Source organism: Numenius arquata, chromosome 13 (genome assembly GCF_964106895.1).
Source record: "Numenius arquata chromosome 13, bNumArq3.hap1.1, whole genome shotgun sequence".
Classification (NCBI taxonomy): Eukaryota; Metazoa; Chordata; class Aves; order Charadriiformes; family Scolopacidae; genus Numenius; species Numenius arquata.
The window spans coordinates 7,014,066-7,086,154 of NC_133588.1; the positions used below are offsets into that span (position 1 = coordinate 7,014,066).

At 39.1% G+C, this 72,089-nt stretch overlaps 1 protein-coding gene across 1 annotated transcript; it reads left to right on the forward strand.

Moving 5' to 3' along the window:
• Window positions 1-23,063: 23,063 nt before the first annotated feature.
• On the forward strand, window positions 23,064-42,209 carry SHCBP1 (SHC binding and spindle associated 1). The gene is made up of 13 exons (XM_074158047.1): window positions 23,064-23,180; window positions 25,478-25,648; window positions 26,257-26,372; window positions 28,052-28,260; window positions 29,359-29,451; window positions 32,088-32,321; window positions 32,422-32,590; window positions 33,853-33,973; window positions 36,931-37,062; window positions 37,975-38,093; window positions 38,853-38,939; window positions 39,285-39,426; window positions 40,184-42,209. The coding sequence occupies exons 1-13, from the start codon at window positions 23,069-23,071 to the stop codon at window positions 40,504-40,506; spliced, it is 2,028 nt and encodes a 675-aa protein (XP_074014148.1). The 5' UTR covers window positions 23,064-23,068; the 3' UTR covers window positions 40,507-42,209.
• Window positions 42,210-72,089: the final 29,880 nt, after the last annotated feature.

A 72,089-nucleotide genomic window follows, 5' to 3' on the forward strand; every position in this document is an offset into this window, starting at 1 on the left:
TCCTTTTGGATAGCTTTTGTGGCTTCCCTCTTAGTGTGCTGAATGTTTGCAAATCTTTTCTAGATTTCTAGATGTGCCCTAGAATATAAAAACCAAAGCATCTAAATGAAGTGGTGTGACTGTCACACAGGGAGCCTAGCATCTAAGAGGCATTACAGTGTATAAGAGGCATTACAACACATACATGCAGTTTTATAGGTTTCTAGGTGTATGCAAACTCTTCTTGGGGCAATAAGTATCATATAATTTTCTGAAGGGGAAAAAATAAACAGAAATACAGAGGTGGTATCTATGAAATCTTAAAAACTACTCTTGAGAGAGAGTTGAGGAATGGCAGGATAATTAGCATTAAAGACCTCTTAATGCCAAATGTGAGAGTTGACATGTCACTCACAGGAGACTTGGAAACTTCAGGATTATACATCAAAGAAATGCTTTATCATAAGGATACTCTTCCATTGTCAAAGGAACACAGAGTGTAATTTGTCACTCCACAAAGCCTTCTCTGAAGCCATGTGCTGGCTGCCTAGGAGAATGTCATTTAGAGAGATAAAGATCATATCAAAGGTTAAAGCTTGAAAAACTCAGTCTATAATATGTATAATATATGAAAACTCATCTTACAATGTAGCTGTGGACTAGAGGTTAGCATGGGGTGACAATTAAAGAACAAGTTGTCATACCATGCAGACTTTGTTAACAGAGGATAACTGACAGCAGAATACTAGGGGACTTTAATGGGTAGTAACATTTCTGCTACACGTATCTGTAATAACAAAAATGCCCTTTTCTTGCTAATACCAGGACCTGGTAATTATTGTCAGGGGGGATTATCTTGTTCTTAGATTTGCACTGAATTTTATAATCATTGAACCAGTCTTCAGTGCCGATTCGAAAAAGGGAATTCCATCCCCTTTTATCTTTCTTCAGATGTTAATATTAACACTTTGTTTTAACTATTGATTTGATTTATACTTCCTTCCTTGTGCCAAGTGACTTCACCCTGTTTATATATATAAAAAAAATATTTTTTTAAAAGCCTTTCACAAAAGTTTTGACCTTTCAACCAAGAAATTAAAGGATTGATCTTTCAATGTATTAGTCTGACTCATAAAAAACAGCTTGTGACATTGCTCTGCATATTCATAGCCTTCAAATAATCATCAAAACAACCTGTGTATGCAGCCTGTGAGAGTCAAAATCCAGATTTGAGTTGAATATTTGTCCAGTGCTGATTGCTAATTGTTTAAGAGATGGTCAGAAGAAGAAAGTTATCTAGGATTTATAGAAATCAGTGAGAATTTTCCGGTTTCTTCACACGGCTTCACATCCCAGTCTAAATTGTAATTGAATTACATACACCTTTTCATTTGTAACTCTGCAGGGTCATTGCTGTAAATTACCAAATTTTGCTGACTGAGATTACAAATTAGGTGCCTTCCAAGTTTAATCAAGACACCAAAGTTTGGGGTCTGTGCTTCGCAAAGGCATATACAGTGACCTAGGATTTGAATGTGGGAACTTCGGTTAGATGCCTGAAGTTACTGTGAATACTCTCTCAACCATGTCTATCTAATGGGACTATTGAAATGGTGTAGATTCATTAAATTTAATTTTTAATCTTACTTGTAAGAAGGATGATGAGAAATCTACTGTACTAAATTTTGGAGCTCAACTCCCCTAGAACGGGAATAATCCTTAATAACTCTTAGTATAAAAGCAGCTCCCTGCCAATGTGGTAAAATCTTTACCAACTGGATTGTAATAGGTTATTAACATAATTCCAGTGTAATAAAATGAAACAGAATACTCATGGGAAACAGAGTAAATTCTTTGGAATGAGCACATATATAATTTACCTGTTCATGTGTTTAGTAAGTTTTTATCTTTTAAAAATAAGATTTTTTTATTTATGTACTGTGTCTTTTAAGCAACTTTTACAGAATGAGGTCTCAAGTATTAATAGCATGAATAGAAATTTAACCTATCTCTGTCTCCTTGGAAATGTAGTCCTATATTTCCTCTGTCCTGAACAATTTACATAATTATGCCAACTTAGTGGACATCTGTTTTAATATCTTCAGACAAAATTACGTGGTTAAAATAGCACTGCTTCCATTTTGCCTGTAGAATAAGCTTTTGAAGTTGAAAGGATAATTAAAAGTTGAACACATGTTCTTGGGAAAATAAAAGCCATGAAACCAAGATAAGAACCCAAAGCATATGTTCCTATCTCCTTAAACTCCATCCTATTCAGTCATATCAGAGCCAAAGTTCAAGTGCTGGCTTGCTAATTAGCCACAGTGGGGATGCAGCATTTCTTCAGGCTGCCCCTCAGTGATGTACAATCCAGGCAACACAAATGACTTGGCAATGAAAATTCAAAACTGGGAATTTAGCAACCAGTGTTTGAAAGTGTTGCTTCCTCTCCTGCCAGCTTCTGTGTAGCTAAAAGAGCCAATTTCGTAGAGTATTATGCACAGTCACGGTTGGGGCACATACATTATGGCTACCTATGAACGCCAGAGGGACTGTTACATGACCTGAGCCCATTGCAGTACTGTGTTCCTAGGCCACCCCCTTCGGCACTGATGGTTCTTCCAAGATACTGGGGAGTGCAGTTAGGCGATGGCACTTAGAGTGTTCAGGTAATATTCCAGGTGGGTCAGGATATGGCATACCAGAGTGGAGAAGAGAAGGAGTATAATTTAGAAGTGGATACATCTAGCTGGAGGAGAAAAGTGCTTGGATTTTAAGTCTTCTCTTGTTCTACGTTCAAGTCTTTTGAAAACCTCAGTCTGACATTCGGATGGACCAAGATGCCTGATGATCGGAGATTTACACTGTGTTTTTTGTTGCCTATATAGTATTATCATGTGCTGTAGTTTGTTAAGAACTTGAATTGACTGGTGCGTGGCCATGATGGTAAAGAGAAGCTTAACGACCTCCTGTCTTAAGACAGGACAACAAATTAATCTGTGGAGCAGTCATCTCCGAGATTCCTGTCTCACTGCAGTGCAGATTTGTGGTCTTTAAACTTGATAGGCATCTTCTCAGTCATTTGTAGTGTGAGGTATATATTCCTGGGAGATCATATGGCCTTCAGTCAGAGCAGGGTAGGCCCTGACTGTTGCCATCACTAGTGCTCTTTACTAGGTAGAGAGGCACTGCCAGTCTCTCTGGTAACTGGAAGGAATCTGAAGAGCAGAAAAGGTGAAAACACGCTAGGTCTAAGTATAACTCGGGGAATGAGGAAATGCACTTCAGGAGCATGAGGAATCTCAGATTTTCACAGATTTTGTGCTATTATGTTGGACAGACGCTCCCACTGATGTAGCAGGCTGTAAGCAGGAATGGGAACCTGTCTGTACATCCAAATGTAGGCTTGAAGTCCTAGTCTGCAAATGAGGAACAGGGATTTTGATTTGCCTGGGTATATAATCTCAGGGTCCTGATTCTTCTGAGGCTGGTTTTCTTTTGGCTGTTTTTGTATCCAGAGCCATATAAAAGTTGAATCTATCTTGATTTTTCTTTTCAAAGTGTGACCTGTCTTGATAAGGTTCGTGATGACTGGGAACAAGAAGTGCAATAGACCACTGTCATTACAAGGTGTGTTAAATAATGGGAAAGTCATTCACATCCAGCTTAGTCATAAATGGAGTTCCTGCACTTTGCTTTTTCTGCTGCGTGTTATAAGGTCTTTTAAGATAACATTCACATTTATTCCAATAATCAACCTAATTTTAAGTTAAGGGCAAAATAAATAGAAAGCAAGCAGGTGAGGTGTTTTATTGTTCTGTTTACATTTCTGTAGCTATATAAATATTTCCTAGACAAAATAAACCACCAGAAAAAATGATGGGAGAATTGAAATGTGCAATTTATAGAAGCAGAGAAATGGAGACATACCTGCCTCATAATTTTTCCAAATTGCCCTACCACAGTTAGACCATTGTTTAAAATTACATGGAAAACACTTAGCAAAGTTCTGAACAAATCTTACCAGTTTGATATGATTACAAACTACTGAATTCTTCACTATGAAGAAGGTTAAAATCCACAGTTGTTCACATTAGATGATATGACAAGTTCTGGAGCTTGCTGTGACACAGATGATGGGCATATCCACATAAATGCAGTGTCTGGTACACAAGCATGAAAGATGAAGAAGTGTTGGCCACATACAGGGACAGTACAATTGTAGACTGCAGAAAAGTGCATTTTGCTGATAAAGATGTGAATGTTGCACACAAAGCTAAGAAAAGATTAGAAAGCCCTTTTTCTTCTTGCTCTCCATTCTTTTCCCAGTTTCTTATTTTTTTCCCCATATTCCATATTCAGGATGAACTCTCCTGCACCTGTGTTAAAAAAAAAAGAAGGGTATAATGTCAGGAATTAATTCAGTGTTGGTTTTTTTTTTTATTTGCAGAGACATCCCTTCAGTAAGAGGATGGCATTTTCTATACCTTGTTTCTCTGTAAAATCTGGGTGATCTCGTATTGAAATATTTAGGGTAGAAGCCCATCTGGACTTCTGTAGTCATCCTCAGGTCCCAGTTCAATAAATTGTTTAACACCTTTTTGACAAAATATTTTAGGTATACATTGATTTACATGGAGATACTGGAGTTAAATAACAAAATCAGCCATGCACCTATGCTTTGCTGAATTTATGCTTAAATACAGTCTAGGTCCGGAGGGATAATTTAACACTGAAGATAATGTGTCTTGATTTTTTTCAGGCATCTGCCTTATTTTCTCCGCTTCTACAATCTTTTTCCTATAGCAATGTAAGAAAACTAGCTTTTATGGTAGATTGAAGAAAGTATTACTACTCTCCTTTGATGATGAGTTCAGCTTTTATTATTTCTACAAAGAATAAAATTGAAATGGAGTGGAAATACAGGTGAGGCACTTCTAGCCATGTGATAAACTTGTCATCTCATTGTAGAGATTAATGGGTTTTCTTCCATCAGCTGTCCCTTCAGAAGCATTTGTCTGATAGAGCAGTAGCCTTATTTATTCCATGGACAGGGTGAACAATTTTTTTCAGAAATTTCAAGGTGAAAAGGTTATAACAATTCTCTCTTTACTTAAAATAGTCTTCTTTTCTCTCCCCAGTTGTCTGTTAGAACATGCTATTTTTAAGGATTCCTCCACCAACTTCCAGTTGCCTTTGTCTGCTCTATCTTACTGGTGAACTTTTCATCGGTGCATTCAGTGATGACCTAATCTGCGAAAAAAATACTCAAATATTTTTGCTCCTACACTGATCACGATTAAGACCATGCTGGTTTGTTTGAGAGGCGACAGTATGGTAAATGACAAATTATATTGCAATTGTTAATAGTAGTCATTATGGGCAATTTTTCCTATATTAGATTCTCTTCATCATCTGGGTAGGTTTTCAAGGGCTCCTTACAGTCACAGTCAAACTCTGATGCGTCTGTTCAGGCTGTAGACCACCTTTTTCAGTTAAACCTTAACAGTAATGCTTAAACAGTAATAGGTTATAAGATAAGCACAATCTACTCTATAAGACAAAGCTCTATTAGTCTTCCTATGAAACACATCAACATCTGTGGAAGATGCCCGTGTGGCTGTTTGGCCCTTTTTTTTTTTCTCCTCCAAGGATTCTCTTTTTTAGTCATCATGCAAAGGTTGTGTTTGCATGTGAACTTTTCATAGAAGCAGAGACACACAATGGCTGGGATTCTTGGCAATCAGGAGGTCAGTCGTAATGAAACCAACCAGAGGGTGTCATCTTAAAATTTTTTTCTACTTAGTCATCTGTTACATAAAACTAAGAAAAATAAAGGTTGTTTTGTTCCCTGTGGCCATAGGCTTTGCTTTTAATTTGCTCTCATAATTTGATATGTTTATAGCAGCTTCATTTTCTTATTCAAAATCTTGCACAGACTTTGCTCCTAAACTGGAGTTAGGAGAGATACTCCCTGAACAGCCTGTGTTCTTCTCAGCTGCAAAAGAAGAAGAATAGCACATTCATCACCAAATCCTGAGCACCATTCCAGTTCTAGTTTGCTAACAAGACTCCCTAAAAACAAGAAGGGCCGCTGCCTGCTTTAAATGAACCAGCTGCCTTTTCCAGCTGCTCCTTCGGTACTCTGTGTGTCTCCCATCTGTTTTGGTTCCAACAAAGCATTCATGTTTTGAAGGATCTACTTCTATCCCCGGATAAGCCAGTGAGTGTTGGTTCTGGTGCTGTTTGTTTCTAACCTGCGTGGAACACTGAATAATAAAAGATCTGATCTGAGGAAAAGAAGAGAAGACCAAAAAAAAAAAAAAAGGTGACTGTGTGCATGTTGGTACTGCAAGCACATTAGGTGAGAAGTGGTCTAGGTATGGTGATGGACTTCTTTACCTATAGAGCTTTATCCTTTCACTTCTGCACAGCTTCCAGTAGCCAACTACCAACCTGCACTGGGTGTCTCAGCGACGCAGTGTCACGTGCAGCACAGACACTCTCCATCTCATAGCTGGAGAAGCTGTGTGTGATACGGTATATGACTTGTTAGTGACTTTCTGTTCAGGCTACTCTTTTTCTTCACATTTAGTGACTTAGAGGACGAAGCATGTTACTTATATTTATTTATATGTGGCCACAATTTATTTATTATTTTAAGTACAAATTTGAAGAACTTGTCTCATTTCTTAGCTGCCTTCCTGCTAAGGTTATCTTTTCCAGGCTGGCTTCTTAATCTGCTTCACTCCAGGAACAGTCATGCTGCTGGACATAGCTGGATTCACTGCATGATATATTTTGCACCATTACCCAGGAGTATCTTGTACAAAGAAAACTGCAGGCCAGAAACACCAGCCCAAAGTTTCATTGCCAAAGTCAGAAAGATTAAAACATCTGCCAGCTAGATGGAGCCAAGAACTCCAGGGCCAATCAGCTAATAACCAGTCACAGTCACTTCCAAAATAGCTGGACAACAATTAGCGATACAGATAAAACAAAAAGCGTACAGTGTTTTTTTCAGGACTTTATATATCAAGTGGACTAGTCAAAGAACTGAATAGAAGAAGGCCAGGCAAGTTTAAAATGCAGTAAGTGTTAAATGCAGTGTTCTGTTATGCTGCTTTCTGCCCAGGCCACGAGCAAATGAACCGCACCAGCTGGCATTTTATATATACGTGTGTGTGTGTGTGTGTGTGTGTGTGTGTGTGTACAAAGTATGTGAACATCACAGGCGAGAGGACATTCAATTGTCACTAAAGTAAAAGGCAAGGTCTAGCTATTAACTGAAACCTTCTCCTGTTGTGACTGATAATACAAGTAATGAAGTTTGATATAAAGAGCTTGGGTTATATTAGAAGCATAACCTCTTAGTGTGCTTCTGTAGTACACTGCATTCATTTTGTCTTTTATTAAATTCTGTTTCTCAGTGTTCTTGTGATTAATTATGTATCATCATTAGTGCTGAAAAACTTGTGGTATGTTCTGCCAGTCGTTGAATTGCTTACCGTGTAATCTGTGGAGCTGTTGGCTACTTTAGCTTATTGGCTAGAAATTGGGTGAGTTACGTACTTAGGGCAACATGAAGTTAATTTTAGGCAGTAACAACATCTCAGACATGAACTGATGCAGTGCATTTGCACTTGACATTAAGTAGTAAATTATTATGTTTTTAAAATGTTATGACACACCACTGCGGATGAAACTAATGAGTTACCATGTTAGACTGACTTAAAAAATTTGAATCCTGAGGTACGCTTTGTTTATAACTAAATGAGATGACCAAACTATACAAAGCTACAAAGCAATAATTTGGGCATCGTTTCCTGTTTCTGAGGGGATATGTGTACTTTCAAGTTCTCAGTTATGTGCAAAGTTCATGGCTGTGAAATAACTGTTAAGTTTGTTGTTATGCTCACAAAAAGAAACCATGTTAACTAGCTATTTTGAAGGAAGACACTTTAGAAGAGAGAATTGGTGCCAGACTGAGCTTTCTTACTTGGTAACTTATTTGTGGAGAAGTCCAGGGCCTTAGGAAGATTAGATGAATAACGTCATGAGTAGAGCATAAGAAAATGTCATGTATCTACAGTATTTAGACTAACCTGACTTCCCCAGAAGCCTCTTCTATTCACAGGTATAATTTTTGCTATACTTTTCTTTCTAGTACCTAAGAAATGGATTTGTATCACTAGTGCTTTTTTGGGTGCAACCATAGTCTGTTCTGTTACTGATTTCAGTTACAGATTTCAGATTTCATGTTGTCTTTCCTAGATTAAGTAAGGTCTCTCCATGCATATTTATATGCATATATATATATATACACACACACACAAAATACTTTTTCTGTCCTCCCTTAAAACTCACTGCCTATGCTGGGATTTGTGCTACTGTTTTGGTGTTTCAGCCTCAGCTTGTATGCTTTATCCATGAGTTGTTTGTCCTTGCTGTGTACGTTTCTGCAGGACTTTTTGGTTCCCATGCAGTACAACAGCTCGATATAAGTGGCATTGCAGTGTGATTAACGCTGAAAATAGCCAGATTCAGTCCTGGTGTTTTATTAAGCGCTACTTTCTTTCTATCGTTCTCAAGTATACATCAATTCTGGCAAGGGATTGTGACAAGTTGTTTTTACCAGGCTAACTGGCGAGTAATGGCTACAGTATCTTATTTCAATCTTACCAGTGGGATATTTGGGACATTTCATTTTTCCTACCATATATTTTGAAAAGCCTGGCTGTGTGTTGGTATTGTGCAGAGTTCCATACAGAATAATGTTTGATAGACTCAAGGAAATGGCTAAAGATTGGGATGGGTGAGGCGTAAAGAAAGCAAATGTATGTAAATACTGGATATTCCATTTTGCACCAAATTTGTTTAATACAGTTAGAGAAAACCTCTTCCTGTTCTCAGTAGCAGAGCTCTGAACAAAAGCATTGTCTCTCCCTGCCTCTGTCTCTGCCTTATCTTCTCAGATGGCAGATCTGTCTAGGTATCAGTGTTAAGCCCTGAACAACACCACCTTTTTATGAAGTCACGTATGGGGAATTAGGACTGTGCCATTTCTTGGAAGTCATTGAGAGGAGTCTTTCTGCAGTCTTGTCAAAAGTGTGATCCCTCACTGAACACATTTATTAGAAGTATATTGATGATATGCCTGCAAAAGCTTTTCAGGTCATCTGCTGTATTTCAGTGCCTGCTGAAAGACGTTCACTCCTCCAGATTTCAGCAGGAAAACAGGAGATAGTGTGCTATGCAGGGCACCATGGTACTGGTGACTAACTTACTGTTGCCCCTGACAACATATAAACCTCTGTATTAGTTTCAATGGAGTTAGATAATACGAGAATAAAAACATCAGTGAAAAGCACATGCTAGTGGTGAGGTTATGAGTTTTGCAGAATGCTTGGTAACAATAGAGGGAAGTTAGTAAAAGATGCTTTTTATAGACAAGATTGGGAGTACTGGAGTTTTATCTGTCTAGCAGGAAGCTGCATATTTAGTATGTAAAAGATGAGATAGGAGATGGGCATGCTGTTAGCCGGTCAGCTTTTATTCATCAGCCCATCATGAACACAAAGAAATTTTTCTCATCCACTGAGAACATCATGCTGCCAGCCACTTCCCACCCAGATGAGCACATCCACGCTTCCCTGTGACACCAGCTCTTTGAACAGGTGCTGAGTACACCAGAGCAATACTCCCTGGGACCTGTGGGAATTGGGCCACCCTCTACTGCGTGTGTTTTAATGCAGCTTTAATTGGATTTTTATTGCTTGCTTCCCAAAGCTTTGTTCCAACAACAGATGGGACCCCTGTCCTACCATGTATGGGGCTGAGCTTTTTAACTAAGGAGCAATCTTTGCTTTTAAGTTGCCCTTTATTTCAAATAGCATGACATCTATCCTATTCAAAGAATGCTGATATCAGAGATGGGGGGGCTGAAAGGAAGTAATAAAAGAAAAAGAGCAAAAATATAATAATTAAGAGCCTTAGCTATCTAGTAATTATTATTAATATTGTTATTTTCATAGAACTTTAACAATACAAGTATTTTTTTCTTATCTTGGTATAAGTTTAAGTGGAGTTGCCCTTTTATCAGCTAGACAATAATTTTTATATAAAGCACAAAATGGGATTGGCATTTCCATCTATCAGCCACTTCTGTTTTTTTATCATCTGCAAACTTGCTGAGGGTGCAGCCTGTCACATCATCCAGGTCATTAATGAAGAGGTTAAACAGTGTTGGCCCCACTGTCTACCCCTGGGGTACATCACTAGTGACTGCCTCCAGCTGGACTTCACGCTGCTGTCACTTTGACCCAGGTAGTTCAATCAGATTTTGATCCATAGTCCCCATATCTAGTTAATACTTCATCACTTTATCTACAAGGATGTAATAAAGGACAGTGCTTGAAAGCCTTGCTAAAGTCAGGATAAACAACATCCAGTGCTGTCCCCTCATGCACCGAACTAGTAATTTCATTGTTATCGTTTTGGGTTGGTCAAGCGTGATTTCCTGTTCCTACTGCTGACTATTCCCAATCACTTGCTTGTCTTTCATATGGTTGAAAATGGCTTCCAGAATTATTTGCACTATCCCCTTCCCAGGCATCGAGAGAAGCTGACTGGCCTGCAGTTTCCTGGATCCTTCTTCTTGCTCTTCTTGAAGACAGGAGTGACATTTGCTTTCTTCATTGAAACCTTCCCGGATCACCACGACCCTTCAAAGCTAATGAAGAGTGGCCTCACAGGGATATTGGCCAGCTCCCTCAGCACTTCTGGGTACATCCCATCAGCTCCCATGAACATGTGTATGTCCACTGCATTTACATATTCCCTGATTTGTTCCTCCTCCACTGATGGTATGTCTTCTTGCTCCAGGCTTTCCCACTGGCCTCAGGGGCCTTGGATTCCTGAAGGTAAAATTGTAGCCTCCCATAATGCTGCTATGCTGTGTTGAAGTAAGTACACCTGTAAATCACTACAGCACCTAGCTGAGCTGCTTCAGTTGAGGACTGAGAGTTTTCTTTCCACCTGCTTTAGTCCAGCAGTGACAGAGAAACAGGCAGCTCTGTGTGTGTAGTAGCAGGTGGGAAAAGAGGGAGAAAATTGATCCTTGAAGAGGCGTACTAACATCATAAGCTGGTTCAACAAAAACCAAACGTGAGCAAATCTAGGATCTCTTACACAATACCTCAAGTGGGTGTGGCTTTTTTTTCCTTACAGATGCCTGCAGATCACAGCTGAAGATTACCTTCATCTCCTGATGATTAAACCATGAAAAAACATTAGTATGTTGGAAGTATCTTTCAAAACTCAGTTTATAAAATAGTACACTGGATCCTGGGAAGTAGGGCTATGCCTCATCAGCTGCCTGCCCAAAGATGAGCTCATTATAGCCACTTCATTAGTGACAGATGCTTGTCTGTTTCTTCTTAAAAACATCTAACACTAGAAACTTCTCACCCCCTCCTAGGCAACTTCCAAAAGGATGTCAGTATCCTTTTTCCTGATGCTTAACGTAAAAAGCTCAGTTCTTTCACATCTTCACAGCTAGTTTAAACCATTATTCTGGTGCTCTGGATTATAACATAAGGGAAATATTTTAAAAGAAGCAGTCCTGCTATGGAAAATGTTGTTTGGGTGTTTCAAAGTACTATGCAAAACAGCGATAGAGTTGCCACTTAGTCTGTGTCACTATTTTGTGTTATTAACTGCTTTTAGCTGCTGACCTCTCTAGATACAACCAGGTCGAAGATACCTCCAGCTCTGTCCTGTCACTTGTTTCCTTTTGGACAAACTTTGCCAAGAACTCAAAGGTCCAGTTGTAGTTAGGCCTCTAACAGCTTAGGGTGGTAGCCAGAAGGGATACTGTCACTCATACTGGTGTTTTATTTTGCAGCTGTAACTCCAGAAGTCATAACTAAAAGGCCACTGCAGTGTCCCAGTTATCACCCATCTTGTGAAAGTCGTGGTACTGAATGGTGGTATGCAATACTGATGTGTTCCCTGCACTTTTGCACTGTGTAAGCTGTATAAAGGCTCAGTCTTTTTATCACGGAGATTAATAAAGACCATAAAATGTTTGTTTCTTACCTGGAGGGGAGGTCTTATACTGACCTAGAAGGCTGGACGGATAGAGAGGGGCTCAGCTTGTTTATGTCCATATCATCTCAGTAATGTTGGAAGGGATGCAGTAGCTTACAACAGCTGAATGAATATTGGGTCCCATTTTGAGAGATGAGAATATTGATTTGGTTACAAAAATGGGACTGAATGGGAGAAAACCCACTCTCTTGCTTTGCTTTTCACTTTATGAAAGAAGGTCTTGGGAGCGTCCTTTTGACCACTCATTGTGCAGGTAAGAGCTGTGGAGCTCTGGGTGGGGCCTCTTGTGCCAGTTCCGCTGCAGGCTCTGTCACTTCACAGAAATACCTAGGATATGCCTCTTGGAAAGCTCTAAGAATTAGTTAGTTAGTGGGCCTGCTTCACTCTATTACAGCCTCCAGGCTGCAAGTTCCCACAGACAGAAAGTTGTACAAACAGGTACTCTGAGCTGTACACTTGATAGAAAACACATCACATTGTCTGAGAGGACATTGGTTTGTGGCATAACAAATTGACTTTAGTGTTGTCCTTCCATCAAACCCACTGTGCTGCCATTATTTATTAACGTTCCTTTCGTACTAATAAGCTGCTGTGACGTGACTGCAGCACAGCTGGGACAAGCTACCTGGTACACTGAGGACACCAGTCAGCAGCTGGAGAGTTAGACATGTCTGTCTTCTCAGTGGAGAAACACCAGATGCAGTATTTTCTGTAGGAATATGCAAAAGCAGCTGATGTTGAAGGCTAGCAATTACGGTTTATGCTAATGCAAAGAAGTGGGAAAACAAGTTCTTCTTAGTGCTCAGTCTGTTTCTAAATGGAAGTGCAATAATAATAGAAAAAGAAATACAATGCCAAACAATCTGAATGATAACTTTTCCTATTAGAATAGTCATGTGACATTCTGTAGCTCAGGAACCGGCTGCAAATTCTTCCATAATATATTTTTTGTCACAGTTATCTGTCTTTTCTCAGAAGAGAGAACCAGCTCCTCATAGAACAATGTGCACTATTATGTGTATGAAAAAGCCATTCGTTTTAACATTAAAAAACAATTTAATGCTTGAATTAACAGGCTCAATTTCAGTCTCTTTTGGTACAAAGTTTTTTCAGACCTTAATTCACTTTGGTCACACACTGAAAGAATCTCTTCTGTTTCTCCCCTCATTTTTTAAAAATTTCGTGAGCAAGCCACAAATATTTCAATGTCCTCTCCTTTGTTCGTGTGAGAATGTGCTAATGTGCCTGTCGTCTTCTGTCCTGTTTCTTGCACACACATTCATTTTGGTGACATGCTGGTGACATCTTTGAGGCTGGTTTGCTGAGTGGCTACATTTCATTCAAAAAGCACTGATGCATCCGAGTGTCTCAGTTTTCTTTCCATCAACATTACATTGTATTTGTCACCAGGGCATTTTATCTGCCCTTTTGGCGTCCATTCTCCTTGGGTATAATCCAAAGTACCCAATTCACGCATTCCCCTGGTTTTGAAGAATGCAGAAGCTTAGAAGCTGTCTGTGTTTTCTTTTGACTTGCAAATGGTCACATGAAGTACACAGAGCTCAAAGAGCAAACTTTTAATGCTCTATTTTAAAATATTTGGTTTTCTTGTGATTCTGCTCAGGGTTACCTGAGCATAGCCCCTACTAGTTGAGATGGTGGAGCATGAGCGTTTGATGATCTGGGAAATTGGGTCCTCTGTGCAAATAAGATTTTCTAGGCCCCACAGGGGTGTGGTAAGAATCAATCCACCACAGTTTTGAGACACTTCTGCATTTCCTGTAAGCATTGTTGCATAGTGATAGTGGTGGCACACAGTCAGTAAAGCTGTGAACTGGATTGAGCCTGGGGAGATCCTGCTATCCAGTACAGTGTTACCTACAGAATGTTATGTTCGAGGGGAACTCGCAAAATTACTGGCTTTGCACACTTTTGAAATAGTTAAGACTATTTTTCACATTTTTACTTATACATGTCTGCTTTCAATGATGGATATTTTCTATGTGTTTCTCCTGCATTAGAAAACTAGGAGGAAAGGCAGCAAGGCGGACAGTTCATTAGCAGTAGTCTTATTTTGAGGACAATCTTTAGTTATTTTGTGAAGAAGCCTGACTGTACAGACATAGCAACGGATTTTCATCAGCACACCGTGTTCTGCTTTGCTACAAACAAAAAAGGTATATCTAAAAAAGGCACATCTAAAAAAAGAGTGTACAGGCAACATCAAGAACTTGGGTTTTTATTTTTCTTTTAGCTGGACAAGGTATATTTTCCATTTCAGTGAAATTCTGTTCTACATTGCAGACATTATTACAGAGTGGTGATGTGTATAAAGGAAAGAAATACAGTGGCTTCAAATACTTTTAAATTCATCATTTTTATTTTTTAAATAAATAAGGCCCTGTTTTTGAAGGCTAAGATTTGCGGCTACTTAATGGACCACCAGAGGGGAAATTGGTTTGGATAAAGCTAAAGAGTTCATTCAAAAGAAAAATAATATTTTACTTTATACTACTCCGTGATTCCGTGATTATTTAACTTATTAATTTGGGTATAATTTAAAGATCGTATATACAGGTTTAAATGCATTTTTCATTGTAATATTTGAATTAAAACATTTCATTAAGTAACCAAAATATGATATTTTGTGAAAAAAAGCTCCTTTTTAGATACAAGCTGTGCTGTTAGTTGAATTTGATCCAATTTATGAATGGTTTTGGTCTCCCAGAAGCTCCATATTATATTTTATTTACCTAAAAAAAAAGACAAAACAAACAACCCAGCCCCAACAAAATATGCTAACCACACAAAGCAATAACCTTCATCCTGCTCATTTGTTACTAACATTATTGGGAGAGCTAGAAATGTGTACACCTATGAATGCAAGCATATATGCCATTCTACCTATAAAAAGTAAGATTCATACAAATTTTATCTAGATTAATAGATTGCAGTCCTTTGGGACCACTGGGTCACATATTCTATTATTTTATAAACCACAGACCTTAGAATGTACTCCAGTATCTGCTGTATTGAGCAGAAAACAGATATTTTGTCTGAAACATTTTTTCCTGAAAGGCCTTAAACATAATTTTAAAATTGCAAAATATTGCAAGAATTCCATTGGAAAGGGAGTTGACTTTATCATTTGAGTATGTAGTTACATGTTGCATCATTATTATATATACACATTTATGAGTATGTAGTAAAATTATTGTGATTATGCACAAATTGCTAAGCAGATTGCAGAGCACAGAAAACCAAGTCAAGAACAGAAAAGCAACTAGAAAAGTCCAGTGTCTCTGTGCATACTTTATTCTGGCTTATAATGCCCAAAATGAACTGGCTGCCTATGACTGTTCTGACTATCAGTCGAAGTAGCACACTTCAGATAGTTCCAATCTTTCAAACTGCCATCTGTTAAGACATAATCATATGCCCACTGACAAGTGTTTGTCAGAAATCACTTCATGCTAATTGATCTCTTTTCCGACACACTTTAGTAGCTAATTTTTAAGACCCGAGAGCCGTCATTACTACACATTAGTTGTCAAGATAACGACACAGCTGTCCTTTGGAAAAAAGAACCTAAAGTACTTGAACTATCACAAAATTATAGGAGAATCGCTTTTAAACAGCCATGTTCAAAATTTTAACTGAAACGAAAGGAAGCGTTGATCAAAACAACATGTCCCATCACCAACAGCTGCATTCTTTTGCATCATTAGTAAATTTAATTTTGTTTTGTTTACAGTGAATGAAGAGGTGCAATGATCATGCAAAATCGCTAGTGCAAGCAATTTTCATTCTTTTCAAACATGCCTTCTTCCTGACATAATTATGCCTAATGATTTGTTGCGTTCTGCATCTGCAGTAATCATGCTTTCATCCTTGTCTTTAATCACTGCATCTTCGCTATTCTTTCAGAGATGTGGTCAGCAGCTCTAGAGGGGCAGAAAGTTAAGGGGCCAGTGATGGCAATGATGCCTATTCTTACTAATGGCAATTAAAATTTTGACAGTAATAGGGCAAAATACAGCATTCACTCTGTTATACAATGTTAAATGCCTGATAAATAAATATCACAGTGTTATTCATAAAGCTGAAGCCTGTTTACAACTTCAATTTTTGCCCAAAGTCTCTATTTATTCCCATCAACACTCCATTTCAATTTTCACATCTGTTGGAGAATCTGCCTGCGTATTGTTTGTCTCCAAAGAAAGAAAAAATGTTGTTATGGGCTCTGTTCCTGTTGTATCTCTGCAGTCACTTGAGGAACACCTTGTGTAAGGCTCAGTCTATTTTTCTGGGGGTCTTGACAACTTTGAAACATCTGAAAAAGGGCTCCTTACTGGCTCTTTTCAGGCCTTCCTCTTGAGAGCTGAGTATCTGCAGAAGGGGCCTACCCAGTACTAAGGGAGCACTTTTGTTGTAGATGAGTCCTAGTCAAGTAATCTGCATAGACTTGAATTTTCCATCATTATGTAGATTGCATTTGTAAGTCAGTATCTAGATTAAATGTTCCCTGAGATGAAAGCATGGCTGAGAGGCAGATTTGTCTCAATATATTTGAAATAAGAAAGAAAAAGAAAAACCCACCTAAATTAGATCAGTCCTCAGTTGGACCCAATTCTAACCCTACTGAAGCACCTTTCCTGCTCTTTAGTGGAACTTGAAAACATGTGGAGGAGTGAGTGAAAACAGAGCTGCAGTATTCTTTTTAATGAGCTAAAAGGCTAAAATCTGTTTTACTAACTCCCTGATCAGAGGAGTAGGGGTTCAGTTTGCAAGGTCAGTCAGCTGAAACTTGCATTTCTGAAAATTAAGGAGTTAGCAATACCAGGCATGTTTGCAGTTAAGAGAAATTCAGCGCTTAGCAGGCAAAGTAGTTGGAAGCTGTTAAGGTGAATTGCAAGCAAAGAAGGGTCTATAAACAGGAAAATCCAAATCAGCAATGCTTTTATTGGAATTTTAAAACATAAGGTGGCTGTTAGACCAATTCTAAGGCCAACCAGTACATTCCTGAAGAAGCCAGTATTGAGAAGATTCTGAAAACTACTCAATTCACACTAGAGAAAACACTTAAGAAAGCATCCTCTGTTAATAAAGAGAGAAGCAGCGATGCAAGCAGGTGATTTCCAGCTCTAATTTTTCTGCCTTCTGGAAATCAGATATATTGATCTCAGTCATACGGCTTCATCTTTGATAAATGTAGACATTTGGATGAGGAGAGAACTCATACGTGACGCTCCAAAATAGTTCACATAAAAAATAACTGGATCTGACTTTTTGAGGGAATTAAGTTATATAGATTTTCAGAAGTTTAATTGCTTTTCTGGTTAGATTAAATGTATTTAGGTTTACAATGGTTTAATTTTATATAGCTGTAAAAGGAAGTCTAAAGACGGATGAAATACCTGTCAAGGAGCAGAAGTTATAGCTAATAACCCAGCTAATTAACAGCAATCTACAGTCATGTGACACTATTCACCCCCAGACATAAAAGTGGTTTGCAAAGGAATTAATGAAACATATGCAGTAAAAAATATTATCTGCATTTTATAGCAGGCAAGTGGAGGCCTAGAGAGACTAAAGTGATTCCCATGGCAACAAAGAAGGTTTGTGTCAAGATGAGGAAAAGTACGTAGAATTTTTTTTTACTGTCTTATGTAGCAGTTTCTTTTTAGATTTTTTTTTTTGTCTTTTGTGCATATTTGTTGTTTCTTTCCCATCAGTATCAGATCTCTGCTGGCTCGTCTCAACTGCTTATTCCACATATTTGATGGGCATTTTCCAATTTGCAAGCCTTATATTAGCTAACAGTTTTTTTCATTACATGTAATAAAATACTTTGATCTTTTGATTCTATTTGTATTTTGAAGTTGCCTTGTAATGAGACGTGACAAAGAAGATATTATTTTAAGACATCTTAAAGCCTCATCTTAAAGCCTGTGCTCTCAGCTGAGATATACGTATGCCCACAAGAGAGAACTAACATCAAGGGTTTTATCTTCCAGCAGTGAATTAGAATTAAGATATTTTTTTTATTTGGATAGGAACACTGGGTAAAACACTCTGCTATTTTTCTTCAGGTTTTTAATTTTGGAATCAGATTTTCAGATATTAGAATCAAATGAACAGACATTGCTCCAGTGAAAGCAGTGGCACATAATGAAGTTGTGGTCCAGAGTAAGTTTGTTATCCTGCATATATTTCTGTAGGTGGGTGTTTTTTCTTTATAAGCCCACATATAAAGGGAAGAGCTATCCTGATCTTGTGAACTGCATGCACTTATCTTTAATAACTGGCAGCCATCAGACTTGCACTGCAGAGAGCTGAAGCAACAGCTCAACGTAATTTTACATAGCAATAATTTTCCATTGCAAATCAGTCCTGCTCCACAAGGGGTTGGAGGCTGACTTCCCAGCTTCAGCAGCCCTCCTGACTTGCTGCTTCTCTTAGCCGGGGGTGTGGGTTACTGCCAGGCTCTGAGCCAACATGGCCTTACTGCTGCCTAGGTGGTACCTGCATTGGAGGCCCTGTAATTCAACTGCTTGTGATGTGCGTGTTGTCAGGACACCCAGACTGGCCAAATCCCACATGTGGGATCTGTTTTACCATTGTGTTACTTCAGTTAAAACAGATGAAATACCAAAAGAAAGTTATCTTTTAGCACTCAGGCACTAGTTCCTCTCTGCATTTCCTCAGATTTATGTAGCTGCGCTTGCACTAATTTCTGTAAAGCAATTAATGGCCTTCTGTGACTGACAAACTATTTGCTGTGTGATCTTTTTGAGTGAAGGTCTTTTCAGATGTCAGAATTCAGAGTTCTGCATAGCGGTGCTTCTCCCTGTTTTAATATTTCAAGGGAAAGGCAGCTGAGTAAATATATTTAGGGCTTAAGACAAGGCTAGGGGTTTTAGAAGCATCTAGGTGACTGAAGTGCACACATCTCATTGACAGGAGCAATAGCAGTAAGATTTCATTCAAAAGTGTGAGAGCTGAGTGCAGTGTGAGGACAACCACTTTCCCTTCCTCCCTTCAAACTCAGGAGTGTTAATGTTCCATATAAAGCCTTGCCAGTCCTCTGCACTTCACACAGACCTGGCCACTCTTAACTCCAGAAAAAAATAAGCTTGGAGAAAAGAGCAAAGAAGGGCACTTGGTGAGATAAGGGGAATGGAGAGCCTGCTGTGCAAAAGGAGAGAGATTGTGACTTACAAAAGAGGCTCAGGAAAGCACTAATTCATGCTCAAGAATAAATTGGGTGGATAAACACTGTAGAGAGAAAAAGAACTATTTAAGCTCAAGAAAATAAGTGATGGTCTGCATTGTGCGTGCACGTTCAAGCTGGAAAGCGGAAGGTTTCCAACAATAAGAGGACTGAGTTTCTATTTCTAATATGAGGGGAAAGAAACCAACTGCAGCGGAGTTTTTTGAACACAATGGAATGTTCACACAATGGAGCATCAGTCCATGACTTAGTTGCCTGCAGCAGCAATCCCTGCCAGGACTCTGTGTCTTTGACATAAAACAATTCTCATGCAAGGATTGAGGATAATTAACATTGTGAAAATGTCTTATAGAACACATTCTGCTCCCAGCTATGGTGAAAACTGAACAAATAAGGGTAAATGGATTGTCCTCTTTGCAATGTTGTGCCAGTGTTTCACCTAGGTGTGAAAGAACTTCACCTGTGACCTTCCCATTGTGAGTCCTGATGAGTTCCTGAATTCATTGTATCTGTTTAGAGAAAAAATAATCTAAACATTTAAATAATATGGGAACCTACATACTCATAACTTTACAGTTATGTAGTTACTATGGTTATACCGTTAGTCTATGCATAAAGGCAAGACTGTGGGCCTAAGCTTGTATACATAAATATGTAGTAGCAGAGATCTAACAGCAGATAGCTAAAATATGTAATGGAATGAGGTTTTTTGCTTGTTCTTCACTTGCCACCCTTTTTCTTTCCTTTTGTATCCACCTCATGCTTTTTATTGAATCCTTTATTTAGCTCCTGTGTTCAGGAAAAAAGCTTGTTCAAATGCTCCTGTAGTCACGAAAGCGTTTTCTGAATTTTTGAGACTCACTTTTGCTTCTCATGTGTCTTCCAGGCTATCTTTGGCATTCTGCTTTTCCTCCCTTTTATTTGGCCTTTCTTATTTGTTTTTTCTCCTGTTGTGTTTGCTATTTCTGTCCTTTTATGCTGATAGGCTCTTTTCATTCTAGATGTTGAAAAAAGTACAAGGAACATCCCACCAGGGTAACTTCGACCTAAGTGCAGAAAGATGACCTTTTTCGTCTTGCTGGAATATCCCTTTTCCAATATTTTCCTTTGCAAATATTCTCTTCCTTCCCATTCCTGTTGTGACAGTTCTTACTGCTGTTCCTCCATTATCTTTCTTCTCTGTTAGACTACTTCTTACTCTTTTTTCCCCCTCTTTTTGATCATTATTCTATTCCTCCTGGCTCAGTGTACAGCCTGGATACAATTTTGCTAGTATGTATTGCCGAGGTTGGATTCAAAACCGTTATTCATTCAGTGGAGTTTCCTTCCTATCAGAGACAGTTTTCTGTGTGAATATAACAAATGTGTGTTGCTTACCGCAGAATCTCAGTAATGTGGCTTTGTAGCAAGGAATTTGTGTGAATACTTCACTTTTTAAATATGGGGGATCCCATTTCAAATATAATACCATGTTCAATGGTATTGCAGGTTTAGTGGGGACAAACTTCCGATTATTAATTACTTAAAATTTGTCAATTTACAGACACTTCGTTTACAAACACACTCTGCTTTGAAGACTGACCTTACAAAAAAAATAAGCTTTTGGGGGAGATTTAGGTGTTTTAGTGTAATTTTGTAGCTAATTATGATAGATAAAAACTACATGAGTATGGTTAAATGTGCATGCCCAGTAGAATGGTTAAGTTCTGACAGCATACTGCAGAAAAGTCTCGGGGAATAAGATAACTCTCTTTTCTTCTGGGGTTATGATGGACCCACAGCAACTCAGACTCGTGTAATGCAGGGATGAATGGGGCTCTTGGTTTACCCTGAATGTGTAAAGTGCTGCAGGCATTGTGCTGCTGCAGCAAAAGCAATTCATATTTGGAAAGTAAACGTGAAGAAACACTAACCTGGCAGCTGTTTAATCACGCTGTTAGGAATCGAAGGCAGCCCCCTCGCGGCCATTTGCTTTTTGAAGCAATTGTTTCAAAACCCATTTAAAAATAGACATTGTTTGGAGCAGAAATGAATGCATTCTGATTTAAAATGTCTACTGTGTACCGCTAACACTTGCTTGTTGATAAAACCGACAGCCTGTTGGTGCTAATACAGGACAAACCCAGTTTTTGTGTGGTGTTGATCTGAAACGATTGAATTGCCGGGAGCAGGTCCCTAAAGCCTGGCCTGCAGTGACAGCCCCACACACTGGCCTGCAGTGACAGCCCCACACGCCTGCCTGCAGTGACAGCCCCACACACTGGCCTGCAGTGACAGCCCCACATGCCTGCCTGCAGTGACAGCCCCACACACTGGCCTGCAGTGACAGCCCCACACGCTGGCCTGTAGTGACAGCCCCACACGCCTGCCTGCAGTGACAGCCCCACACGCTGGCCTGTAGTGACAGCCCCACACGCCTGCCTGCAGTGACAGCCCCACACGCTGGCCTGTAGTGACAGCCCCACACGCCTGCCTGCAGTGACAGCCCCACACGCTGGCCTGTAGTGACAGCCCCACACGCCTGCCTGCAGCGCCGGCAGAGCTACCGTACATACAGTCTGCACCGTCCCACATCTGCCTGGTTGTCTTCTGCCTCAGGACACGCATCCCCTGCTTCTTTTGACCCGCATTGCGCAGAGGGCTGCGTATGCATCCTGCAGCATCGTGAATTATTTTTCTTTCTTTAGTTCCTGCCCGTCCCCACATCCTGTAATGACGTGCAGTCACCTTGTCTTTGCTAAATACCTACTCAGTTAAATATTAATGTCTCCCAACTGCTTAGCTCAACCTTACGTACATCGTTTTGACTGTAATCCTTATTGGCACGTGTGGTAACAGAGCTCAAAACACACACAGTGGTTTGAAGAGGAGAACTGGGTTGTGAAATAGGTTGTGACGAGGTGTCAGGACAGAAACGAGAGATGCTCGTGCTAAGGTGGCTGAGACACAGTTGAAAGCACCAAGAAATTCAGAGGGAAAAAACCCCGTCCTTTAAATTATGATCAGGTGCCTTGTGTGTAGCAGCTGCTCAGAGCTAAAAGCAAAGCGTGTCTTTCTGCATTTATGTGAAGAAGTCGTTCAGTGAATCATGATTTGGTGGTGGGTTTTGGGTTTGTTTGGTTTGTTTGTATTTTTGGGAGGGGTGGGGGGAAGGATTGTTTTGGGGTTTCTTACATTTCTGCAGGCGTGAACTGGCCTTGTTGGCCAACGGAACTTGACTGGTCCTTCTCTCGGTTACGCTGTGGAACCCCCCCACCATAGGGACAGAAACAGGGCTGGAAACGAGCCTCCGCTTTGGAGGGGCGCTGCCCGCCCCCGCCGGCGCTTCTGGCTTTTGTCTAATACGAACGGACCGGATTTATCGGTTGGGCTGCGACCGACAGGCGGAAAGTTTTAAGCATTCCTTTCCGTTTCTGACCGTTCCGGCTGCCACTCTGCTCCAGAGGGAACCCGGCCAGCCTTCTGCAAAACGGCAGCGTACCGGTCACAGTGCCCGGGTAACGGGAACGTCCGCCGGGGCAGCGCCAGAGCCCCACCACCAGCCGCAAGCCGGCCCCGCAGGGAGGCGCCAGCGGCCGCTGCCTCGCAACGGCCCCGCCGCCGCCCGCCTCCCCGCCCCTTGCGGCCGCGCCCGCCCGCGGCTGCCCCTGGCCAATCAGTGCGGCCGGTGCCGGTGCCGGTTAGCTGCCGGGGAAGTTTGAAATTGCAGCGGGCGGAGCCGCGCGGGGCGGGCGGGCAGGCAGCATGGCGGAACCGGAGCGCACCGAGGCGGAGGGGCCGCGGGGTGAGGACCAGGCCCCGCCGCCGGCCGTGGGCGGTACCGGCTCGCAGGAGTGCGCCGAGGAGGTGAAGCCAGGTAGGGGTTCCCTGTCCCGGGTGGCCGCCCCGCGGGGAGGGAGGGCGCGGGGCCACCTACGGCCGCCCGCGCCTCCTGTACCGCCGCCGGCCGCTTCCCCGTCTGTAGCTGGGGAGGCGCTGAGGGGCCAGCGCGGAGCCGTCCCGCAGGCGGGAAGGCCTCTGGCACCGTCCGCCCCGCTGTAGGGCTGTGCCCGCAGGGACGCGCGGTTTGCCTGGGGCGGCTCCGCAGCTGCGGAAACGACGCTGGAGGCTGCCGGGCGAGGGGCTGTGAGATCAGACCAGGCTGCTCGGAGCGGCTCTGGCCGCGGCTCTAATACTTCCACGAACGGAGATTGCACGACCTCTCTGGGCAGCCTGTACTGCTGCTTGGCCGCTCTCACGGGCAAAACGTTTCCGATATCCAGTCCGGCCCGTACAGGCGCCCGTGCGGAGGCTGCGGTGCCCGGGGCCGCCCCCCGGCAGCGGCTCGGCGCTCCCCGGTTCGTAAGGCTGCTGGCATGTGGGGCGGGGACCGGGCTAGAAATGGTGTCCTGCGAAGGGACCTAGGGATGTCTTTGGGAATAAACACAGTAAAGTAAATTATTTTTTTTTTCTTTTTTTTTTTCCCTTTTGGTTATGATCTTACCGTTTGTGTCTCGGGTGCACACGGCAGGCATCTAAATCAGCGTTCAGGAACCTGTATGTTCCTGTATGTGTTTGCAATACTGACAGAGGAAATGTGCTTTCCTGGAAGTGACTCCCCTGCCTTAGTAGCACAATATTGGAATATCGGTGGTTTTAGTACCTATTGAGTGTCATTGCTCAGTGCCAGGTCATTATTGATATGTGATTATAGGCTTGCATTTTATAAACAAAGAGCAAGCGAAATTAAACGGTTTGTTCTGGAATACATGCTGCGCTTTGGAGTATTACTGTCATAGTTGCTGGATTTGGTTATGGGTGTGTAGAAAAAGAATTCTTATTTACAGTGTGCATATAAAAAATCTATAGTTTTACAGGAATCTTTTTAAATATTTCATAAATCATATTTGATTAAAATCACCTTTTCATTTCATTTATTTACACGTTATTACAGTGGTTCTGTTACAAAGAAAAGTTGTATTGGTTAAGCACTTGTAATTGGCTCATACACTGGTGCTGATTTTTATTCTGTTGATTGAGTTTGGCCCCAGGGGTGTAAAAACATAAACAAATTTGAGGTCAAAACTGCTAGCTCTCTAGTGTTAAAAACAAAATGTGATTATTTTTTTTTCTTTTTTTAGTAAATGTCATACTGGAGTCTAATGAAAATGCGGAGGCCTATGGATTGTTAAAGAATCAAGTTATGGACAATGAGGCTGTCTTGAGCAGTTACATTAATGAAAAAGGAGGAGGGGGGAGGAGGGGAAGACCTGAATCATCACCCTCAGTTTATGGCAGACGTCTCTAATATTTTCTGAACTTATAGATGCCCAGGCCTGTGAGGTATTTTAAGTTCAATACTGAGTTCACTGAGTTTGTAGTGAGAACACAAGTGGAGACACTTTTTTGAAGACTTCTGAAGGGGTATTATCAGTGCATTGAGCCCTTCAAAATAAGGACTCAGCCAATGCCCATTTAAGTGGGCTAAAAATTACTATGCTGTGTTCCTTCTGTCTAAATATGTTGCTTGGAATTTCCATGGAGGCTTCAGGTGTGGAAGCTTTGTTATTTCTTAGTTTATTAAAATACAAAAAGAATGTTTGTACTGAAGAACAGGAAAAGACATAAGAGAAGGAAAAGGCAAGAAAATACATCTTTAGCCGAGACTAGTATCTGCAGTTTTATCGTACTTCTTACTTATAGTTTGCTCTTTGCTCAGAGCAATTCTGTGCATTGTTTTGGATCAGTTGTGTGTGATATCAGCTGATTTTATACATGTTCGAAAATCATTTGAATTATTGCTTGATATCATGTCTGGGTGATGCAGGCAGCGTACTAACAAGGCATAACATGTATAGGAATGGGTAATGTATTACCTAAAGCATCTTAGAACTTACATATAGAACAAAGTAAATTGGGATGTAACTGCAGCTAAGGGCAGGTGGCACCAAAGAGGGAGGTCCTCTTTTGGCATAGGGTAAATATTCTGAAGAAGAGAGCAAGTGATCAAACTAGATAGTCACTTGACAAAGCATAATTTAAAATGTGTTGTAGAAAGCAGGTTCATGATAGATCTTGGGCTGAAGAGGAATTCTTTGGGAATAGAGGAATGAGTGATGATTGCATTGATCTGACAGTTTGTGGGGTTTGCTTTATTCCTACTCCTCTCCCTAGATCTGCTCCAGGAAGATGATGATTCCTGTAGTGATTATGGCAGTCGTGACAAACCAGGGACCGCTTTAGGAAGGACTGTGCCAGATGGGAATGTGCTTTTTCCAGATATTTTTCACACCGATCACCTTTTGTTTTATGAGCGATTTAAAGCTTACCAGGATTACATCTTGGGTAAGTAATTTCTTAGTAGAAAAAGAACATGTAGTCAGGTTTCTTGTAGTGGCTATTTAAATGATTCAGTTTAAATGGAGTCAATTCCATGTTAAACTGTGAGACGCTCTTAATAACGGAATTAGAAAAGATGTTAGCATACTGCCATCACTTATGCTGTAACCTCAGCTGCTCTGGCTGGTGGAGCCAGCCATTTAATACTCATTTAATATGAGTAAATAGAATCTGAATGATTGAAAGGAAAAGATGCTAATATCAGGTTCTGTGCCTTGCTTTAAACGAACTTGCTAGAATTTTTTTGTGTGTGGTAAGACTGCTTAAGGTAAGGCACAGATTGGCTGTTTAATAATGCTGGTACTGAAATCTTCAGTACTTGGAAGGCTGAATACTGGATCTTTTCTTCTAGAGAAGCACAAAACGAATGACTCTTCAGCTGTCTAAGTACTGAGAGAGACAGCAAAAATTCTGGCAGTTGTGAGTAAAAGAGAATGAAGTCCAACTTTAGATGTGGTAGAAGAACACTTCAACTGGGTTGACTTCCATTTTTCAATGATCTGGAGGACTTTTTCTTTTCTTGCATAAATATACTGTCTTCAATTTCTTTTTAGCTGACTGCAAAGCTTCTGAGGTGAAAGAATTCACAGCTGAGTACCTGGAGAAGGTCCTTGAACCATCTGGATGGCAGGCAATTTGGCGCACTAATGTGTTTGAGGTCCTTGTTGAGGTAAATGGAACGCAGTTGTTCAGGCATTTGTCTCCAATTCATATTATTTATATCTGTAACAGGTCATTTATCTGTGAAGTTTATGAGCTGGTAGAAGATAGTAATGTTTTCATTTCTAACCATCACTGTCAATTAGAGAAATAGGGATTTCTTTCAAATGAAGCCTTGTTCTGAAATACTGTGTGTCTCGTGTGCTGTCTTCCTTCACCCAGGACTGTGGGGTTGGATGTGATACTTGTGTGAGAGGCTATCTTTGCAGTGAGGCACATCTACTCAGAACCAGCTCTTTAGGGCTACAGTACATGTTATAACTTTGGAAAGCCACACACTAGGTGGACTTTCTATTTTTGGCTTTTTTTAATTTTTCAACCTGGAGATCTGCCTGCCTATCATTTAAAAAATCTGCTGTTGAATTATAGCATTGTCACTAAGGCAGGTGAATTTTATTTTTTCTGATGCACCCATAAAGTGGTGTTGATATCTTGAAAATAAGAGAGTTTTGACTCGGTTCTGTTGATACTGTCAGCTTTTCATCTGTGGTTTTTTGGACTTTGAATTGTTAGCAGGGTGCAAAGCGTGTGACTGTTGTGTTTGTGAGATTGGTTCATCAGCGCTATAACAAAAGTTTGTTCAGCATTTACCTATGCTTTCTATGTGCTAGGGCACTGCACATCACTTGCCTTCACTGGAATATCTCTAGAACTGGGAGAATTTTTCAAACAAAATTGGCAATATAGAGCCTGTATAACTTTACCTATGTGAAGGTTATATGGCAAAAACATCTCATGCTAATTTCAGGGACATTCTCTCTAGACTGACTACTTTGGTGGGAAGGCTCTACCTAAATCAAAGCAATGTCTTCAAAGGCACCTTGCTTGAAATGGGAAGGAGGAACACCAAGTAGAGCCATGAGGTAGAACTCTGTGGGCACAGAGGGGATAAGTACTTGGTCCAGAGCTTGCTGTTGTAATGTAGTCTTTTCAAATATCAGGCTCTGATCATTTGTCAGTGTTTTTAATCAGTAAATTTTTTCCTTCTAACCCATGTTGGTACTGATAGTAGCTTTTCTGCATTGCATATTCCTGTCATAGACCCATTGAGGATTGCTGGTTTGGGATACTCCTCTTCTAGGTCTCCCAATGTCTGACTCGTACATCTTTGTGCAAACCTTGGATGCTCACACTTGGAGTACCATTACATATTTGAAAAGGGCAAAACTCAGCTTTTCAGCCCAGTTAGTAACAAAATGGTTTTCAGTGGCCCAGACTACCTCTTTGGGTTGTTTGTGTCTTGTGGGTGCTTTGAAAAATGAGCCCCAAAGGAGTCCCTGAGAACTGTAAGGTATTGATTTGAGTCTGAGGATACTGCTTTTGCCTGTTTCTTAAACAAAAGAAAAATCTGAAACAGGGAAGCAGTTTACCAGCCTGAATATTATGAGGGATTTGAATGAAGTTTTGAATGTGGAAAAGGCTCTACATGTGTGGTTCTGAAAAGCTTAATTCTGGGGTTGTCACTTCAGCTGAATAGATTGCCTTTGCTGTACTATGCAATATGCATTGGTTTCTGTGGGTCAACTGGCACTCGCAGTATGGCCTGCTGACTTAACGCATTTCATGTTAGGCTTCCTCAGCCATGTCTAAGGTTCTGCCTAGAGAAATCTTAACTATGTGTTCCAACAGGTTGTTGATGTGGAGTACTCGGCTCTGAAAGCAGTTGTGCGACTCAGTGAACCTTTCCTGTGTGAGTCACGGGTTAGCACCTTTACCTCGGAGTGCGTGCAGGAACTCTTGGAGCTGAAGGAGTGTCAGATACCACTGCAGGAGCTGTGGGTTGTGTATGATGAGTCGGGAGAGTTTGATCAGACAGCACTAGCTGTAGAGCATGTCAGGTAAGGAAATGCTCAAGGTTTAATTTTTGTCTTGAACAATTGCACTCTGCTAGTATCCAATGGGTGGTGCCCTGAGTTCTTGTGGTCATGCTGGCAGCTCCACAAGCCAAGCTTTCCAAAGTAAATCTGATGACTGGTACTACAAGGAGACTGGTCACAATGAAAACCTCTGGTGTCCTCTGCAGCTGCAGGTAATCACTTGATCATGAGGTACATTTAGCTGCAGCTTATTATCTGCTTTCTGTGTCAAAAGGGATGTGTCTGTGTTGCTTTCCCTCTCTTCTCTACTCCACGTTTCCTTAGGCTGTATCATGTTGCTGGCTCTAGTGCAGTGTTCCTTTCTCCTCTCTAACACTTTGGATTTTTTTCCTTTTTCCCCTCATTCTTCCGTTTTTCTGCATTTTTGCCTTCTCCCCTAAATTTGCTCTTTCTTCTTTAGGTGTCTGTTCACATCTTACTACTTCTATTTTCTTTTTCTTTATCATCTCTGTGTCTCTTTTCCATCTCCTTTGCTTTCATGTACTACATGCTGTTTGAAAGTTGTCTACAGATAGGCAGTAGGACTGGATGAAAAGTTAAAATAGGAGGAATGACCTTGCCATCTAGAGAATGGGCTGTGTTTGAAGTGGTGGGTGCAGAAGGAAAAGAGAAGGAGAAAATCATTCTGTTGAGCATTGCTCAGTAATGGAGATCTGTGCTTGAATGATGGAGTTGACAAACTCATTATGGAAAAGAAAGTTTAGCTGAAGGATGCCTGGCCAAAACCAAACAACTGAAAAGTCTCAGGATCTTGAGTGTAAGTCTTGCTTTCAAATGCAGCTGTTCAGTCTCCTTTGGTGAAAGGCAGTGGGACTCAGGCTGTTACGAATTTTGAACTTAGAAAAATAAATAAAACTTTCTATGCAGTTAAACAACAGACAAGAAAGACAACTATTGTGTATACTAAATAGTTTACAAGACAGTAACATGGAATTGGAGAGAGGTGATGCTTTGAGATGAGTTCTCAAATTGATTACTTTTGTGTTTCCTGTGCTGTTGTCTCTGGTCAGGTAAATGTGGCCTCCTTTGTGTGTTTAAATGCTTGCTTTGCTTCAAAAGGTTCTTCTACCAGTACATTTGGAGGACCTGGGACGAGGAGGAGGAGGATGATTTTGATTACTTTGTGCGATGTGTTGAGCCACGACTGAGACTGTAAGTACAACACCTTTGATATTATTAGGGTGCAAACACAGGAAAGGGTTATGTGAGAGTAGTGACAGACAAATAGATTTCAAAGAAAACTGTTCACTAGTAAATCAAAGGCAGCTTGCTTTGGCAGCATTCACTGTCTGATGCTCAAAATTTTGTAGGGAGAGACAGGGTGACTGAGGTTGCCACTCGATTTCTGAACCCTCGGTTTTTCCCTGTAATCCTTGACCTTCCATCAGATGGCGCTCCAAATCCAGCTATAGCCTCCTTCAAATTGCAGGTGTAGGAATTGCAATCCTAATTAAAGTTACTGTGGGATGCTCTGATACCTCTGGGCACAGAATAAGAACCAGAATGGAACTGAATGTAAACAAAAACTTTAAAATTGGTCATGCGGAAGGAGGAACGTGTGTATTTCTTTCCCTAGTGGGATTAGTTGGCATTAGGTTTTCTGAAGGAAGGTGGATTTAAATGCTGTCCAGCCATACGGAACTGAAGCAATGCACAAGGACAATATTTGGTTATATTTTTGAGGGTGCTAATTAACCAAAGCACACCATAAAATGTACCTGGAATAAATAATTGAAAAGAGATTTTTACTGTAGATTTTCCTCTGAGAATTGACACAGTATCTGTTCATTATGTCTTTCATGAGAGTTACTTTTCAATTCCTTTACTTATATAATATATTATTATATATATAATATATATTATATAATTAATTATTTTATTATATTATTATATATTATATAAGTTATAATAACTTCTCATCATGAGTATCTGGAAGTTTGTCTGTCATTCAGATCCAGATTTGATACTGCTACGATGCTGGGGAGCTACGTCAGTGACTAGTTACAACCTACCTTGAGAAGCTATTTAGAATACAGCATTACATGGGCTAGAATATAGCATATAGCATGTACTTTACAAAGAAAATTAGTATCACTACCTGCACTATAAAGGTGGCTATGAGCTTCTCATTCAAACAGGACGCAGTGTGACTTCTGAGGACTTTGATATGTCTGTTTTTTTCTGAGATCATGCAAACTGGGAGGAAGTGTTATATATGGAAACTGTACATGTTTCTCAAGTGTTTGTACTTGTAGGCTCCAGCAAATGGCTATTCTGTTGAGTTTTTGGAGCCTTATTGAGACCTTGCATGGAATGAAACCAGAAGGCAATGATGTGCCATGGAATAATGTTTTTATTATTTTTTTAACACTGCATGGCCTTACAGCCATTTTAGCAAGAATCCAAAATACTTAATGTCTTCAAGCAGAAAAGTAGATGTTATCCTTTCTTATTCTCCCTTGCTTGATACAAAGCCTGTCCTCCAAGCTACACTGATGTTGGTGCTATCTGCTGTTGTGATCTAAGTATGGATGTGTCAGCTCAGAAATAACATTAATCTTCAATGCATGGAAACATATGATGTTTTAAACTTTCCAGGTCTCTCTTGTGCGCTGTTTTAATAAGAACAGACAGTGTCTTTACACTGCACATTAGGTTGTACTAGTCTTCTGAGGCAAGTAAAGCTGTACAAACTGTTTTGAGTAAAGCTTGAAAAAACAAGTTTTATGCACTTTGATAGCAAACAGCTCTAAAATGTAGAGTATGCATTTAAGGGCCAGATTATGTCTAACCTTCAGTTTCCTTCAAATATTTTATATTGCTATAAGTTCTTCTGCTGTTAATCACGCTGCATTGACTTGATCTGTTGCCTCTGATAACCCCATTGGCAACATTTTGTGAGGTTTTTTGTGTTTCTGTACACTGTTTATGAGAACTACATAGAGATTAACTGCTCTGACTACAGATTTTCTTGCTTTTTGCAGCATGCTTGAAGTGCACCCTTTAAAGAACTTCTGAAAGTTGAAGGAATATGTTTGCCCTTATTTCAGGCCTCTCGAATAGAGCTATTTATCCTGTGTTCCATTGGTTCCCTACAAAAATGGTGTGAGATAATTAAATCTGGTTCTATTTGTTGCTGTCCAGCTTTTTTGTAGTGACCATGATTGGTCTTACATGATTGGCCCTGGAGTTCTTGGCACCATCTAGCTGGCAGATGTCCTCATCTTTCTGACTTCTGGCAATGCAACTTTAGGCTGGCGTTTTCTGGCCTGCAGTTTAATTTGTAGAGGATACTCTTGGGATGGTGCAAAATTTACTATGCAGTGCTTTCACATCATCATCTGGTGCTGATAATGATTTGTTCTTAATTATTCTGTGTTTTTGTCCAAGTACTTAGCTAATAGAGACTTCAGGTTGTAGGATTTTTCTTCGGTTTCAGACAGGATTTTTTTTTTAATAAATGCTTGAAAATACACTAATTTTTATATCTAATTCCCTTCTAAATTCTTACTAATTTTTATAGCTGTACTTATGCCTTAGTTTTAGAGTTAGTTTCTGATAATTGTGTATAATCTTTCAAGATGGATGGGCAACTGTTTAGAAAGTAATATGTTTGTGTCCAGATTTTTGGTTTTGCTGCTTTCAAAAAAAAATTGAGCAGCGTTAATACAGACTGCAGAAAATCTTGACTAAAGTACTGATGCGGAACTCGGGTTTTGTCAGGGTTTGTATTTGATCTTTCAGAAGTGTAAATGCAAAATATACTGACCTCTTACTCTGAATTGCAGGCATTATGACATCCTTGAACAGCGTGTGCCTTCTGGGCTTGTAGCTGATTACCAGAACTTATTGTCTCAATGTGAAGAGCTTTACAGGAAGTTTTTAAATGTGAGGAACAGCATATCAAGCAGTGATTCGGACTCAGAAGTAGAAAACATTTCCATGGTGGAAGGGTTGAGATTGTATGAGAAAATAGAGCACTTAAAACAGAAGCTAAAACTAATTGAGAATCCTCTGCTGAGGTACTTGGTGGGTTTGTGCAAGGAGGAGGGCCATATGGGAAACTATACATAGATGTTCTTTACTGAAAAACGAACTGATGGCTTTGTTGCCTTTTTTTAGGTATGTGTTTGGTTACCAAAAATACAGTGGTCTTCAAGCTAAAGGACTGAGACCAATGGGTACCAAGATCACTCATGTTGTGTCCTCAACTGTGACAGCAAGTCTGCTGCAGTCATTGATACGGGACAAACTTTGCCCTGAATCTTGTGGTGAAGAACTAGAAATACAGGTACAGTAACAGGAATTGTCTGTCCACTAATACATTTTTCTCCTCAAAAAACAATGTGGAAGACTTAAGTTATCATGTGCAAGACACTACGTTTGCACAGTGTCATTTTTTGTCAGTCAAAAAAAAGCACTGTAATTTAAACAATAATTGTTAGGACTGGATGATACAAATAATTTCTTTTAATTCATTTGTGTCTGCTGAGTACTCTATACAAGCAGTTTGCTTCCTCTGTGTAGGAAACAATGAAATAAACCTTCTGTAACAAGTCTATAATGAAACATGGTGAAGTACTTATATTTAGTTTTGCAATACCTGTGTCTTTTGATCCTACTGATCTAGGGTTTGAAGAAGGAAATGTCATTCTGCTGCTTTAGTTCTGTGTAGGGGATATATTTATTTTTGAGCAGTTACGTTTAGTTTTAGTGAATTCAGACAGGACTTACCACTTCAGCAGTTAAGAACAGTCTGGATTCCTTGGGCTCAAATGAAATTGCTTGCTGTATTCTGATCAAGTTCATGAATTACAGATGGGCAAAATGAAGCCACAGGGAAGGTCCTGGATTAACTTTTGGGCTATAAATCAGATTTTCTGACTCGGTGATTGAAAAACGCTTTCGCTGTGCTTACCATTGAATTTGCTGGGAAGCAATAAATGTGTGGTTTTTCTGTACTATTTGTTATCCTTCAATTCAGAATCCCCCAGTAATATTTGTGAAGAATATCAGCCTGCCTTCTTTGGGCAAAAAAAAAGCACCATGTGGACCCTGTAATTGCCACTGTAATATCTGAACTGTATTTTGGGGTGACTTGCACCAGGAGTGAAGGGTTATGTCAGTGTTCAGAGCAGCTCAAATCTAGTTGCTGAGTTGTCTGTAGTTTTTGTTTTACCTTCTGTCATCTATTTCTTCAGTAATTCATGGCAAGTCACTTCAGGCACAATTCAAATGTTGGCCTGGAACCAAGGCCATATTGAGGTTTGCTTTCCGGTGCATATGCTCTTCAATCTGTCTCTCTGCCCCACTTTTCTCATGGGGGAATGGACATGACACAAACATCAAAGGAATCTTTTAAGGCTGTTTCTGTCCAGTGTGTGCTATGATTCTTGAATTCAAAGTAGAAATTGTGTATTATAGGTGCCATTAAAAAGGATTTCTTTTAAGCAAAAGCAGCAACATTTAATTGAAAAGCAAGCTTTAAGGGCATAAATGCATCCATTTTTATAGAGTTCTTCAGGAGCTGATTATATTGTTTGTCTTTTACAGTTTCACAATGATCCACTGGCAGCTGTAAATGCCTGTTATGAAGGAGACACAGTCATCATCTGTCCTGGTCATTATGTTGTAGATGGCGTGTTCTGCATTGCTGATTCAATTGAACTAGAAGGTAGAAGATTTGCTAGCATACTGGTCCTTAAAACAAAGTAATTCGAGTGTCTTAAACTAGCTCTGCGTAAGGATTTACTTCTTGTGGAGTTTGGCAGGAGCATTTGCTTTTTCCTACAAACTGTTCCTATTTCTCCTTGTAGAGCCATGTCTAATGCAGGATGGAATAAGCTGTTTCATTAGCCATAGTTACTTCTGCAAATAAACGGCAAATTTTTGTGGATAAATGGCGAATTCATCATTTCCTGTTAACTATTTGTCTGGGTAAATGCTGGTTATATAGATAATAGAGAGGATTCAATAGAAACATGGAGGACTTGATTTTTCTTTTTTTTAACTTAGGAAGCAAAAAAGTCATTCTGAGAGGCTTCAGTTTTTAGAGCCAGTAACTTAAGAGTACTTGAGAGTTGTCCTTATTGTTCTTTACATGTCTTAATCTGCTTCAGAGACTCATTGCCAGTATAGGACTGGTGAATACAGAGGGGATGAACCAAGTGCTATTAGAATTTAGTTTATGGCACTTACTGTGTGTCAGTGATGGGGGGGGCTGCCAATGTGAATCTGTATTATCTGAAGCACATGGATAGAGGATGGAGCTGTTGATTTAACTTGTCTATTTAGTCTGTAGAAACAGACACAGCATATGTGGTTCCATTTTTCTCATAAAATATTTGTTTGAAATACTTGTGCCTTGTCTAGGATGTCTTGCTCTCTCTTCCAATTCTTGATTTCTCAGTGTCATTCCTTTGCTTTTAGGCATGCATGCTCTGTTGCAGTGTGATAGTCTATATTGCTGGGGCTTGTGCAGCTGCTTAGATGCTTATTTAACTGCATTTTTATCTTGTCAAAACTTCTTAATAGAAAGAAGGCTGGGAGTTTAATTTCCTGCTGTTCTGGACATTTTCTTGCCCTTCTTGAATATCACTTTCTCTCTCCCTTCTCTTGTGTATGTTTGATTTATATAGATATACATGCTGATAGACGATGCACCTGCAGAATAAAGGACCTCAAAGTGCTTTATTTACCTGCAAAATGGCATTGTTCTAAAATTGTGTGGGGTGGTATTTGATGATTGCTTTCCTAGCTTTGAGGAAACAGTAATACAGATGGTGAAATAGCACACCTATTAAAGGATGACCTGCTCTATTTTAAGGACCAAGGCATATAAATATTTATCTTTAGTATTGACCACTCTTAATAATAAATGCATGTCAGGGTATTTAATCTTCTTATATGGACTCATGTTAGAGAAGTTTTTATAGCAGTAATAACAGCCAAAAACATTTGAAGTAGGAGCATCAAAAAGAATTTTGCTGGCACTAATCTGAGCAGCTGGCCATTTTGGTGGCTTCCTTGGGATGAAGCCTGCCTTCTTTTTTTCCAGCCACTGTGCAATTCAGTGCTAAGGTTGAAATCTTGAGGATTCATAAATTGGGGATAAATAAAAACTTAACTAAATAAAGATAAAGCAGTAGCAGCTGCAGGAAATCATGGTAAGGATAACTTTAACACTTGACAAAAATGTGTAGCAAAGGCACCTAAGAACTTCCCTTCTGCTTGTACAGTAGTTGTTCAAGCTGGATGGAAACCTGTAGCATCAGCCCATCCTAGTATCTGTGATCAGTGCTACTGGGTGGCAATTGCCTTTAGCTCCTGTGGAGTCACTTAGCTTACAGGCAGGGCATACAGCTGTGACCGTATTGACAGCAGGTGAATCCTTCCTTCTCTATTACTTGTCTTGTCACCCACTCCTTTCTTACTGCTAGAGCTGCCACTTCGGAGCTGAAGTGTAGAGCAAGCTAAAGGCACGGTTAGAAAAACTGCAGGTAGTCTGTAGGACAAGTGTTTCTAAAATTCTTGTCTTGGATAATAACCTCTTTTTGTAGCAGTGTGAAGTTGAACAAGATCTGCCATTTGCTGTCTTGTGGTGCTCTCTTTTTATGTACTGGAAGTTTACTGCCCCATGCTACCTCCTCCCGGGGTGACTATAAATCACTATCAGTGGGAAGGGATTTCTAGATAGCATGGTATCAATCACTTAACTTTGCATTAAATCTGCTGTCTTTAAACTTTCTGCCAACTCTTGTTCAATTTTTTTTTTCTTTTTTTAACCTTTCTACTTGCACATTACAGTATTTATTTATGTACTTGGCTAAAAGCTAGCATCCTGCCCAGGCACTTCTTATCTGAGTTTGTGTGTGCTTTCAGAAAATGATAGGACTCATGCTGCTTTAATAGACATTGCATTATTGCTTTCCTTATCATGATTCTTGTCAGTGACAAGCAATAAAAGCTTTACATGCTCATAAATTTCCCTGTAAGTGGTTGAAAGCTGACAGCTGTGGATGGCTTAGTAAATCAATGTTGGCATACACTTGTGAAAGTTTCTTTTTAATCTGGAAGCCCATGTAAGACGGGAACATTAAATTTTGACCCAAGTTTCATTTAAATAGGGAAGTTGAGTGAAGCTTACTAACAACACCAAGTCCTTTGCACTTGCTTCCTTGTGTTATGGTGGTGACTGCTTTCCCTCCCCACCCCCCCGCCATGGCCTTTGGAACCTCTGCCTGCTCAAGTGATCTTCTGTGCAGACTGCAGGTGCCTGTGTGTCATTGGTTACTGCATCTCCCTGCTCTGTTGTAACTTTTGGGAGTCAGAAATTTGGCCTTGGCAAATGTGAGCTCAGTTACCCTTTCGTTCAACTGTCTAAAATAACTTTGCATTTTATTGTGTGTCATTCAAGTAAGGTAACTTTTGAGTTTGGTTTTGAGTGCCTGTACCTTGGTACAGAGGGGATATAAGGTGCCTTATATAGCCTTGTGACTGGGTGGAAAATCCTATTCAAGATATTAGACTTCAGGTTTTAAAGCTCATTATTTAATTTAAATATGTTATGTACTGAGCACCTGACTGTTACCAGTTATTCATCAGACTTGCATCTTTTACCTTTGCTTTAAGGTTATGGCATGCCAGATGATATTGTGATAGAAAAACGAGGGAAAGGAGACAACTTTGTTGACTGTACTGGAGCCAATATAAGGATCTCCAATTTGAAGTTAGTGCAACATGATGCTGTAGAGGGGATTTTAAGTAAGTATAAAAGTGTCTTGACCTTTTTGTGAATCTTTCATAATTTACTTTTAGAATCGAAGCTGGGACCCAGTGTTGGAGTTTACTAGTTGTAACAAAATATTGTGAAGAGGAGCCCTACAGATATTTATATCAAGGCTTCCCCTTCTTTTTAACTTGCTTATAATGTGCACATCAAAATAACTTCTACTCTGTATTTTCAAGCTATTGTGGCTCTTGTGTTTTATTCTTATGCTTGGATAAGATAATTTGACTTGATCATTTTTCTGCTGTTAAGGCAACCTGACTCTGACTGCTGCATGGCCTGTGTCAGGCTACCTAGAAAAGGAAATAATTCCTCTTTTCACAAAAGAACCCCCATGGCGATATTCAACTATAGCTGAACCCAGCCAGCTCTCCATTGAGGAACGGCACAGGCTGTAGAAGTAATGTAGAACTTTGCTGACAGCACATTCAAACTGAGGCTCAAATAATCCTAAGTTGTATCCAATGAGGTTATTGGCCCTGGCCTCCTGTCTTTGCAGAAGGTGCTAATTAATACTTTGCATCAACAACATTTGGTTTAAAAGACATTAAAATGTCTATTAACACCTGTATGCACGTATTTAATATGTATTCAAAAGTCTTAGTAATGAACAGTTCCTGTTGCTTTCAAAAATATAAAAAAAGCCAAAAAATCTCTAAACAAATCTTTGACTAGTGCTCTCCTGCAGCAGTGTTCCTGCTTATACTAGGAAAATAGCATGAGTTCAAACCATACATGAGCAAATCAGTAAAATCAACCTGAAGTGGATAAAATTAAAATAGTAATTTTATCACACTGCAAAAATGGTACAAGCCCATCTATCTGTAGGAGGGCTTTGCCTTTGCGTAACTGATTCATTTGACAATATTTGCTTTCTGTGTACGTAGATGTCCATCGTGGGAAAACCACCCTGGAGAATTGTGTGTTACAGTGTGAAACTACAGGCATAACAGTACGAACATCAGCTGAGCTAGTAATGAAAATCTCAGATCTGTATGGTGCCAAGGTACAAACAAACTCTTAACTCTGGCTTATTTCCTAAATTAAAATAAAGATTTCTGCTTGGAAGTAACACAGTCAGTAAGGGGGTGACTTCTGTCGCTCGTGAGAGAACCTTTACAAATTCATTTTGGACAGTTACATGTTATTGAGTTAAAAAGATTGGTCCCATGGGTCTTGTAGCCTCCAATAGTATCTAGTGAAGTGTCTCATGCTGATTTGTGTGTGATGATATGAAAATGATGCAGTAACAGGGGACATCTGTGAAATAATCGTTGATGCATTGCTGGACTGATTCATGTCATGCAATACATTTGAAGTGATTTTCTGTTTTCTCTGCCCATAAATAATTTTCTCATTAAACCTTGCATTTTTTCTGCAAATGAAATGCCCTTTTTGGATGCCTTTTCCATTGATTCTTAGAGAAGGATGATAAACACGAAATTGAACTCCAATTAGGATGTTTCGAAGAATGATGGGGCTTTGAGTGTTGAGGTGGATGACTAAAGAACAAGAAAGCAATGCAAGGCTGTACAGTAACTCTTTACCAGAGCTTTTATGGGCTGGTAGCAATAATATTACCCATGGGGCCTCAACCTTGAGTATTGCTGCTTAAGTTGGTAACAAAGCCATGAAGCTGGAGTGGTACAACAATTTTGCATTGCGCAAACTGGTAGATGCGCATAAAGATCTGCAATGGAGTTGTCAAGTTAAATTGGAAATGTGCCCAAACTGTTTGTGAACTGCTATCAATTTTATCTTGTAGGGTGCTGGTGTGGAAATATATCCAGGTAGTACGTGCACCCTGTTAGACAATGGCATACACCACTGCAAGGAGGGAATACTTATAAAGGTCAGTTCAAGGCAGAATGTACTTGTTTTTCAAAAGCTTATAGCTGCTAGAATTAATGCAAATAATTTGTGTTTAGATTGGCTTATAACCTTATTTCCTTATGGTAGAACCTTTATATGTCACGTATGATCATAATGGTACTTGTTTTCCTTGGGCTGGTCCACCAAAGCAGTATACTTGTGGTGTTTCTTATCTGCCAGAAAGAAAATACCTTTTGCAATGTCACTTGCATAGGCAAATAATAAAATTCTAGCCAATACATAGAACTGATTCTATCTAAAACTGGAATATTTTACATCCCTTTAGCTGCACATAACATGTTGGATTTCCATTTCTTTGCTGTAGAACTTCTTAGATGAACATTACGACATTCCCAAGATAACCATGGTCAATAACATAATCCATAATAATGGAGGATATGGCGTGGTTCTGGTTAGACCAACAATGCCCTCTGATGTAAAGGATGCTTCAGCAGAGATAACAAAAGGTATTTTTGTCTTCCTAGAAGAAACTCCTAAAACTAGTAAATCTAGTATACCTAGGTTTTTGGATTGCATAACTCCAAAATCAAGTCTCTTAAATTTTCTAATAATGTCTAGATTGATTTAGCTGAAGTAAATTTGCATAACTCTCAGAATACCAGAATTTTCTAAAGGATGAACTTGCTGCAGAGACATACTGTGTTTGTCTGTGCTTCGTGGTGTGTGTGCACTTCCATTGTAAAGTCCTTATGTACCTGATCTATGCTTCGTACTAAGCCTGTAGGACTGGCCTCCTTGGGTCATACAGAAACAAGAGTGTGATCGGCAAGAAAGCAAATATGTCTTCTCTTGCAGCTCTTCTGGTTCATGATAATTATCTGCTCATTTTTTCTTTTGTGCATTAGGGCTGAGATGTGCTCCCAGCACAGAATTTTTTCTCTGCAGTAAATAAAATGTGACAACTGTATTTCTTATTATGTCTTATTCAAGAAGAACCATCACAAAGTGCAATGTGTAAACCCACTGTAATTTTTTTCTAATATCACTATCACTTGGCAACTTGAAGTCATCTCAAGAAGAAACCTTTTCCTTAAGCATCTTAAACTGTATTTGGAATATGTGGCTATCACCAAGTAGTTATCCAAAAAGTGAGTGGGATGAGGTGAAAATGTTAAGACTGAAGAAAATTTTATTCTAGGAGTTTTAAATTATTTGGCTGTTTTGTGCAATTGTCGATGACATTCTTATTGTTTCCTGACTTAGGGAATATACAACCTACCCGGTCAGTTGATGGGACAGCCTGTGTAGAGGGCTTCAGGCAAGAAAGAGTACCTGAATGCATAACTGATGAGTTGGACCTTTATGACCAAGCTGAGATTTCTGAACAAACGGAAGGCAATTATGAAATTGCAAATGAACTCGGGGCCACTTCTGCAAAAAAGAGCCAGATGCACAAGAAAAGACTGAGTGAACTGGGAATCACAGAAGCTGATGACAACTTAATGTCACAGGAAATGTTTGTTTCTATTGTGGGCAATCAGTTCAAATGGAATGGGAAAGGAAGCTTTGGTACCTTTCTTTTCTGACTGTCCTGACTCCTAATGGCATTGCAATAAGAGATTTGCACAAGCTTTTATTTTCACTGCTACTTTCTAAGGAGTTAACCTGTTCCATTAGCCTTCCATAATGTTATCAAAATGTGACAAATATTTATTAATAGTATATATATCGCACATGGAAACTTTGCTTCCTAGCTGAAAGTATAGATAACATGGTAGAAAACAGAACTGTAGCATGGAGACTGTGCTTGTATTCTGCTAATCTACATGCTGCTGCTTTGCTAGCTCTTTGATGAATTTTTTTAGTGTATTTATTTAACTTCTCATTGTTTAAACAAACAAAAAAACTTCAAAGAAAGAAAATACAGATAGTGTTCTTCATGGAAGACTGAACAAATGTGCAGCAATTAGTGTTACATCTTCCTCCATATTTTTTTAAAGTGTCACTAGTCTGCATCCGACTCCTATAAGAGATTGACATACTTCTTGATTTTTCACATTGAACAGAAGCTAGTCAAATGCTCTTCCTTAGGAATGTAGTGGTTGGCTGCCATTTTTCATACTTGAAGGATTTTCTAGAAAACTTAGCAATTGGAAGGGTAGCATCATTCAGTTTTCTGTGTCTTTCTGTGCCCCAGCTGTTTACTTCCAACAGCTACCAGTGAGTGCACTTTTTCCTTAGGGAGGACAGCATCTAACTAAACTCCATTAATCTGAATAAAGAGAAATCAAACTAGATGTTTCTGTCAATTAGTGATGTTCATGCTGTACCTTTCAGTGCATTGTTCTAAAATTTTTAAGGCTGTATGCCACTTGTAGCAGCTGTTTTGGAAATGAATAGGAAAAATTTAAAAATTACTTTCCAATGCAATTTTACCAGCCCACAGCTGTGGAACATTCAGTAAAACAAAGGCTCTTTAGTGGCTCACTGTTGCACATTATTAGTTTTTACTTGAGGGGAAAAATTGGAAGGACTGCCTGATTGAAGGCTCTTCATTCTCGGTGCCTCTCTGTTTTTTAATTACAAATCTAGATGCCGCCTTCAAAATTTTGTACTGTCTTCAAGAGTTGTAGGTCAGTTTTTGAACTCGTGTGTGAAATGTATGTAGGAAAATACTAACTCCTAAGTGATTCAGGATGTCCTATGAAACAGAATCAAATATGGTGTTAAGAAGGGAAAAGCATGTTGCCAGTGATTTGACTTTGGAATAACTTCTGAAAGTAGCTTAGCAGGTGCATGTCTTCATTAGAAATGAATGCATTACCTAGAAGTGGATGTGAATAGTCTGATGCAGATTTTCTACTCTTAAATTGAGATGACAATCAAAAGTCACTTCTGTACATGTTTTGTTTTAGTGTGAAAGAACTGATACTAGCTGATAGAAAGGAAAAGAGGTGTAATTTACAAGCATTTTTTTTCCATTATGTGAAGCACAGAATTCATTGCATCTTTCCTAGCCCACTGCTTCTGTTTTTGTTCTGCTTGGGACACTTGACTTCAGGACTAAACCTTGTGTTTTGATGAACAAAAATGCCATTGCAGTATCTCAATGTGCACAAACCCATAAATGTTTGCCACTCAGTGACTTTAAAGGAATACTTGAGTCAAACGAAAGCCTAATGTTAAGACTGGCAATAGTTTATTATCTTAAGCTAATCATCAGGTCACGTGCCATGACTCGTGTTATACCTTTATTTCCTGTGTGTAATCCTTATTAAAGGACTGGGGCTAAAACTTAATTTTGTGATTCTTTCCCCTCATCTTTTTCAAAACCGTAATTCTCCTGAGTGAGCTGCCTTCATGATGCTTAGGTAGCATTTCTTTCTCTTGCACTTCATTTCAAGCCTGGCTTATCTCTTGACAGCCTCCTATCTCCCTTTTTAAAAAAAAAAATATTCAGCTTTACATTTATGAAGATACCAATAAAAATCCAACTCTTGTACTTTCAATACCAGCAGTTTTGCCAGATGCCAGTGGTGATTCTATTGTGCAGGTTGTCAGTAGGTCAAGGAGCAAAATGGGAAAAGATGAGGCTGCCAGTACAACTTCCAGCCATTTCCTTTGTGCAGGAATTGTATGATAAAATTGTGTTTAAGTTCTTGATGGCACTTGAACCTCAAGGGACTGAGCTTTGAATGGAGTTTTCTCATCTGAGTTTTGTCTTTCCAATCGCTTATGTCACTGATAAATGTAAGTTTCTTTATTATGCAGCTTTATTTCCTCCTTGAAGTGCAGAAGGAGAGATGCTTAAATATAAAGGGGAAGAACTGTTGACCAACCTAAGGTTTGTACACACAACTTGGGAGCAGTGCATTTTGATAGCGGATTATAGATTCGAAACTAAAAATTCAGTTTATCCTCTGTAAGTACCTTTCTTAAACTTTAGTGTTTTTCTACACTTTCTACTCTCTTTCTTTACTTTTTCTTAAAAGTATTTGATGTTATAGCAATGGCAAGTGATCTGCTTTCCTCTCTGTATGTTCCTTGTCTCCTAAATGAGAAACTAATTCCAGAATGCTTTCTTGAGTAGCTGTCAAAAAAAAGCTGGTGACAACATTTACTTTGAAGGAATGTTTAAACAGCTGCAAAATGACTTTCTCCCAGCATGAGATTTCCCCATCCTATGTATCTAACCTGTTGTTCTTGGACTTACTGCATTTTACACTTATTAAATGTGTAATTTAGTTTACCCCATGGCTTACCTAGTTGGTTTTGGCCCCATTTTATTATTTGTATGGCCTTTCTGCTATTTATTCCTTTTTCAGGTCTGGGCAACCTTGAGGTTTGTCTTTAACCTTTTCCTTGTTCCCTTGTGTCTTTACTGAGTAGACAAATTACTGCCATGCAAGTATTTCCAGGAGGAATCAGCTGCCATGCAGCATGTCTTGTCCCAGCTTATCATTGCTGAACCTGGGACAGTAATGTATGACAAACTGTATTAATCTCACCTTTCTGACAGCAAATTGGATCTATATCCCTGTTTTCTGGATCCACTTTTCCCAAAGGATTCCTAGACAACACAGATTCTGGTAATTTAGTATTGATATTTACATGTCTTAATCTAGGTTAATGAAAAGGATACGTTCTAGGCAAAAGATTTTACAACTGTAGGTGTGAGCCTAGAGGGTATGAAACAGCTTTTCAGGCAAATCAGTTGAGTTGGATCAATGAGAAATCATTCTAGTCTAAAACTCAGTAAATTATTAATTGGGCAAAGCAAAATTAATAACTGGCTATATATTATCTCAACTTTAAAAAGTATTTAAAAAAATTCACTCTATATTTTCTTGAAAAAACACACAAGTAAAGCTGAAGTGCTGCAAGCTTTGTCATAACTTTTAGCTCACCACCCACCTTTTTTTTTTTTTTTAAACATTTATTAGCTATGTATAACTGAAGAGCTGCTACAGTATAAATTATTTTATATTGGGATGGGCTTTATTGGTGTAAGAGAAGATATGCCAGACTGGTGGGTCTAGCTGCTTGGCTGGGCTCATGTGGGCTTTCATGATGAGTAAGCTTTTTCCTTACTGACTAGATTACATGCAGGTGCTTGTAGTCAAGCAAGAAAACGAAGGCCCTGGTGCCCAGGAGCAGGGAGGCATGTCTGAAGTGCTGTCGTGACAAGCAACGGCCTTGCATAGCAGCTAGGATGTTTGCTAAGTCATCCCCTAACAAGCCAAAAAATTATATCATTGTTCTTCAACAGTATTATTCTTTTAATTTCAAATCTTACTCCCTTTGTGAGACAACCAACCACTAATGTAGTGGAGGCGGCCTCCTACTCCCCCAGATGCAGCAGTGCTGTCCCTGGAGCTTGTGGAGAGTTACAGCAGGAGGAAACCCCTCAGCAAAGCTAAGTCTGAAATAACTCCCTTCTTTCCCTGTAATCAATCAGTGTGCCCCTTGCAGCACTTCAGATAAAGAGAGGAACTGCAGAGCTTCAGATAAGCTCTACATTTGCAACAGATAACCACACTGCCTTACTCCTCAATGTTCAGGCTGGTTTCAAAAGTATCAGGAATTACTCGGCCAGCTATTGTACAGATTATTCCTGGTCTGAAGAATGCTTGGAGTCTTATATACTTGGAGAAGTAGAGAGATAAACTTCTTTTTTTAATGCTAACAGTATTTCCCTATTGCCTTCATCTTAATTTTGTTTTATCTATGCCTTACAGGAGTCACATTTTCCTGTGGGTAATGTGATTAAATCACAAGCCTGTTTTAGTAAACCAGAAGTATAAAATTAAAAGAAGACTGCTTCCAAAATGGTCCAGACTGGTTATTGCATTCACCTGGAATGTGGGAGAATCACATTCAACTGTTCCAATAAACTTTTAATTATTTATACAAAATAGTGACTGAAGGGACTGAAATCGTAACTTTGGAGTGAGTAGCTAAAGGGGTTGGCAATTGCTGGCCATGGAAGAGGTGTGGCTTGAAGAGCAAGAATCTAAAGGTAAGTAAAATTTGAAAGTAAATCTAATGTAAGTGGTTTCCTCCTAGTGCCATTGGCTGCTCTGAGGTCTGTTTTCTACTTTTGGGTGTCATCTCTTCTGCTCCTGTTCCCCCACCCCACCCTTATGGGGAGGTCTATGCAGGAGCAGAGAATCTTCCCCCCCTTCCCTCCCCAAGTTGTTTCTCTGGAATTTCACACTTAAATTGTCATTATTTCACAAATATCCTAGTTAGAATACATTCAAGCAGGTATGCTTTACCTCAGCACTTCATCTGCAAGTAATCTGGAAATGCTTTTCATAAAAGAAAGTTAGGATCTAAAATATCATTTGTGGAATGTCTCTAATTTCATGTTGTTATCTTTAAGGTTTCCTTTATACTATTTTCACCAAGGAAGAGTCAGAGTAGAGCATGGGCCCAGACCTCCTATCTTCTTTCTGGAGGAGGGGAAAAAAAAAAAGTGATAAAACTCAGCTCAATAAAATTAACTTTTGGAGCAAAGAAAAAAAGTTACTGCATTCCTACCACAACTCAATTAGAGGAGCAATCAATGCTGTGAGGTGCCCGGTTCTTATTCTGAAATAGAGGAAGGCTGAAGTAAGTCTGGGCTCTGTCCTTTAATAAGCGAGATGAGGTAATACGATGTCTGTATGTTGTCAAAGGGCTAATTTGGTACTACACAGCAGCAGGCTTGCCAGCAGCAGCATGTTATTGTGTGTCAGAGAAAATTTTTTTCCAGTGCAAAGGAGTTTTGCTAGCTGGCTGGAGGGTTTTTTTAGCCCTCTTAATAACTGGCTGATCAGAGCCTCATCTTGTGCTGAAACTATTTAATGTAGGCTTTTGTTTGCAAGCATAGGTTTTGTGGGTAATATGCAAAACATCGAGGGTTAAAACATAAGAACTGAAATGAAGCTGGCAGGTTTTCATCTTTCGTGGGCTGGATATAGTTTCTGTATAGTGCCATCTGAAGGAACGTCATGCGATTATTATTTTTTTTCTCTATTTACTAATAAAGTAAATGCACCATTTACAGAATTTCTGAGAATGAGAAATTGTTTAGAGTGTTCACTTTGAAGGTGTTGTTGGATAAAAAGGAGGTTTTTTTAAAGTTTTTAAGTAATAAGTAAATCATTGTATTTACCATGCTGGTAGCAAGGGAAGTTGAGAGCTCAGTGTTCTGACATGTTCAAATTTCAGTTGAATGTTTTTCTGGATGACCTAGCTATTTTCGAAGAGGAGAGCTGCCTTGCTTTCCAGGGTGGATTATGGCTGCTTAAAAACTTTTTGGAGTATCTGGAAGTCCACTTTTTAGAGTCATATTTGAACTAGTTAAGACAGGATAAGGACTAAAGAGATAAAAGAATTTATTAATGCCTACAGGAAGGTAAGGAGGCCAAGAGTTAGCTGAGCTCATTTTTACACCAGTTAATAGTGGTGTGTCTACTACTGCTAGAAAGCTACCAATGCATCCTATCCTCTTTTCTGGGTAGGTACAAGTGTGGTGATGTGAGAAGGAATTTTATAGCCTGCAATTGCTGGTGTAAAAACTGAAAACCTGGGAGTCTGAGCTGAGGAACAGTCTGGCTGATTCCTGTGAACTTGACTCGCTGCAAACAGAAATTGGTGACAGCCCAGATGGTTGATGTCTGTCGGCAGTGAAATGTGCAATTAGAGCTCCTGGTGATTTGTCTGTTGAAGCTTCGCTTTCACTTTCTAATATACCTGTAGCCAGGGTAGCTGCAGTGGTTTAGCTGTTATTAACTGCTTCAGTACCCAGTGCCCTGGTCTGATCTTGTTAGGCCACAGAGATCTCTATGCCACATTGGCTACATTGTGGTAGGGATCTGAGCTGGCAACTCTAAAGCTGCAGATGGGCTCTGTTGGAAGATGTCAAAATGATGCTGACTGTAAATAGAGATGATTGTTGCCGTTAAATAACGTGAACGTCACAGCCAAAGGTGTTAGAGCTGTTCCTAGGTGCACCTCTGCTTCTGCTAAGGCAGGATCTGCAAAAAATATTTTGCTTAGGCATTTTAGTGCTATAAGGCTACAAACTGTGCTTTTAATAGCATCCCTTTAACTTAAACCTCGACTTTTATTAAAAAAAAAAAAAGAAACCTAACCAGAGAGAATAATTATTCCAAATCAGAACTTCGTAATAAAAGGCCAAAGTTTCCACCAGAGCTGCATCTAAAACAATTACAAAATGTGATTGCCCTGGCCCAATTAATGGAAAAAAAACCCAAAACAAACCCCTGTGATGGAGAAGTCTCAGTTCAGATGACACCTGTTGGTTTTCATGTTTTATTTCTATATTACAAAGAAAGGATGGAAAGAAAGGAAAACAAAAAGGGAAATAGAGGAAATGGAAATTAATGAATGTGTCCAATAGATATCATTGCAATGCAGCTCCTAACATCACTGTTCAAGTACATGTAATATTACAAATGCCTTGGAAGACAAAACTTACATCACTGAAATGAGTAACAGGCCAGATCTTGATAGATATTGAGGCAACTCAAAAATGCACTTTTCAATGTCACGTGTGCAGGGTGATAGGCTGGAGATGCTGGACTTCTCAGTGCTCAGCAGGGAGAGATGAACTTTCTGAAAAGCTCCTTGACTCAGAGTTCCTCCTGAAGAACTCTGCAGGCAAGCAGATTTCTTTGTTTACTTGGTGAATTGATCATCCAACTGTAGCAGGAATAGTTACCCGTTCCTGCTTTTTATGAGTGCTTTTGTTGCTGTGGCTCACACAAAAACATTAACAAAGCATTCAGACTAATTTCAGGTTCTTCATTGTGCTTGTTTCTAGTTGATCTTGACTGACTCCTGCGATTGACTACTGTTCTGTGTAGGTTCACCAGCTTGTTTCGTGGTCTGCAGGCTGCAGTTTGACTTACTTACGCTGTATGATGCACCTGTGTAATTTTTGGTAGATAACTGGGCGGTCTTAACCCACTCTAGTAAGGCCTTAATCTCTCAGCAGAAAATTAAAACTTGAAAGCAGTAGTATAACAGAAGTACCGCTTTACTCCAGAGTCCTCAAAGAGTCTTTCAGATCTTTCCTTCAAAAGCTTATTTTAAAACATGCCCTTCTGTTCAAACACTTTTCTCCAGGTTTGGTGTGTTTGTTTAATAGTGTGAAGCATCTTTGTCACAAGTATTTATCACATTAGCACATTCTCAGTTCTCACAAAGTCACCCTGTGTAGCTATTTTTGAAGGAAGTGCTATTCACCCGTCTGCCTAATGCAGTTTGGGAGAGAAACACTGTGGGCTGAAGTTCATGTTTGGCTGGCAGCGTACCTTTTCTCTGAAATGAAGTGGCCTAATGGTCAGGGCTTTTAAGGCTTTCCAGCCCCTTTTTTGTTATTTTGAAACAGAAATGAGATCCTGACCGAAATACTGGTTTCATAATTGTATTTAAGCTATAAATAGTGCTTCATGACTCTAGGAAGGTATTTCCAATACCTGTTTAACTCCTATCTACATCCCTGTCAATGTAGATTTGCACACAACTGCATGTCAAGCTGTCCTGTATCTTAATATGCTCTTTGCAGCCTGCAAATACCTTCTTTTTGTACTCCATGATGCTATGTTGTAGTGGTGTTGCCTTGTTCATCTGTTCAAAGATGTTCTTTCTGTTTATCTTGGTTTCTACTCTTTATAATAGTAGCAGACAAGAATTCTTACGTTGTTAGGGCCTGGGAGCAGATTGTATAAATGTAGAAATTAGTATTTGAAAGCACGATGCACTTACATGAAAAGGAGGGTTGATACACTTTTTTTTTTTTTTCCTCTGTGTGGGCAGCACTGGCATCTCTGTTTTTCCTGTAGTTAACATTTCTCCAGCTTCTGGATCTTTGGACTTGATTATTTTTAGACAAGTCCTTTTAGAAGTACTTTCTAAAACAAGATCAGGTCCTGTTTTCTCTTCAGGATGTCTCAAATGCATTCTTTTAAGTTTGAGCCCATCTGCAATTAATGTTTGCTACTGTTTGTACCAAGTGAATATTGTATACGGGGGACATAATACATCTTCATTCTTCACTTAAATTTGTATATGTTTGCAGACAGAGGAAGGTAGCATGAAAATGTGGATGATTTACTTAAAAGTGTGATGGTGACATGACTTGCTTCTTGTTTAAGTTCTCTGGGGGGCTATACCAGTGATTGTGTAAGTCTTTTTGATGATGCTTCAGTGCTGTTCTTGGGTCTTGATACTTGTTTACAAACTCATGTTCATGCATCGCTGGGTTTCGTGACTACCTCACATCTATTGCTTTTGTATTATGTGACTCTTGTTTGAATTCAGAAAGTCTGCCCCATGCTTATGGTGATACAAGACCCACAAAGCAAGATAGGACATGCAGAGAAAGAATAAGGTATTGAAAGTCTGGATCTTGAATTCTGAAGCAGCCTAAGAGAGTGTGCCATCCTTTCCCTGGTTCTGAGGGGTGGTATTTGACTATGAGGGCAGACAGAATTCCTGATTATTTTGGTCTTTTTTTTTTTTTTTTTTTTTAGCGCATAAGAATCTCTTTTTTTTTTTTTTTTAGACTTGTTTGAAATAGGGATAAAAAGCAGGAACCTTTTGGCCTTAAAATGGGATGACAGGAGGTGTGAAAGCATGTGTCTAACTTACATCTCACTGCTTTTTTGGTCTTTAATGTCCTTCCTTTGTGCTACCTGATTAAGTGGAAACGTACTGTAAAACCCATGGCTGCTTCAAGTATACACCATTCAAATATGTCTTTCTTGTATTCCATTGCCATTCTTGGGGGATTTCATAGACATCATGTTTTTCTTTTTGGTATTGTATCCTGTAGTAATAGATTGCTTTTCAGTTGTGAAGCTTTGCATTTTCATTTGGATATGAAGAAGCAAGCCTGTAATTGTCTTATGGCAGGTAGATGCTCGATGATTTTAATTAGAATAATTAAATTCAGAGAGAGCAGCTGAATTAACAAGATTTAGGTTGTTATTTCAGAGTATCCATTTATGCATGGGCATTCCATTAGGATAACTTTTATTCTGGCTCTTTGGCCATGTACACCAGGCTTACTTATGCTGTTTGCTGAATAGTAGCTAAGTGATACAGTAAATTAATCTGACTTTTTAGATTGCAATTTCTTTCAAATCAATAAAGAATTTGCCAAAAAACCCACACAAATGAACATTGATTTTGTTTTCTCATTAGGTATATGAAGTACTTGTATTTTTACTCCTAATGACAAATCAATTTCAACATCTCAATGCAAGGTAACTTTGATCATTGCTACTGTTTAAGGATGTTACTTTTATATTTTCAATTTTAACATCATCTGTGTTTATCTTCCTTCATTGATGGAGAGTAATTTGAACAAACCAATAATTATTTTGTTAGTGCTGTGTAGAATTTTCTTTGTAATAGTAATGGCATAGAGGAAAATATCTTTCACTTTAATAAATGTGTATTATAGTACATAAAATACTGTCATAGGAACCTTGATGAGACCAATAATACATATAAGGGCCCTTTGTTATGGTGAAATTCACCATTTCCCTTCCCAACCTAATTCTAGAAATAGCTAATGTGGAAAGCATTCTTGGAATCCACCTTGTATTATGTTTCATGTGATGTTTGAGTTCTTCTTAGAATAGAATTCCATTATAGGTTGGACAGACAGCTTAATTTAAGCTGTATTTTATAATAAGGAAATGTGCTCTCTTAGTTTTGCAACTGTAGTAATGCTATTTCTACAAAATATTGTATAAAATGACTAATTCTGTTTTTCTCGATGCATTTGCTATTGGTCATTATGAGAAGCAGCAGTCTGGCCTTACTTTATCATGTTGCTTTTTTAAAGAGTTAAGTGCCTGAATTATTTTGGAGCGCAGGTTTCAGAGAAAGGCAGTGAAGTGCTTCAGAAGGTACATCTGAAGAACAGAATGAATGATTATTTTATTTTTATGGGAACTTTACAAATAACAGGGATAAAATTTATTCAGTGACAAAAAGAAAAAGATAACTCAGATTTTAAATTAGAATTAGCAAAGAGGCAGACAGGAACAAATTTTAAAAACTGAAAAGGAAGGAGACTCTTTAAAGGTTAGAAATAAAAAGTACTTTAAATATAAAGTTTAATTTACAAGAAAACCATAGTAAAGATTTGTTAGATTCCTCCAGAACACAATAAGATCAAATCTTAATTTACAAGGAAAATGAGGAACTAAAGGGTGGACTTTAAACACAGTATGTTGAAGGATCTTGCATATTGAAGGATCTTGCACTAAATATTCATCAGAAAGACACTAGGAAGGGGTGACAAGGTATTTCTATCTAGATTACTTGCAAAGCGTAAGAGGAAACTAATGGAATCAAAGGAAAACATTTTTCTTCTTTGGACAGGAAAACAAAGTATGCAAAAGTCAGAAGTAAAAAATAGAATTTCTTGCATTTGTTAAAATAACATGGTTTTCAATCTTTATAGCCAGTGCTAAGGATGCACCAGTTTGCTGCGTTAAAGGATGGTGCCATGTGACCAGAAACATGACATTGATTGTGACACTTCATGAATAACCATTGACTTGACTTGAAAACATTATGCCAAGCTGTTTTCCTTAGAAAGCTGTTGTGGAACATATAGTTTTGAGATTCACTAGCGTTTTTCAGTATTTCCTCCCTATCTGTTATGCATTAACAACCCTTCAAGTAGGGTAAACGCTGCTGATTATTTTTTTCTTCCTTTTAAATTGTATAGTCTTTGTCTTCACAGCTTCAATTTCTTCTTCCACAATTAGGTCAGATCCATTTCTAGCGCATCATTTCAAAGTACCACAACGCCCGGGCACTAGAAAGAGCCACACAGAAGGTAAGGAGGAGGAAGAGAGCCAGGTAGGGAACTGGCAGAAGAATATACACTTGAAAAGCTTTTGTTCTGTTATAGGGATGATGCACTAAACAAGAGGTGCTACTGGCTGGTGCACTTTATAATATGGGGTGGCTCATACAAATGACCGTTCACGGCCTCACAGTTGCTGGTGTTCAGGAGCACGCAGTGAAGAGTTCTCAGTCCTGCCCTGGGCAGAGATGAGTTTCCTGCAGCAGCTGGTGCAAATGGTAGAGGGGGCACCTGAAGCACTGGAGTTGGGAAAACTTTGTTGGAGTTATGGGAAAACAGCAATACAATAATCCCCCAACCGCCAGCCAGTCTGGGACCATCACAAACCAGTACCAAACACAAACTACCCCTGCCCTGCAAAAGCAACAAAGTTCTCACAAAGCATTACTGTTTTGTGAAAACATCATAACATTTCTGTTAAGTGTTTCTAGTTAGTAAGGTTTTAAGAAATGAAAAAAGTTTCACAAAAAACATTTTGCGATTAATCTTTCATCCTGCTCCAGTAAAGAAAGATCCATTGGAAACATACTGGATGGATTTTTGTCACTGTTGAAACATCCGTTTCCTTTATTTTCCCTCCATGACATTTGGGTAGTAGTTTACTACTGTATACTCAGTTGATTTCAAATTTTTCTGTATTTTCCCTCCTAAAATGCTTTAGCTTTTTCCCTAAAAAAGGGAGAAGCATGCAAATTTAAGGTCATATAGTCTGTGGGCTATATTCTGATTATTTTATTTCTGACAAATATATTTACACTCAGATGAATGCATGAATGCTTATTCAGAGTGGAAACTAACTAATCAAACAACTAAGGGAGAAAAAACATCCCCAAGTCTTTTAACACAAATGCAGGCAAAAAGCTTCTAAAAGGATTTTAGGAGGTACAAATGCAATGAGATTGTTTTTCTGGCAACATTCCACCTCTTAGTGACGTAGATTAGGGAAAAGAATTGGTGCTTTCAAATGAAATAGAAAAAAAAAGACTTTACCAGAATTCCCATAGAATCTTACTAATGATATGGACAAAATAGTCAGACCAGAATGAGAAACAACAAGAAAAAATGAGTATATTCTTTTTTACAAGCAATCCAACTTTTTTTACAGAGGAAACAAAATATCCATAGGGGACTTCAGATTTCAAATTCTCTCCACAGGCACAAGAGCCATATCTGACTGATAGGAATGTCCTCAGAATATATAACAAAGCTTTGACCTGAGATTGTAAATGTCCCCCTAAGAGGGCTTTTATTTTCTCTGAACTCTATGATTATATTAAAATATTTGTAATTTTGGAAAATATTTACTCTAGAAGAGAAACAATCTAGATGTTTTACATATCAGCCAGCATTTAACTCATATGCCTGACTGACAGCCCTAAAGACAGAATGCTCTATTTTACATACCAGAACAGATACATCATAGAGTAACGATGTGCCATAACTATTAAAAATTCATAGTGGAAATTCAGTCTCTTGCTTTATTCATACTAAACTCATGTATTACATCTGTTCTGCTAATGCAGCCAGTAAAGCACACATCTCTCCTGTGATACAGTGACTTTGTTTTATTAAGGCAGAGATCTGCCTGCATTTAAAATATGATTACATAAACAATTCATATAGCCTCTGCCTGAAATTTCTGCAAAGCACTCACTGCAGCTGGTTACTATAGCAACAGGCAAAGGAGGCTGGTTTAAATTTGTGAGCTCACTATGGGAGAGGCATTCTGTTGCATTCTGCTTCAGATGGGAAACATGCTGGTGTAACATCTCTACACAATTTCAGCCTCATGTAAACCAGTCTCCTGGGAATTGCAGCATGTTTCACTTGTGTAAATCACTTTTTTGTGCGAGTGCTCGGCTGTAATGCTTTCTGTGTCCTTTAACTTACCTCAGTTGTTTTTGTGAGACTGTGGAGATAATGTCATAAGCACTAGTACTGCATTTGTCCCTCCTCGCTCCTGTAACACATACTTTAAAATTACTTTTTTTTTTAAAAAAGGTACACTAAATCAAAGTGAAAACATCAGGAAAAGTGGGTGGACGTAAGAAGTACGGTCACGTGTAAAGCTAGACCATTTCACATATCAAGACACAATTAGGTCTTACAAATTATGTCACAGAAGAGAAAGCCACCCCAGCATGCTGCACAGAGTAAATTTCATTAACTGAAATAATACTTTTGCTGAAGATACCTAGTAAAGTGTAGGGCAAGTTCCAATGGAGAAAAAGAATGAAAATGAGTGCAGGATAGCTACACCCATTGCAGACTTACATTGAGCCTGCTTTCTTGGAAAGTATTTAGCTACTGAAAAATGCTGGTTCACAGCAAGTGAAAGATCTTCACAATGGACTTTGCAAAGCTGCTAGGGGCTTTCCATCAAAAGAGTGGTAATTTTTGACAGGTTGATGGGACAGTATTTGCAACAGAACAGTTCCTACAAAATATGAGAGGGCATGATGAATGCAGATGTCTGTCTTGTGTGTAGGTTAGCTTTGCATAAGGACACAGCTGAAATGTGCCATGTACCTATGGCCCAGTGACCCAAAACCTCAGTTTGGGAAAGGATTTACTAGTAACAGCAGAACTGAACCAGCCATGCCTTCTTTGTTCTAGGTGATCCTGCTGTTTGCCCACTAAAAGTGAGCATCTTTGAAGAACCCTGATAGATACTGCCAAAAATGATAATTCATTTAGATATCTCATCTGCATACAATGCAATGCAAAGTAGTTTACTGTTATGTAATGAAAAACTACATTTACTGCACATAAAGTCATATCTGATCTTTCTGATATTCCTAGCTTCTGTGCAAAGTTTCAATTTCTTGCCGTCTATAACAAGTCCCTCCTTCTGCACCTACAACAGGGAAGGGATCCTGCAGAAGCCTTCAGGTCTGTATGGTCTCAGTTTAATTTTCTCCTTCATTTAATCATAGTATTTAATCACAGCACATTAGATTGATTTAAAATTATTATAGCTATCTGGTTAGGAAAAAAAAAAAACATTTCATAATGGCAATACAGAACGTTAACCCAAAGAAGATTATTGTGCAGTATTTGTGCTCCAGCAGATGTTTCTCTTAGATAAGTGCTGCAATCAGTACTAAGAATAGGGAGTTATATGGCTTTCATGCTGAAATGTGCATGGAAAGCTTTTTCATTTTATTATTAAAAAAATAAGTGGCCTGTGGGATTCAAACAAATCCAACTCAACACTCTGATTCAGAAGAGTGGCAGGTGAAAGAGGCCTCCTGGATGACCTTACTCATTCACAAAAAGAACAGGAGTAATTTTCTTCTTCAATAGAAAATCTAATGTTTGCCTAAAACTCATCTTGTGATTACAATAAATGCTTACCTGAACATTTCCTTTATTCAGGAGATCAAGCGTATAAGCCTGTGATGGAGTTGGCACGCTTGCAACTTGGAAACAGAATTAGACACGTTAGCCATGGCAATCAGAGAAAGTTTGTCAGAATGTCTTCAGGATAGTGGCATAACAACCCAGCAGAGTCAGTTGTGCTGTTGAAGAACAGGCCCAACAACTCCTCTCTGTGTAGGCCATGGTCAAATCTACCTAATGAAACCACAAATCCATGTCTTTGGATATTGCTTACCAACTCTGTTCCAGATGATCCATTCGGTTTTGGTTTTGTTTTTTTGAACAAGACGGCCAAATATTACGAGATTTTCATGTTTTCTGTCAAATTGCTTTAGAAAAAGGTGCTGTACAGAATCTCGAAGCATTACTGCTATTCTTTAGCCATTCTGACAGTAAACCAATTATTCCTTCTTTAATTTCTATCCCCTGGACAGTTCCTGGTCTTGAGCAAGTATTTTGCTTTTTATATTATGGCTATTTGGGTTTTCTAGCAGACTTTTGTTGAAGAGCTCTGTCAAAGGCCTTTTGTGAGCCTGCCAGCTGGTTTTTGTGTAGTTACTCTGATAAAGTTCATGTGGCTGAGGGTGGCCTGCAGGGAGCATGGCTCATCCCTGCTGCTTGTGTCTGTCAACGCATAATCGTTATAATTTTGTTTTTAGTTAAGCCAGTTCATTGGAAGCTAGATAAGTGAGGTCTAGGATATTTCTGAAAAGGGCAGAAATAGCACAAGCAATCTTCTTGCCCTCCATGCTAGGAAGGGAGGAACTATTTTAGTTGGCAGCTCTGCCATTTTGTTTCTGAGAGGTGTAAGTGCAATACTGTCATCTTCTAGTTTCTGCTCATGTATCATCTTTCCTATTGGAAAACAGCAAGTTAGGAGTGCCCAGTTTTTTTGTTATTCTCATTGTAAGCTATTCTCCATGTCAGCTTTTCTTTGTCTTAAGTTTTTACCTATTCCATGAGCTCTGGAATAATAAAACTGCCTCAGATTTCCTTCACCATGTCACCCTCCCTTATGAAAATGTATTTTGGTTTCAGGGATGTCCTCCAAGTTATTTCATGAATGTTACAGCAAATAACCCCTATCGTTTCTAAACCAGCCAACATTAGCATTAACTGGTGTTATCTTTTTAATAACTCTTAAACAATCAGGTTTCTGGAATCAAACTATCAAACTGCTGTAACTAGGAAAAGATTTTATTTTATTGTAACCATTGGATTTTCTCTTTGTCTCTTTTCAGTTGATTTCAGTAATACTTCTGTTATTCTCAGGTATGTGATCTGCATCTTCAAAGACTTTTGCATCCTTTAAAAGCACTGTTTCTTAAAAGCATACATTCAGATAATCCTCATCACAAGAAAATTTATACAGGCTAAGAAGTGTGGGTGTTGTTAAAGGTAAAGAAGCAGTGGGGAACATGGAGGACTGAGTTAAATGTTCCTTTGGATTACTCACACGTTAAGTATAATGCACGTTTCTCTGGAATTACAAGCTGTTAGGTTTTTTTTTCTGTTATAGATTTAATCTATGCGTTAGATACAGTTTTAATCTAGGGGGGGATATACATGCAAAAGATATCTGAATATGAAAAAAACCTGTTAGGTTTTGTATTAATTTACAGCTTCAGGTAAGGCTGATGTTTTGCTTTGCTGGACATTGAAAAGCTAAAACACCATGTTCCAAAGACATCGCCCAGTGCTCATGGGCAGTTGACTTTCTAGGGACTGCATCTGAATGGGCTGTAGATCTTGAACATCCCGAGTAACAGGCTCATAACAGCACCATAATATTTGAGGTGGGAATGCCTTCTATGAGATGATTTCAAAAGTTAGGGTGAAAAATGAACAAGGAAATTAGTTTTCTTTTTCATCTCTTGAAGTGCAATCTTATCAAGAGCAGATCTGACTTTTGTTTGGTCAAAGTAAACTCACATTTTATGTTTATGTAAAAGGGCTTTCACCTCAGTCTTCCAACCTGATTTACTATGAAAGCTACAGCACAGCAGTAAGTTAAAATTGTTGTAAAACTCTACCCTGCAGAGGTCCAGACACCAAAGTCTTGTTTCAGTAACATTTGGTTCAATATAATAGCTTACTTTTTTGAGGCAGAACATTCTGGCTTGTTGCTGATCATCCTTTTCTGGTAATGATTTATAGCAAAGGTTTTAATGGAATTAGAGAGCTGGTGGCACACAACTGGCATTTGAACTAAAGTACACTTTAATCTGGAGCAATTTCAGTTTCCCAAATAGGCAGAGGCCAAAAAGCTAGTCTTGTTTCCCTGTGTATGGAAATGCATGTTCCTTGTCTATGCTCGAACGCTTGCAACAGGAGGCAGAATGACCTGAAACACTGCAGAAAACTGCATTTTTTTGTGTGTTTAGCTGGAATAAAAGATGTTGGAAATCTATCTCAGTGACAGAGCCCATATATGCTGGAATGGGAATCCTGGCAACTAAGAGGAAAAGCCCCAGGTGAACTTTGACAATTTAAACTATGCTAACAACCCCCAGGGGGTGTTATTTCTTCACAGTTAGTAGACTGTGCCTGTTAACAAGCTCAACAACAAGAAAAAAGCACCCAGTCAATGTAGTGCTCCCTTCCTCATATTTTCTTGGCTTAGAACTTGCCACAGAACTATTTACTAATATGCTGTTAATGGCTGCCAAGGTAGTAGGGGTATTGTAATCCGATGGGTATAAGGTTTGTAAAAAGATATGATATCTTTCATTAAGTAGGCTGAGAACTGGGAAAAACTGATATACAACTGTCTTGATCTGTGGTTGCTTCCAAGGATGACTGAGTACCACAGGATTATGTGAAGGGAACAAAATGTCTCAAAATCATATTTCAGTTAGGGGTGGATGGTAGTAATAGTGAAGGATTCTGATTACAGTCCTTCTAATCTTTGACAAAAATAGTGGGAATGATTAAGGGTGCCACTTAAAAATGAAGAGAGAGTAAAAACTACTGTGGAAACCCAGTGTGGAGAAACTTAGATATTTCTTCCAATTTCTGTAGGAACAATGGCCATTGCTTAACCTCGGTGTGCAGGGTTATAAAAATAATCACTGATGGTCATGTGATCAAATTATTTCTAGGCTGTTAGATATCTTTTACCATCATTCAGTGGGTTTCTCTTTTAAACGATAGACTTGCTTATAGCTCTGATAGTGCACAAAATTATAGTACAGCTGCTTGGTAAGCAGAACATGCACCCCAGTTCTATGAGAAAGTGCAAGAAAAAGATCTTTGAGATTTAGCCTCCTCCTCAAATCTATTAAAACTCTTAAGCATTAAAATAGAATTAAACAATTCCGGAATAAAATTCTGTTGTTCTGATGCCTAGTTCCTTACTTTGTGGTTTCTAGAAAAGTTTATGTATTTTTCCCCCTGAAGTGCTGCAGTGGGAGTTTTGCTTAAGATAACAAATATTGGTATCGTGTGAAGTGCCACTGAATGTACCTGTTAGTATGCCAGTCATTTGCTGTATTATTTTATCCTTCTGCAATGATTCACACAGCTTTCTTCCAAGGATTTGATTCTTTCCTTTACAGCTTGATCCCTAAATGGTATATTTTAAATAGACAAGACCGAGAGGGGAGTAGAGAGGGTAAATGACAAATCATAAACAGTGAGAGGTAAAATGGCTTTCCCGAGGTCTCACAAAGGGATTGTAGAAGAATTTGGAGCAGACACAATCATCCTTGATTAAGTTCCCACTTGCTGGACAAGAGCGTTTTCGTATGAAGGTATGACATGAGTGTTTTTATCTGTAAACATTTGATTATCCTTGAAGAATTAACACCTTAATGAAAGAATGTTGGTAAATTTAGTGACATGTTCACTTGTCTCTTTAAGCTGAATTCAGATTTGTGAGCAAAAGTGTATGGTTTTCTCAGAACTGTTTAAATGGCTGAATTATTTGAAGCATTTGCCTGTATCAAATACACAATGTCTACCAATTATAGTACCTTAAATAATCTGTTCCTTCAGTGCTCTAAAGTTTGGCTCCAGGCCTCTTAATCCTATTCTAACATATGAAGATAACTTGTAAACTGGCCCTTTGTTTATTTCCCAAATGGAAGTTTTAAGCCTTCATCCAGAAAACAGAAACAAAGAAGTCATACATGTATTTTTAATGGTGTAGGAAAATTCTCCACTTCTCCAAATAACTTTACTATCAAGCTTCTGCTTTAATGCCTGTTTAACTTGCTTCAACTGGAATATATTGAATACATTTTGAACTTCTATCACATGCTTACTGCTTTGTCAGTAAAATTACTGCAATATCTCATGCCATCTGCCACAATCCCTTCTCTCAGCAGGGACTCTTTCGTAGTTATCGTGTTATAAAGTCTAAACCGTTAGCATGAAAGAGTATTATTGCTGGACACTTTGCTGCTCAGCCAGAAGGCTGTGTTAAGGAAAAAGGAACATGATATAAGACTTCTTTGGGGGGGAAAGAAAGGGGGGAGTGGGCAGAGGGATTATATGATTTTAAATTTGAATAAAATTCTTTCTAACAATACCAGATGGTATAATGGTATAATAATCTTTGATGTATTCTTGCCTTCTGGACTGCTGTTGTGGTTTGCCATAATAAAACTTGTGTGTTCTGAAGAGCAGTTGCTGCTCGCTCGTTCTTACTTCTCAGAACTTTTTGCCACATGCAAACATTTTTTGAAAATGATACTCATGCAATGTATGGGAGTTAAATTACAATACGGAGTGTACAGCATGGGGCAAGCGTCGTGCATAGTAATAGGTGCATTGTAGTGACTGCTAAAAAGACTGGCATCCTTACAAGTCACTGGGTACTGCAGTTGCATTTCAGTGTGCTACAGTACTTTCCTGAGGAGGAAGGCTACTGTCAAAATACTTTGACAAATAACTTAGGAAGATCATAGAATGGTTTGGGTTAGAAGAGACCTTACAGATCATCAAGTTCCAACCCCCCTGCCACGGGCAGGGACACCTCCCACTTAGACCAGGTTGCTCAAAGCCACATCCAGCCTGGTCTTGAACACTTCCAGTATGTCTAAGTCTTCACCCAAAACGTTTTCACAGTGGTGTAATGTAATTTCTACTGGCACAGGATAGTTTACCTAATATTCCTGGCCAAAATCCAGCTGAGATAAAATGCCATCAAACCTAAACCTTCTGTACACAACCACTTTGAAAAAGTGTTTCCTTCCAGTTCAACATGAGCACGTACCATATTACTGATGTAAAGGCTGTCGTGGTTGATCTCTCATACTGATTTGAGTCCAGCTAAGTTTAGCCATGGTGTTTATTTCAGTGCATTCTTCACATCCCTGCCCAAAAGGCAGTGGGGTATCAACTCCATATATCACAGAATGGTAGGGGTTGGGAGGGACCTCTGCAGATCATCTAGACCAATTCCCTGCCAAAGCAGGTTCACCTAGAGCAGGTTGCCCAGGATCTGAGTGTATCTCCAGAGAAGGAGACTCCACAATCTCCCTGGGCAGCCTGTTCCAGTGCTCTGTCACCCTCAAGGTAAAGAGGTTTTTCCTCGTGTTCAGACAGAACTTCCTGTGTTCCAGTTTTTGCCTGCTTCCCTTTGTCCTTTTGCTGGGCACCACTGAAAAGAGTCTTTCAAATTAAATACCTATGTTTCTGCAGAATTATCCATTAAAGATCCCTTTTCTTAAAAAAATTAGTGGCTGCAAAACTTTTTTTTTTTTTCAGACATACTTTTGTGTAGTTTTAAAAGCTAATAGACTTCTTTATCTACTGAAATATATAAAGAATGAAATTATCTGGGAGTGAGAATCTTTCCCCAAACTGGGCCAAATCTTCATTTAGAAATTGGATTATAGTTATGCAAGCACATTTCTTAGGGAAGCATTGACAAACATTCCACTGCTTAATTTCGCTTGAATAACCCTTCTGTGATGTTTCAGTAATTCTTGAGTATTCGTGTCTTGGAACATTAAGAATCATGCTCCTTTTCCCCCAGCATTGGCTTCATTCATGCCTTTCATGTTTGTATCCAGGAATATCTTTGGAGGGCTTAAATAGCTGTAGCGTAAGCTCTGTGAGTCACTGGAGGAGAAAAGGAGACAGGCAAATGAATATTTTAAAAAAAAACTTGTAGCAGTGTGGATTTGTAAATTGCATAAGTTCCACGGGCATTTATTGTTGTGCCTTCAAGAGCTAGTGAGATACTCATCAATCTGCTCTGTGAGGACTAATCACAGTGAAGCAAGGTTACTGTTTATTTCACTTAAGTATCCTATGAATCAGTGCTTTGCATCCATCTGCTGTTTATGTAAACAGTTTGTTTTATACAAACCTTGGATTTTTTCATCTAGTAAAGTGTATAAATTCTATTCATTTGCTTGCTTACGCTGGAAATGGTTTCCTTAAATATGAGGTTTTTGTCAAAGCAGAATAAACCCCTTATTCAAAATTAAGAACTGTATTTTTGAAAGTCCTGTGGTTTAATAATTAATTAATTGCATGTTCATACTTTGGTGGTTTTTTATGTCTTGGAATGTAGTTGTGAAAAATGTCATGCTTTACTATGAGGGTTTGTAACGTCTCAATAGCCATTCTAACATTCCACATCTCTTTCATTTGATGTATTTGGATATGTTTAGAAACAAAATTCAGATAGAAAAAACAGTTAACACATTTCAGATTTATGGCTCTGTGGACAGCCTAATTGTTCCGTGTATCCAACTGTGTTCGTTCTTAGAGAGGAGGAAACCCAAGGATTACTTCTTGCTGTAGTTTGAACTGGCATTCAAGGAGACAGCACATACGAAATGCAAGTGAGAGAGTTGAAACCTAGATCTTTTCACACAGAAGTATATTTTTAGTTGCACATTTTTATTGTACTGTCGAATGGTACAACGCATTAAATGATGATGGTGATACATGGTGATGCCACTGCTAATATTTAATACAAGATTTCTCTTGCATTGGATACTTAAAGCCTCTTTCTATGGACAGTTAATCTGCATTAGCTCTACTTAAGAAAAGAGGATCAGTCAAAGAACTGTCTATTTTAATTGTAATCAATTTAGTAAAGCTTACAGCACCATATGGGGGCAGGGCTCCATCATAATCTGAGCTGCACACATGCAAAGGAAAGACAAGCTAACACCAAAAAATCAGACAGAAATGTCCTTTTCTGCAGAATAATATAATGTAAACATGATTTAGAAAGAACAATCTTGGGTTAAACCTCTGATATCCAGCCAGGCTTAGGGCATGACTGAGACATTTATGGGAAGACTAACACTGCCCAGCGTCTCGTCCATATTTTGGTCATGTGGTAGTGACAGTGGCAAATGTTCCCACCTCTTCCCCTGGAGCCCTTGTAGTTATTGAGAATACCAGCATGCCTTTCTGTGTTGTGTAATGTGCCAAAGGTAGTAGAGGAGGACTTCGTACCATTACCACTGTAATGTACCAAAGATAGTACATCACAGTGGTAAGGGTACAAATTCCTTCTCAGCCTCCTACTGCCTTGACTTCTTGGGTTGCACCTCCAGTTCCTGGCCCAGCATTAGCAACTCTCACAGTTACAAACATTTTGTTAGCTGCTGCTTCCAGCTGAGAGCTGTCGGGAAGGCGGCTAAGCTGGCAAATCACTGCCAGGAATGGCTGGGGAGAAATGACTGCACGCACGTTGTTTTCTTTTCTTTGTAAAACCACTTCAGTCTTGGAAAACCGGACATATTAATCTGGTCAAATTAATGCAGTCTGTTAAATATCATCCTATTTTTCCAGTGTGTTCTACATGTTCAATTACATTGAGACCATGAAAAAAGTGAAGTATAATTGCACCATAGAAGTTGTTGGGTGTGGAAGAAATCTGGGATGTTAAATAGGGTCTGCTGAAGCTTTACATGGTTTGGAAGGCAACACTATTTTCTGAGAGAGTATTTTGCAGATGCCGAAGTAGTAAAGTGATAAAGTATCTAATGCTGATTTTAAACTGGTTAGTTCTAGGCTAATGAAATTAAAGGATAACTTTTACCTCTATGTACAAGGGTTTTAAGTTGCTCGCAGGCTCAAGCAGTGAAAAACTGCAGTGGTTTATATACCTTAAGATTAATTTTCAAAGGCAAATGTAGACATTTAAGGCACATTTCCAAGGGAGTGAAGTTACTGTGAAAAATTCTTCAGCTCTAGGCTTAGAATAGTGGGTAATTCTGGATATCTAATGGAAACTCACCTCATACCAACAGGAGCATTCCCTTCAGTTTTTCAAAGGAAACTGATTTTACTGAGGAAAGTAGGGCTTTCTTTTAGAAAGAAAATGCCATGTAGTAGACCATCTTTTGCAATAATCTGTTCATTCTCAGCATAGGTTTTCAACATATATAGTGAAACATGTACACTCACAAATTTGCACTACAGCCTATTTAAGAGAGAAATTCCTATTATTTCTGTATTAGAACAGCGGGTGTTTTTGTTGAACCTGGAGATGGAGATAAATATAACATATTCCTACCAAAATAACCGTGCCAGCTTAAAATCTGGAACTGTGTGTCTACCGTTTGAGAGAGCAAAAACAAATCAGTGAACTACATTTCCTCTGTGGAAATAGGAATATCTCTGATTTACTCTGCATTGCTTACCTCAGGGACAATCCAAGTAGAGAAGGCTGCCAGGCATCGTGTTTGGTAAGACTCCCTGTTTTTTATGCATCATCACCACAGCTAGGTCTTTGTTATGTGACTAAGTTTGTGGAATAATGTGTAAAGTGGGAGTTAGTTGCACTCTACTGAGAAACTGCTTTCCCCTTTGGTAATGTGATGTTAATTACTGAAGACACAGATGAATACTTCGAATGTGCAGAGGGCTGTGAAAGCATGAATAAGTAACATCTCTAGCGATCAACTGACAGAATGGCAAATACATTGGTGTTGCACTGAACAGATGGATTTTCTGCCAGTTGTCATGACTTCTGCAGTAAAAGGGTCAAATATGTTTTATACTATTTTTCTTATCCAGGAATGTCTTTCTGCTTCCCTCAAATAGTGAATAAAGAGCAAAGCGATTCTGGCAATGACATTTCTTTCTCCTTCATTCCTGAGCTTTGGGAGTTGAACACCACTTTATTACTTTTAGATGTTGCTGAAAGGTTAAAGATTGTGAAATCTCACCCAGAAAAAAAACATCCCCTCATTTCCCAAAGAACAACAGAAAAGCTGTATGGATAGAGATCTCATAACCTGAAAATCTATTTGAAGGGCAATTATTTGCTTTACATGAAATGTGCTAAGCCGCAGTGTCCTTAGGAGTTCTATGTTCCTTCTGAAAACAACAATAACTGAAAACTTCAAGGGATTAGCAATATCTTTCTGCGCCAGTTGTTTGTTTTGGAATTTGTTTGCCTTGTTTTTTACTTCTGTTACATTTGATAAATAGCTGCAGTGATGGAATTCAAAGCCGCTTTTCTGGAACAGTCTAGCTGCAGGAGTGCATGATGATGTGGAATTCTATACAGCTTGTCGTTGGCTTTCACTTTCTCTTTTCAAGGGGTATGAACAGCTGACTATCTAATTGGATTTGCTTCCTGTCTCTACAAAATTTTCCCACATGAGCTAGGGCTGTGGTCAGCTCTCTGACATACAGGTCATTCTCTGGGCCTGTATCACCAACTATAGATTATTCGTAAGAGGATGAGCCAAGTAACAGGGCCAAGCATAGCATACTCTCTGATGTGTGACCCGCAGATCTAAATGATGCTTAAAAGCCACCTGTATTTTAATTGTGTGAGGTCTGAACAAGGAATTATGGGAGATGAGAATCTGGACTTACCCATGGCTTTCCCTGGCTTGTGGATGCTGCTGAAAGGGGTCGCACAGGGCTCTGTCCTGCAGTGCCCCAGAGTCTGCCCCTGTTTGAATATGGGGCGAGTTTGGGGAGAGTAGGACCGAGTCACTAATTGCACAATACAGATACACTCTAAATCCATCCAAGTTACAGCAGTCGTGGTACTTGGCCACTTATGTGTAAAGATATTTTTTCCCCTCTTTGTCCCGTACAGGATAGACAATCATGGATCTGGGATGCAATTTGGATATTTTTGTTAAAAGCCAGTACTGACAACACACATTCCAGCCTGTGAAGGCGTCTCTCTCCAAGGTCAAAACAAACATGAGCAAACAATAAGCAATGTTAACAAAACAGGAATTTGCTTCCCAGCTAATTTCCTTAAGTGTTTGAGCACGTATGTTCCTGTGGTTTGGATGTGTGGTATGTATCTGTAGAAAGAAAGATATTTTTTGATTTTTAAACCTTTGAAAAATGAAGCAAGTTCCGCCCAACATCTGCTCCAGAGGCAAAGCTAAACATTTAGGCCATTAATATGTAGGCAGAATTATGAAACAGTTACATAACGTATGTTTCCAAACTGAAGATATACATATTACTCTTTGTAAGTAGAATTTCCTGCCTTGCCTCACATCACAATTCTGCACTCTGCCCCACTGCTGCTTATCTGCTGATAATGTTGAATATCTTTTTTTGAGTGGGATAATGTATACTATTACTTAAAATAAAAGCTTGAATATTCATGAGAGCGCTTTTTTATGGCTATTGCATCTGCTTTCATTTTCTGTGTCACTACTTCTCTGTAATATAAATTAGTTTAACACTTCCCATAGGCCAAATTCTAGTCTTACATATGCCAAAACCCTGCTGAAGCAAGATTGTGAATCTGTTCCTCCAAGATCTCTTACTTAGGTGAGTAGTAATTTGCAGATGATGGACTTATATCAACTTCTATTTTAGTATCTGAATGAAAGAAGAGTATCTTAAAAGTTTTCACGGAATCATGGAATTGTTGGAGTTGGAAGGGACCTTCTAGAGATCATCTGGTCCAACTCCCCTGCCAAAGCAGGATTGCCCAGAGCACATCACTCAGGACTGCATCCAGGTGGGTCTTGAAAATCTCCAGAGAAGGGGACTCCACGACCTCCCTGGGCAGCCTGTTCCAGGGCTCTGTCACCCTCACCGTAAAGAAGTTTTCCTCGTATTTAAATGGAACTTCCTATGTTCCAGCTTGTGCCCGTTGCCCCTCGTCCTGTCACTGGGAACCACTGAAAAGAGTCCAGGTCCATCATCCTTCAACCCACCCTTTAGGTACTTGTAAACATAGGTAAGGTCTCCCCTCAGCCTTCTCTTCTCCAGGCTAAAGAGCCCCAGCTCTCTCAGCCTTTCCTCATAAGGGAGATGCTCCAATCTCTTAATCATCTTAGTTGCCCTACGTTGACTATGTTACTCTGTAAAATGTTTGCTAAGGCTGAAAACTTCTATTCCTGATAATTATATGTGATTGTATTTTCTGCTATTGTGAAATACTGTTTACAAAATATGGTGCAAAAGTTTGTGGGAATGCATTAGGGAAAATTCTGCAGCAGGGAAATGCTTTGGGTTTTGTTTTACTTTCCAAGTGTGTCTGGCTTTTAAAGTAGAATGAGACTTTCCCGAGGCTGGTTGCTTACAGATTTCACCATAAATAACAGAATTTTGAAGGAATAACAGAGAACCAAGAAGGGTGTCTGACGCTACAGAAAGAATTCCATTGCCTTTACATATCCCTTTCAAGTACATGTCATCTTTTAAAAAAGAGAAGAAAATAGACATTTGAGGGAAGACCATGTAGAGGTATTTATCCTTTTGTTTTAGAAAGGAAGTTTCAGAGTCTTCTCCCCACCTGTTCTGGAGAAAAAAAACAAACCAACAGATGAAAAAAACCTTCAATTGTATTGGAGGGCAATTTGCAGTTTTCAGTGGTGGAAATCACAGCTGGCAGAAACTCCAGTAAAAACTTCTTAACCTAGACCACCTCTCTGAGCATGTTAGCCAATGTGTCACAGCACTAATTCAAGCTTGGTTTAGATCAGGTGCTCATTTGATTCACGTGCTCCTGGGCTTTTCTCATAGAACCAGGAGGAAAATTTGCAGTAAAAGATTAGGCAACTTTATTTGGATCCCTGTCTTGTTTAGTTATCAGTGGCCTCTAGCCAAATTTAACTCGGGCATGCACTATGAAGTGGTACAGGAAGCCATTCTGAAAGGCTGTTGGAAGAGGCTGTGTCACAGAAAGCTACTACGCTAACAAAAGGACATTATGGAGGCAAATAATCAATGAATAGCCAAAGACAAGGAAGCAAATTGGGCTAAATTCACTTCTAGGTTAAATCCACCAAGTGCCAGAAATTCATTGGGAGCAAATTTGGCCTACTGTCACAAAATATTTTTGAAGGTGCCTTGTCATGAATTATGCTTAGTGGTTTGTGAAGTACCTTTTTAAAATAAAGATACACTTAGAATAATTGCATATTAATAGAGATCAAGATGTGGGTATTAATAGAGCTCAAGATGTTAATAAGAGTATGTTGCAGCAAAACGAAACCTCCTGGCATGAGCAATTAGTGTGAAACTAGCCTCACTACTTTGAAAGGCACAGCCTTTTCTCTATAGTTCTGTACTCTGTACATAAACCCATGCTCCATTTAATTGTTTTCTGATTTGCTGATAGCATCCCAGTTTGTGTGATTTTTCAACCAATATTCTTAATAATTTGATAGTGCAATACTGGATATTGTTTGAAACTAAAATCCTACCTTTACTCTACAATTGCAGGTATAATTGGTCAGACATTTGAGGCTTCCTAAAAGCCTTTCTAACTCAGAAAATGACTAAGAGCTCATTTCTACAGTAAACTCCAAGACCTTTGCAAAATGGAAGAATTAAACATGGATAATATTTGCTTTCAGTTTAAATTTTCAGAGATTTTAGAGGTGGATATTACAGCTGGTAGAAACTCAGAGCAAAGATAAACAGTTTTCTGAGCCCTCTTAATAGATTTTGTTGGCAACATCCCATCAAGTTTTCATCAGAATATTTTGAATCCTAAAAATTCTTACTGACACTCAAGCGGCAAAACTGCCAGCTAACAGACAGCAGATGAATCAAATTAGAAAGATGCCCACAAATCCCATGTGACCTGGTTGAAGAAGCACAGAGGCACAACAGTGTCACAAAGTACAAGATGAAACATCCTGTGAGACTGGGATCCTGTTCCGTAGCATTGTATTTTATAGCCTCAATGCGTGCTGCGAGTCTGGCCTTTACCAATGTCACGTTTCTTTATGGGCTGATACCTCATAAAAGCTTAGATTGGCGTAACCTTCCTTCTGTTTGAAAAACATACTGAAATTTGATTCTAAATAACACTGACCAATTTTGCCCTGGACCTACTGTTTGTTGAAATTCCTCCCTTATAAAAAGGATGATGAAAATTAGGGCAAGAATACAGAAACCAAGACATTATTATGGCTGCTATGTAGCAAAGGGTACTTTAAAAATGTTATTCCTTCCTGAAATGCACAATCTGACCTACTGTTTCAAGTTAGAGAAACAAATATATTTTTTTAATATAACACATTCCCACTCAGTAGGTAATTTGTATTTGTCATGTATTTTTGTGTCCAGGCTATTCTGTTATTACCTTTTACTAATACTATTTATCTTCCTGCTGAACAGAACCATGAGCCTGTTAAAGGTGCTACAACCATTTCCTTCAGTTTAAATTTAGCAAAGGACATAATTGTCTCCAGTAAGATTTAAGCTTGCTCTTTAAAGCTTAAGTGTTCTACTAAACTGCTGTCTACCTGATAGCAATCAGAAATGGATATTCATTCCATCAGTTCACTACCTGCAGTAGTATGAGCTTTTGCTCATTTCAGAGGCAAGTAAGACTATTTATGAAGCAATTTAATAAAATATGTTGATAAAGAGCAAACCTATAAAGCTGGGATTTAATCAGTTACTTTAGTAAAGCAGGGCAGCATTACATTCTTTCCATTTTAACTGACCTAAAACATTTCCTTCTGTATTGATGTAAGAAATGCGCATACCTCCTATTCCTGAACCTTTGGAGTTCCTTCAGCTGTAGCAATGCTGTTCCCCTCCACTGAAGCTCTGAAAAGACAGAATTTATTTGTGCTAGCAAAGTGTTTGCCAAATCCATGCACTGTCTACTTGCAACTTTCCCACTTTCTTAAATACTGGTTATATTTCCATAATTATAGATCTGCATTTGTTATAATTCTTTTTTTGTTAGTGTTGTATACCATTTGGTTGCTTCTTTCAGTAAAAACAAACTCACTCGTTGTCTTTGGTGGGAGTTGTCATTAATCACAACAGGCAGCTAGAAGTACTATCCACGTATGTGGGGCCTATGAAAGACTTTTTTAGAATTTGTCAGTTTTTTTTTTTTAAAGAACCATTGTCAGGAAATAGTTTTGTTAAATTAGAAACATCTTGCCTGAACGTACTAATCTGAAAAACCACTTCTGAATACAAGCTATCTGGAAATTAAATCAAACCACTTGTGTAAAATGGAATGAAAACAGCATTTTGGCAATGATTTCTCCTTGCCCGTTGTGCTCTTGTAGCAGGGACCCTTTCCATCCTAGTTACCACCTTCTTTCTCATTAAAAGAAAAAAATATAGATGCATATTTTGGATGGCTAAGAAAAGGCTTTTTTATCCCTGCCACTTCAGTGCTCTGCTGTGTACCCATGGCCTGTTTACCAGGGTTCTCCCAGCCTACCCTCGTGCTGCAGCCTCCCTCCGTGCTGCCCTGCCGCTTCCTGCTCACCTACCTGTCTACTGTAGGAGGCTCTTCCAGCCAACTATACGTGTCGCTCTTGGGGAAGGTGTCTTCTTTCCTTCTCCTTCCTGACAATTTCTCATTGCTCCCAAGACAGCACTGCAAACCATCAACCTGCATGACCTCTTTTTTAGAATAGAACACGATTTGCATTGACTGTGAGCAAACAACAGGAAAGGATGCTGTCTTTCACATCTCTAAAGTATCAAACCCAAGAAGCCAAAAGGACCATAATGCACCATTTTAAAAAGCATTGCTGTCTGAAAGTCAATCTCTTGATTTCCAAGCGCTTAAGATTTCTGTTGCCCGTGGCTGGCGTTGTGTCTGTACTGACAGATATAGATTAGCTCTGAACAGCCGCTTTTACTGCTTGTTTTCTTCACTTTGGGCGTTTGAAGACTCCAGCAGCAGTACAGAGTATAATGATGATGCAGCAAAAGTTCTGTATGGATTTGAAACAAATCAGAAAACACACATCTTCAGAAACCATGTTTGGATTTGAAATGAAATGTTCTCAAAATACTACTTCAAGCTCTCTAATTGCTGCCTGGATGCAATCTGTCACAATACTGCCGCCTCCTTGCACGTTTTACCGTAACACCTGCTTAAGTATGAAATATAGAAACAAGGTGTCAAACGGAAGCGAATCTCAAGAATACCCTGTCAGCATATCTATTAAAATTAACAACTCCCACCCTCAAAACTTGGTATCAGGAAAAAGGTGTCTTTATTGACATGAAACGCATCAACAACGAAAAAGACTGAATCTATGAAAGGGGGCAAAAATATCTCGTGATGATCCACATATGGCGTATGTTATTAAGGAATTGGCATTTCTACAGAATAACTGATCCACGTGCAGTTTGTGGAATGCATCCATTACAACCATATCTGCATTAAAGTGTAGGAGCTCCCAAGAGGATTAGAAGGGTTATAGAAGACAAACTTCAGAATCTAGCAGAGAACCACCTGGAAAAGCTAAAAGTCATAACCAACACATAGAAAGAGAAATTTCTCATAAAGCTGGCGGCGGGGAAAGGAGAAAAAAAAAAAGTACTCCCATTTTAACTTAAAAATATTTTGGAAACATCAATTATTGGTTCTCCTCACTAATCTGCTAGAAGTGGTAAATTTTGTTCTCCTGTCTTACAAATGGGAACTTGGTACAAACGGCTCGTGTGTCTTATTGAACTACATGGCTCCAGCAAAGAGGTGGGGATGCAGCAGTTCATAACCACCAGTTTTATGAAGGGCACCTCCTGCCCTTCCCTCTTTCACCGGGAAGCTGTAAGAAATCTGCTTTGGTAACTGGGTTCTATACAACCATTCAAGCTCACTGGTTAAGAACTGCTTTTACATCTCATATTGGCTACTGTTCCTTGACGTAAGAAATACAAATTACACTATATTACAAATATATTGAGAGAAAAGAGGAGAAACTGAAGCGGGATTAGAGAATTATTCTTCAATATGTTGGCTCAGGATTAGAGAATTATTCTTTTACAATACGGTGTTGGTATGAAAAACCCATTTTGGTATCATTCCTCTACCTAGAAAGGATATATAATATATCCTATAATCTATCATATAATCTAACCTATAATCTAACCATATAATCTATCTCCACCTGTAGATAGATTACCGTGGGGGAGTTAACAGGTAATTCTCCTGATGGGGAGAATGGAATTGCAAGTGTGGTCATATATTAGAAGTTTCCTCTACTTTGTACGCTGATCAAAGCTGACCTGAAATTACTAAGTATTGTCATATACACAGAACGACGTATGTCAGGAAGGGATGCAGGAACGTTTATGCGCTGAAGACTTCTTGCATTTATGAATTTGCTAGGAAGGGCTTTTTGAGGAGAGAGGAATAGTTGTGGAGACGGAACAGGCTGATAAAAACAGTCCAGCTCCTGCAAGGTGTTGCTGAGTCCAGGTCTATCCACGCAAATGCCGCCCAAGCGGGAGACAGCGGAAGACCTGAGCTGGCTTCCATCTCCAGGGCAGGTATGCTCGGCCAGACACCACCTTTCTTCAAAGAAATTTAGTTGCCCGACATCTATTAAGAAACTATGCATGCAGTTAACTAGTTGATGTCACTTCTTCACCGAGTCTCAGTGACATTGCTAACACGCTAAGTATACTGTTTATATGAAGTGCCACCCTGCAGAGTGTTTGATTTCGCGTGTATGAATTGCTCTCAGCGGTGTA

What these genes read in the sequence shown, in the direction of transcription:
- SHCBP1 (XM_074158047.1), top strand. Translation starts at nt 23,069, where the DNA reads ATGGCGGAACCGGAGCGCACCGAGGCGGAGGGGCCGCGGGGTGAGGAC. An exon ending in GTTGAGCCACGACTGAGACT is followed by an intron (nt 29,452 to 32,087) that starts GTAAGTACAACA and finishes TCTGAATTGCAG; the next exon opens with GCATTATGACATCCTTGAAC. An exon ending in TGATTCAATTGAACTAGAAG is followed by an intron (nt 33,974 to 36,930) that starts GTAGAAGATTTG and finishes CTTTGCTTTAAG; the next exon opens with GTTATGGCATGCCAGATGAT.